This window comes from Callospermophilus lateralis, chromosome 17 (assembly GCF_048772815.1).
Source record: "Callospermophilus lateralis isolate mCalLat2 chromosome 17, mCalLat2.hap1, whole genome shotgun sequence".
Lineage (NCBI taxonomy): Eukaryota > Metazoa > Chordata > Mammalia > Rodentia > Sciuridae > Callospermophilus > Callospermophilus lateralis.
The window spans coordinates 61,448,475-61,520,563 of record NC_135321.1 but is presented as its reverse complement, the minus strand read 5'-3'; the positions used below and the strand labels follow the sequence as shown (position 1 = coordinate 61,520,563).

Sequence of the window (72,089 nt, the reverse complement as noted above, 5' to 3'; positions counted from 1 at the left end):
GGTCTAAATAAGTGTCAAACAAATCCATGCATATTGTAAGAACAGCAACTATTTATTATATTTCCATAACCCCCTTACCATGCATCACTGATCCAAACACTAAAGGTAAGTCTCAATAAATAGGGATACATATTATCAACTCTCTTACCTTGCTCAATGCTAATTCAAGGACCATTTTTTATTTTCAAATGTGTAATTAAGGCCAAAATGGGATGCTTAAGGTTTCATTCCAAACCTTTTCCTCTTCAAGTCTTCTGCATCTCAATTATTAATCTCCCACACATTGACTGAGTTTCTTAGGCCAAAATCTTAGTCATGATTATCAAATTGATTCTGCCTCCAGGCATATCCCAAAGCTGGACCCTTCTGTCTCCATCACAAACACCCTTACTAAAGGTGTCAAGCTGATTCCAAACCCACTACCCAGACCCAGCAGACAGCTGCCATGCCTTGTCTCTCTACAAGCCATGCTATGTACAAAAGTGTTCTTTTCAAAACTGTAAATTAGATAATATCACTCCCCTGCTTTAAATTCCATGTGACTGTTACCAAGAAAAACCCTAAATAAAACATGCTCTTAATTGATTTCAAAATACATAATTTTGGAGTCACACACCTGGGCAATCCATTAGTAGTCTCCTACTTGCTTTGCTGTAGATCACACCTCAGATCTGTGGGTTATATTGATAATGACTATCTGGGTCACTCTTTAGGGACTTGAAGGCCACTTTTGCTGAAAACAATGACTCTTTGCTTGGGCCAAAGATATCTGATGGGCAACTAGAATGATTTTACTGATTTTGTCTCCTTTGTTGCCTCAACCTTTGGGTCAGATTCTACTTAGCAATGAAAGGAAATATGTTAGTCATTAGAGAAAAGTTGTCCAAAACTGTATCCTGTATCATAAGGTTAATTTGACTTAGACTTGGTTAGTCTCCCTCTCTCCCCATCCCTCTTAGAGACTAAAAGACACCCCCCCAGACACTGTGACTGGAAACACTAGACCATGAAAGGAAAGCAGTGGCATCTGAGTTCCTGGAAGCTCTCCACCTATTCCCAGAAAGGACAGGGACATCCCTCCCCTTCATTGACCCATCTTTCTCCCTCTTTATTCCTCTTACATCTGTAGCCCTCTAACCTCCTGGAGTTAAGAAGCTGATTGGTGAGCAAAACTCTCTCTTCTCCATTCTTTGGCCACTGAATAAAAATTCCTTTCTCTCCTGTACTTGTGTTTAGGACATGGGTTTTTCTGTGAGATGAGCCTCTGAACTTGATATTTGATGAAACTAAAGAAATCCGCAGAGTTTTAGGTATGACAGAGGTACTAAAGACTTTCAAAGATATAGCTTAAATATCCTTAATTATAAGTCCTTTGAGCATAAAAATTAATTGAAGGACTGTGAGATATATCAATGAATTAAACATGACTTTACAAATAGATGAACTTATAGATTAGGACTTTCTGAAATGGGCCATTTTTGAGAGAAAAAGGGCCAGCATTGAAAATATATTATCCCAGGACAACTGAGCTGTGTGGTCAACCCATATATAAGGAATATGGCATTTATTTAAATAATGAAATGCCTGCTAAAATAAGTAGTTTGCCATCATATACAATAATAAGACCATGTATTAGGTATGTATGGAAGATAACATTGCTTTTCTTAATGTGGATTCATGCTTACTGGATGAGTTTCTGTGTGTGAATCATAGAGGACCCTCAACAACACTCATGATTCATAAAATCATATGACCCTTTTTGGAGTTTTAAATTCTGTGGAGAGAAAGATGCCTGAGTGAAGGTGTGGCCATAAGAAGGGCTCTGTGTCTGACAGGGCCTTCAGACTGGAACAAAACATGAGCAAGGGTGAAAGGCTGGGAGACTCAGGAGTACCACAGAACTCTGGCCTCGGGGTTGGGAGTACATTCTTTAATGGGGTGGCAGGGCCACCTTGGAAGTCTGTGGTAATACTAATGAAAACTCAGTGCCAGAATTCATTGATTCCAAGATTCATCTTCTTCCACATTTTATCATCCCTCAATTTATAATGGGTCACACAGTAGCCAAAGTCCAGGATGTGGTCACAACTGGTCAGTACATCTGTGTGTGTGTGTAAACTTTTCATGGTGTCATCACTTCACCTGTGTTGAGTTTGACTTGTGGGTATAAACATCTTCAGAAGGATTATACTTACACTGCATTCAAGAGAAGAGCCATGAGTGTGCAGAAGATATAGACACATGCATGACACTTAGATTTGATATTAATGAAGCAAGTATACATCAGTGAGAAGCGACCATGAATCTGCATTTCTAGTCACAATCAGCAGTTTTATGGAGCCCAAGGAAGGAAGGTCTCTACAAGAAAACATATTCATGTTCCATTTTATAACAGAAATTAAAAATATGACTACTCAACCTATCTTAAACAGGAAAATACCACTTGTTCAGCTTGTAGGAGAGGGTTTGAAGAATATCTTAGTGGCAACTCAAGCAACCTCCCCTGATCTATGCTCCATGCTCCTAAAGTCAAAGTACATGGTGCCAGGGAGATGCAGTCATCCCTGAGGTAGCTTGGAAAAATCTAGGAAGTCTTAACCAATTGATTTTGCTTAGATTCTTTTTTTCCCATGTTTGTGAAAAAGTAATGTATAAAAGAAATATCTGTCTATATCTTGGCTATAGCTCAGTGATAGATCACTTGCCTAGCATGTGCAAGGCCCTGAGCCCAATCTCCAATCCCAACAAAAAAAAAATTTCCCTAAATATAAGTATGAATATAAATTAGAAGTGGCAGAAAAGTGTTAGGTCACAGTTGACTTGATGGCATACCTTTTTAATTATTGCTCTGCTACTTAATGGCATGTTTAACAATCATGGCTATTGTGAAGATTAAGTTTATGTATCTACTTACCTAGGCTATAATTCCCAGGTATTTGGTCAAAAACATCTGAATGCTAGTATGAAGATATTTTTCCCATGTTATTGACATTTAAATCAGTGGCTTTTGAGTAAAAGTGATTACCTTCCATTATGAGAGCGGGCCTTAGCCAATCAGGAAGGTTCTAAGAGAGAAAACTAAGGTCCCCCAAGGCAGAAGAAAATTTGCCAGCACACTGTCTTTACACTCAAACTGCAAAATCAACTCTTCTTTAGGGACTCAGTCTGCTGATATGCCCTGCAGAATTTGGACTTGCTTTTCCTCATAATTAAGTGAATGTTTTCTTTCAAATAAATTTTTTGATGCAAAGTCAGACAAACTGCTGCTGCTGTTGCTACTACTGCTACTTTTACTACTCCTTCCTCCTCCTCCTCATCCTCCTCCTCCTCCTCCTCCTCCTCCTCCTCCTCCTCCTCCTCCTGTTCTTTCTCCTCCTTCTCCTGTTTCTGTTTTCTAGAGGGCCCTCAATGTTATAGAGACTTAGGCTCAGTAAATTTGGTAGTGGTCCCGCTCTGATCTTGTAGCATCTGGTGCAAGCTTATCATGCTCAACTGAGCCTTCTATGAGCAAGTTTGCCACACCATCCTCACAGTCTTATCATGGGGTTTGGGGGAGACAAGACAGTCCAAGGCATTGACTCAGTGGCCAGGCTTGGAGAAAGAGGTTGGACACCATGTTTGAAGAAGGGAACATGGTATAAGTGACTGCATTCTTTGCTGTTTGTGCCCTAGAAGGTTAATCATGAACATGTTCCTTGTTTTACAAAGAGGAAACTGAGGCCCAAAGAGATCCAGCATACTTCATATCACCCAGCTGTACGGTGGCAGCCTGCCCCTCTTGGTTGCTGGGTTCTTAGTCCCTTTGGTAAAAGGAGAGGAAAGCTGGCATTCTGGGAACCTCCAGGTGAGGGGAAGTGGCTTGTGTGTGCCACTGTACTTAACCTTACACTCCCAGCGTCTGCTCTCCATAGGGAGGTGTTTGGTTGGAGGGGGGCCTTCCCAGTGACACTGGCCACTGTTCTCACCTCTGAGAAATACTGAAGAGATGAGCCAGGCTATACTACTATCTACCCAGCTCTGATTTTCCTATCCTGTCCCCTAGTTATCCCCCAACCCAAGCCCCTAGGGAGGGTGGCAAATCTAACACCTCCGTTCAGCTCTCTGATACCTACAGTGGCTGTGACCAATGAGGATATCTGACCTTGGAGTTCTGGGACTATTTCTGAGCCAACTAAAAGAGCAACCAGCCAGGTGCTCCTCTGTCCATTCAGCTTTCTCCAAGAGGAGGATGTAGTGGAATGAAAACTTCGATCACCTTGTGATTACTCAGTAACTGGGAGAAGCCAGTCACAAAGCAGTCTTTAACGGAACAGGTGCATTTCCCTTGAGAGCCCTAAATGTTCATGTGTTGCTACTGTGTTAACCTTTCATCCTGTGATTAGAAAGAGTGGGCACATCTGAAATTGTCTGGATTCCTTTTAGAACCAGACTGCTTTCTTTAAAGGACAGTTTCATTTTCATTATTAAAAATATAATGAAAATAAGTAGATGTTATTATTCAGAAGATTCATAGCAACAATAATTTAATCTTTATTTCTATAGCTCTTTAATCAGTGTCAGAACAGTGACTACATTCTCTTTATTTCCTTTTAGTACATTGACTTTTAAACACATAAAATCTTGATTAAATTAACTCATGTATGAATTCATGATTTACTATAAACCTCAGGAAGAATAACATTTATTTATTTTCAGGTTAAGATTGGCTCTCTTATTCTGAAATATTTATTCCAGGAACCAGAGGGGCTTTTACCTAAGACCCTGGTGGGAAAAGCATTCCCCAGACACTGGGTGGGGAAGGGGATATTATTAAGATGACTTGCTGATTCCTATCACTAAAAACATAAGTTTCACAAAGACAGAATTTTGTGTTTGTTGTTCATTACTCAATCTTCAGTATCTATAACATGCCAACCAACAAATATTAGGCATCTAATGTATGTTTTTTGAATGAATGTCTCAATTATTCATTTACCAGCTTAACCCCATATTATACAAATGATAGTTGGTACTTAACAAAAACACAAAACAACAATTTTATATTTGAATATTGTCACATTGTTTTCTGATTGGTAGAATAGTTGTTTTGAAAAAAAAAACTCTTTAAAGAAATGGCTATTTCTTTAAAAAGTGTAAAAAGAACTTACTTTACCAGATAGGGTGTACCACAAATCTAAAGTAGTTAAAAGTTGTGGTCTTGAGGTTAGTATAAACAAATAGGCCTGCATCTCAGAATAGGAAGATCTGAGACAGACTTTTGTATGACAGGAGCTAAGTATACATTAAAGTGGAACCACAAATCAATAGGGAAAGTTTATGTAGGGGAAGTTTTTATAGAGAAATTTTTTGAATAAAGAAAAAATGAAAACCAAACTGAACCCAGACTACACACCGCACAGGAAAAGTAAAAATAAATATTTAAATGTGAAAGATTAAACTATAAAGTTAATTGAAAAAGGGTTAAGTGTAGGAGAGATATCTTATGTAAAACCTCAAAAGTACAAATTATAGTGCAAAATTATTTTGATTATATCAAAATAAGGCTTTCAGATCAAGAAGGTCTACCTATCTTGGAGAGCATCTACAGTCAGATGATAGATGGGGAAAAATACCTGTGGTATCAAGGAACAATATATAAGGAACTCTTCCAAGTCAATAGGACTCATGAAGAACCAAAATGGGCAAAGTATATAATCAGGCATTTTACAAAACATGAAAATTTCAAGGCTGAAAAGCAAAATAAAGATTGCTTACATCATTTTTAATCAAAGAAGTATGCATTAGACAGTACTTAAATAGCCTTTAATAAATGACAGGGGCATGAGGCATTTCCTTCCACTAAGACTTATTACTAGTAGCTCTAGCCACAGGTGCAAGAGGAATGAAGAAAATAATACCTCCCTGCCCCTTCAAGAACTGTGATTTGTGGATAGCAGAGAATGAGAGACAAACATCTCTAAGTTCAGTTCTTAAAATCTGTGACATATTGTTACTTGATATTATAGATATTTTACTCCAATCTGTAATCTGACTATTGATAGTCTCCAACATAGCATTCATTGATCAGAAATTCTTAATCTTGAAGGGATGAAATGCACTATTTCTGCCTTATAACACATGCTCTTGTAGTAAAAAGAAGGTAAAACTGGACCATAGAGAAGAGGTGAGTAATATGAGCAGAATCCCCTGGGAAACCAGGTTGTGCCAGGAAATGCCCCTCTGGCCTTCCATGCAGATCCTGCTCACAGTACGGGGTTCTCTGCACCTCTCCCCAACCATTTCCAAAGCTGAGCTGCTCCCATGCCTCCTTTACCTCAAGTTGGGTAATCCAGACTAGCAAAAGCTTCCACCAAACCAGAATCAGCCGGGAAGGTAAGAGCTGAAAAGCCCTGAGACCCTGATGCTGAGGCAGCAGAGCTGGGAAGGAAAGGTCCTGACCCTGTCATCCAAAAGGGCATTCCTGTCACTTCAGGGAGATATGAGTCAGTTTTGTGGTCATTTTCAGTATCTATGTGACTCTACCATTTTTTGTCCTATGCAATACTTGGAGTGGTGGTAATCTGCATGACTAAGTGACAGGAGTACACAGGAGTACTTACAATTCCCAGGGATGCTGGGACAACATTTACTACCTTGTATCCCCTCCTCTGCAGAGCCTGGAGAGTAAACAGAATTGTTCCCTAAGGCTCTGTCACTTCCCAGTTACTAAGGTTCCAATGACTGTTTACTGAGCTACACTGGGGTTTAGTCATCATTCTAGGCCCTGAGCCTGAAGAAGTGGACATAGACATGAGGGCGGTCCTAAGAAGCTTGTGGGGAAAAACAGGATAAATATATCAAGATCAAAGAACATTATCTAGTAATTATAATCTCTATGCAGAGAACTAAAACAGGATGGTGTGATGGAGACTGAGGATGCTTTAGCCTGAGGAGGAAGCAAAGGTCTCAGAGGAAAAGATATTTGAGTGAGAATAGAATGAAGATAGGGAGCCAGAAAGATGAACAGCAGATGCGAGGTTAGGAACGTGTATGGCTTAGACTAAGAACAACAAAAACCTGAGTAGGGGGGATATAAAGGGCCACCAATATTTGTTGGGAGATGGGGTGATTCAAGATTCCATGGAGAGGCAGGGCCCCAGCAGGTGAAGAGGTGGAGATCTTGTGAACCTGGCCATGGAATTTGGGTTTGATCTCAAGTGCAATGGAAAGTAATTGTGAGGTTTGAAATTAGAGATGGTGGAATGGTTTCTGCTTAAAAACAACAACAACAACAACAACAAACCTTGCTACTGTGTAGGGGTAAGATTGTAAGCAGACAATGTAGACATAAAGATATCAGTAGACATTTTCAGTCACCCAGTTAACAGATGTCATTTAGTAGGTGAAGTGTTGGCAGGGAGATGATGAGAGGTGGAAGGTACATGTTCTGGATTTTCCCAGGTATTGCATATGAGAGCTGAGGAAAAGAGAGGAAGTCTTAGAAGCTTGAGAAGCTGGATAGATGCTTGTACCATTTATTAATCTGAGAAGGAAGGAAGAGGAGCTATTTGGAGGGAGTGTGGAATAAGAAGTCAAGAGTCCTGGTTGGGTAACATTTGGTTTCAAATTAGTAGAAATGTCAAGTAGGAAATTGAATGTTGAAATCCAGGGTTCTAAGGAGATATCAGAGCTGGGGGAAGGACTCTGGACTTCCTCTGCATCATCCAGCTGCCATTTACAGTGCATTAGAAGGGTGCAATTCCAGGCAAGAGCAGCCTAGGCTGAGCTCTGCATCCTATGACATTTGTCAGTTGGGTTTGGGGAGCATCCAGTGAGAAAGGAGGAGCTTTTAAAGGAGTGTTTTCAGAGGAGTGAGAGGCCAGCTGGATGGACTGCTCTTGGAGGCTAAGTGATATAAACTTTGTGGCTGACTACAGAAACCCACGTCAGACCAGTCTACACAAAGCTGAATAGAAAGGCATTTAGATACCAGCATTGGCCTGGGACATTTGCCCCTGGGACTTACTCATTTGTAACATGTCTGTGTTACAAGTATCTGTTCCATTGACCTTTACCTATTCTACCAACTAGAAGCAGAAATGTTATCATTTCTTGGACCTTCCTATTCAAAAAAGAGGGAGGTAGCAAGAAATCCAAAACCAAAGTAGAATGATAGAACAGAAAATGTGAAAAATTCCAGAAAAATCATCAACCCACTTCTTATATCTAACACAATTCAGTTTCCCAGGAACCAAGTGACTTACCTAAGTTGACAGGTGATTAAAAGGTCGGGACTAGAACCCAACACCTCTACCTCTCCTTCTGTTATTTTTACCATGAACACCCTGGGAAGGTGTCTCAATTATCAAATTCTCATCCCAGTGCCATAGAGGGGACCAATTTTATTGTTTTCCCATATGTTCCAAATACTGGGTACTGCACAAGCTGATTCATTCTTTTTTAGCTACATGCCAGTTTATCTGAGGTGATCTGTGGTTGTCAACATATCATCCACCACCAGAAATAAGATACAATTCACAATCCCAGCCTTAGAATCTTCTTCACAGGATCACTTCCATACCATTGTCTCAATGGTGGGCTCTCTTGGAACAGACTTTGAGGTAACAGTTTCTACAAGAGTGATTTGAGGAGGAAATGATCTCAGGAGAAAACAGAGTGAAGAAGACAGGCAGGGAATGAGAAGTGACTGAGGAGGGTAAAATCTCAGGCAAGGTCCCACAGAAAGTAATCTCAGACTGATCCACAGGTTGACCTAATTCTAGCCAGGATCTTTGAATCTTCTTCCCAATGAGGCCTCAACTTTTGTACTTATGAGTCCATCTTGATATCACTAAATGTTAGCTAGGCTTCTCCCCTCAATATGTGATCACGTTGATGAGGTTGCTCATTTTTCCTACCACTGAAGCAGGTCTGCTAACTTTCTTAGGTACATATATTTATATGTTCATTTTGAGTTTTCTGTGCCCTTATTTTTGTCCTATATGTGCCTCAAAAATAGAATATAGCTAGATTTTTTGTAATGAAGTTTCTTACATCAAGTTTGAGAATCTTTTAATTGGAGTGTTTAGTCCCATTTGCACTTACTTTTTATGTAATGAAGTTTCTTATATTGAGTTTGAGAATCTTTTAATTGGAGTGTTTAGTCCCATTTGCACTTACTGGTTATTTATACTTTTGGATTTTTAAAGATTTTATTCATTCTGTCTACTGTTTTAGCTTAACATTTTTTTGGACACTTCATTGTACCAATCCTATTTTATTTTTTCTTCTTTTCCCCCTTTACATCTTTTTTTCCTTCTACTTTAATTCTGATGTGATTTACCCTTAAGTTTTTAGTATATATTCTAGACCTAACAAAGTCAAGCATTAATCAGCACCTCCCCAGTAATATAGGGAATGACTCAAAATAACTTAGCACCCTCTCCTACCCTACATGTCTGTTGATAGTCTCTAGCATTTTATTTCCTTCTCATTTCTTTATGTCTGAAAGTTGCAGTTGCTAATATAATAACTACGTTATATAATAATTTCCTGTTTAGATTTACCCAGGTAGTTGGCAGTTCTCACCACTGCTATTGGCTTTTTACCCTTCATCTGGCTCCTGTTTGCTTCTTCCTGAATTTCAGTTTCCTTGTTTTGTATTCTTTTAGTAGTTCTCAGTTCCAGTACAGCATTAGGACAGGACCCTGAGGCCAAGGGCCAGTGGATGGCTTATGAATTCCATGAAGGCAAAGGCCATGAGTATGGGAACCAGACTTTTCATGGGAGGCAGAAAGAGTGGTTTGCTTTGAGCCCAAAGAAAACCCACCAGATGAGCCAGAAGCCCAAGTGCAAGAGTTTTCAGGGCCTGATCTTTGAGGACAGGAGGCAAGAGCAAAAGTGTGGCAGAAACTGAAGTCCACGTAGTGTAGCTAAATATACATTGTCAGGGTTTGGTGCTTCCTTAGTATCATCATCTTAGGCTAATGTTCTCAGGCTTGAGAACTTGGAATTATTTTAAAAAGTGAAACCACATACATATTTATTGTAAAATGGGTTATAGAAATCATCATTGTTTTCATCCCCAGTGACAATCTAAGTACATATTCTATTTCTTCTGCTTCAGTACTTCTCCTTGCTTAATGGAATTCTTGATCTTTCCTTACATCTATTTTCTTAGACCAAGTTGTCATTATCTGGTGTCTGAATTACTACAGAAAGATCCCATCTTTCTCCCTTCCTTGAGTACTTTTCCTTAATTCATCTTGCATCCTTTTCTTGCCCCCAGGATAATCTTTGGCCTGGGAGGCTTTCTTAATTGTGAAGCCAATGTGTTTTTCTTCCCTTTACATGGAGCCTAGACTTTCTTCTCTTAGTTCCTGTAGGGAATTCTGGAAGGCTACACTGGGAAACACCTTTTCTGAGCCATGTTCATTTTCAAATAAAATATCTCTGCTCTTTAGAAAAAAAGGTAAATCATATAAAGAAATATATATTTATTGGTTACCACATGTTTTCAAGTATACATCCATTGTGGAATGGCTAAATCTGGCTAATTCACAAGCATTACCTCACTTAGTTGTGTTTGTGGTGAGAACACTTTACATCCACTCTAGTGACATTTTTTTCCAAGAATATAATATGTTCCATTAACTATAGTTGTCATGCTGCACACTAGATTTCTGGAACTTGTTCCTCGTCACTAACTATAATTATGTGTTATTTGATACTCCTATAGGCTCTCTGTCACCAATAACCCCCACCTGTGGTGCATACTGTCCTACATTCCACTTCTGAGATTGATGATTTTAGATTATATACAAGTGAGGTTTATATGGTGCTTTTCTTTCTGTACCTGGCTTATTTCACTAAATGGATTGTCCTCTGGCTTCATCCATGGTGTCACAAATGACCATATTTCCTTCTTTTTATACTGAGTGCTATTCATCATATGTGTATAACCACCTTTTTTCTCCATTTATCTCTGGGCTGTGTTGGTTGATGCCTTATCTTGGCTATTGTGAATAATGCTGAGTAACCATAGGAGCACAGATACTTCTTTCATGAACTGACTTGGTTTCCTTTACACATATACCCAGAGTGGGATCATAGGATCATAGGGTAGTCCTGCTTTTAGTTTTCAGGAACTTCTCCTCTGTCTCCTATGATAGGCTGTACTAGTTGACAGTCTAACCGGCAGTGTGCAATGGCTTCCTACTCCACACTTTTGATTACAGCCATTCTTACTGGAGTGAGGTGATACTTCATGTGGATTATTGTTGTTGTTGTTGTTTGTTTTGATTTGTTTTTTGCTACTGGGTATTGAACTCAGGGGCACTTGACTACTGAGACACATCCCTAGCCCTATTTTGTATTTCACTTAGGCACATGGTCTGAGTTGCTTAGTGCCTCACCATTGCTGAGGCTGGCTTTGAACTCGCAATCCATTTATCTCAGCCCTGGAGCCGCTGGGAAACAGGCATGTACCACCCAGCCTAGCTGTCATTTGGCTTCCATCTGCCTTTCTGTGATGATTTCTGTGATGATTACTAACACTGAGAATTTTTTCACAGATGTATGTTGGCCATTTGTATGTCTTCTTTTTGGATGTGTCTATTCAGGTCTTTGGTTCATTTTCCTATCAGGTTTCTTGTTCAGTTTATTGAGTTCATTATACATAATTTACGAATATTTCCCCTGCTCTCTGGGTTTTTTTTTTTAGTTCTTCTGAAGTTGGTTTGTTTTTTTTTTCAGCTGATTTATCAAACGTTTATTTAAGTCATTTAAGTTTAAAAGGTTAATTAATCTTAACAGTTGTAATTTATGTTACTATTCACTTAGCTGTACGTTAATTTGAAAAGAATTCCTTAAAAAGAAGGAAGACAACATACACCATGTACACCTGTATAAACACATACACAAAACCTTATAGCTTGCATTTTAGGAATTTAGTTGTAAGACAGAAGAACATTAAACTCAACAGTTTATAAAAATATATTTGGTTCCAAGTTAAATTTTTAATTTTTTTAAAAAATTTTTATTCCCTTTAGTTATACATGGCCATTGAACCCATTTTAATATGTTTCTACAAACATGACAAATATTTTACTCTAATTAGGATCCCAGTCTTGAGGATGTTTACAATGGTGAGATGCACTGTGGTGTATTCATATATGAGCATAGTAGAGTTATGTTAGATTCATTCCACTGTCTTTCCCATTCCAATTCCCTCTCCCTTTCTGCCCATCTCCTTTGTCTAATCCACTGAATTTCTATTCCTGAAGGTGTTTCCATGTGTGGATAGTTGTTCGGAATAATGTTTCTACAAAGGGAGGATCATCCCTGGAGGTGTCTGTTTTGTTACTTGGCTCCGCCTTGTTTTGCTTCTTTTCATCTGGAAATTATCTTCAGTCTGTCTTTGACTTTTATGGCTTTGATATTTTGGAATTACACTGTCATTACCGGTTATGTGTTTAACAGTTATATTAATGACAGACATATCTTATAATTTTTCTGTTGTAGATGGACCCCAAAAATACAGTTACTATATTTTTATGCAGTTCTGAGGATCAAGCTCAGTGCCTCACACATGCCCCACCTCTGAGCTATAACCCCAGCTCCCTAACTAGTTATTTTGTAGAGTCTCTCAATGTGAATTTCCTCCTAATTAGATTCAAGTCATGCATTCTTGCAGAATACCACACATGTGGTTGTGGGTTTTTCTCAATCCATCTTATATGCAAGCACAGGCTGTTGATTTAAATGGTAATTTTAATTTTGACCCTTTGTTGAGAGGATATTTTTTCCTTTTATGATTTTTTTCTTATGATGTTTTTTGAGGGAAGATACTTTAAGGCTATGCAAATTTTTTTTTCTCATTTAAGTTTCACCCATTTTTCAGCATGCATTGATTCTTGCCTGAAGTAATTGCTACTAATTATAACAATTCTTGCCAACTGATGGTGTTTTTTCTCCCAACTTTCCTCCTTTATTTATTGGAGTTTTCTTAGGATTCTTCATGCTTTATTTTCTCATTTGCTTACATAGACATGAATTCTTAATATTTAATGGATTATGCCATTTTTCTTTCATTGTACTTGTTTAGTTTGTTTCTCTCAGTCACTATCCTGCAAATAAAATATTACCCCCATTTCTGTCACCATACCTTAGTGATGCTTGTTTTTTTTTTTTAATTTTCCCTATTCAGAATCATATTTGCATAGTCTTTTTTGTCTTTTGCTCAATATTTGAATTCAGTTTTGGGCATAGCCTTAGTGAATTCACTTTCCTGCTTTGCTTAGAATTTCATTGTAGTGAATTTAACATGTTCCATTGCAGGTGTACATTTGGGATGTTTCTAGTCTTGCTATTACTCATAGCTTCACTATAGATACTCTTTTGCACATGTCTACTATGTATGCAAGTATGTGTTTTTGTTGGGGATACACCTGGGAGTAGAATGTTCAAGGTCATTAGATACTATTAATCAGTGTTCCAAAATAGTTGTATCTACCAGTGTTTACATCCACAATCAGCTTAAAAATTCCTGTTGTCAAATGTCATCTTCAGCACTCAGTGTAATTAATCTGGTTAGTTCTATGTGGTGAATGTTCAAAATGTAACTTGAACAGCCTTTCCTTGATAGGTCCTGGTCTTCAATTTCTCTACTTCTTCCTCTAGGAGGTGTGCCAGTTTCTTCAAATTCTCCCAGCCACATGTACTGGGATTGTGAGGTACCTTGGGAAATCACAGCCTCACTTGCTGAGATTATCTCTCCGAGTCCCTATTCTCTCTTATCCTAGCCCTTGATTCTTTACTGGTTGTAAATTGGGTTGAGCCTTAAACACCCACAATCTTGTACTTTGATCCATATTGGCTCTGTCTTCTCAGGAGGCAACAGGGCCAGACTATTAAAAAAAAAAAAACTGCAATCTTAGGTGGCTTCCAAGAAACAGCTATATTAGAGATTACTTTAAACTACCCAATGGAAAGACAACTTCAAACTGAAAGAGCATGAAAGTGCTATGCATCACAACTCTGTAGGCCACCAGGGCAATTCGGCAAGACCCTGTCTTAAAATACAAAAGGCTAAGGTTGAGGCTCTAGTATAACCTTCTAGGTTTGATCCTCAGTACTGCAAACAAAAGGAAAACAACAAATTGAAGGCTAGTTTTTTGAAAATATTGCATTTGACATTGTCAAGATGAAAGAGAAAAAGAATATGAGAGTCAAGTAGAATTCATTCTTATGAAACTTTAAAAAACATCACAAGCTACGGTGTGCCAGTAATTTAAAACCTGAAAAAGTTAACTATTCTAAAAAAAGAATGATGTTTAACTAATGTGATGAGTAGCAGGAAAATTATTAATCTTGATCAATTTAGACAATATAGTTGAAATTTTACATCCTTTCTAGTGAAAGGAAGAAAAATTCACTTAATATATAATTAAGTTTATAATCTGATAAGGAAATATGTTTCCTAAAACTTCCTGTAATTATCTTTATGGTTAAAAAAAATGTGTTTTTTTTTCTTTAAATTAGGAACAGACAAGGGGGAGCCCCACTTCCTAACTGATTAGTGTCCTGCCAGAGGTCATGTGCAATGTGGGGCACCTTGTAAGTCAGGTGGTTTCTGTGAACTCCCAATATTTTTTGCCTAGAGTTAAAATGGCGACTATAGTACTTATTAGTTGGTCTCTAAAAGAATAAATTGGGTCAAGAAAAGTATTTAGCAAGTGCCGTACATATAAATGTCATCCTGCAAATGGTGACTGTCCTAATCCTGGTATCCTTCTGTCAATACTTTCAAACCATCCAGGTTAACTTCACACTAACTTCCTAGAAATTGAATCATTGGCACAAAGGATTTTCCACACTTAAACATTGGCTGCACATTGCCAAATAGCCAATCTTATAGCCGTTTTCTTTCACTCCCTCATAGTTATGGGATGGAATGTGATTCTACACCATCTGCTTTCTTAGACTCCAATAGTCACATAATAGACACTAGTTTGTTAGTGTTCCACCTTGAGATGGTTTTCAGTTCTCTTATCGTTACTCGGTCTTAAAGATATTGATGTCTGCTTACTTTCCAGGTGGTTTGTATACTGTCAAATGGTGGGAAAAATGGTTGTGATGAAATTAAAAAAAAAAAAAAAATATATATATATATATATATATATATATATATATATATATATATATATATATTTATGTGTTCAATGCCTGACTCGAATCCAGTGTGTGGTAGTACATCCCATGGACAGAACTTGGTCATTACTGACTGTGGCCACAAAGGTTGCCTAGCAGATGATTTGCAAGATGGGAGGAGCTTTCTTGAAGGTGGAGACAGGTATGTAGAAATTTCTTTAACTTCTATTTGTGCATAGTGAAATTTAAAAGTCTACTTTTTAATCTAATAATTAAGTTTTGTTCATATTTCTGTTCTGAATATACTCTTTTCTGAAAAAAGTTGGAAAACAACATTCATTGGTATTGATTGTTTCTATGATATTGTAAATCAGTGGAAGTCAATAGAAGGATTTGTGGCAAGCATGGATGGGGATTAACCAAGTAAGTAAGCCTTGGCAGACATTTAGTTGTCAGCTTCCTGGGTACCAAACAGAAGAGGTGTACCTGACTCATATTTGTTGGGGGTTCATTCAAGTAGTTCTTAGCCATGAACTGTCCCAAATTTCTGGCAAAGTTATACTCTCTACTTCAAAAATATTTTGCAGGAATGATTGGGTCCATGTTTGTTTTGTTATTGCTGTGCTTTTTTTGTTTTCTAACAGAGTGCAAAAGTAGCAGCTGACAACTCCTACTTTTGTGTAGTTCTTTGTGTGAGACAGTTGTTACCACAGGGCTCTCAGGACATCATGAAATAAAAATGAAGATGTCAGGCAAGCCACAATCTCTTCTAGAGGCTTCTGGTTCTCTTCCAGGCTCTTCTGAGTGTGGCAAAAGCCATTTCCTTATGGAAGTAGCACACAGGTCCCAATGCTTTGCTCTCTGTCAGCTGCAGACCAATCTCAGTTCTTAGATGTTGTCCAAGTTCCTTTCCACACACCTCTCCCATCTTCCAACCAGCCAGGGCACATCAAGTACTTGTTCTTCTAGAGGTCTGTAGTTATAGAATTTTGGCTTCTTTAGGCCTTTCTATGCAATATACCCATAAATAAAGATGTGCCTCTATTTTCACATCTTTCCTTTTCTCCTGGAGCTACTTTTCCTCATCCTTAGAGTGGAAACCACACCACACCTAAAAATGAGTTTGTAGTCCGTAAGTATTTGATAAATGGCCCTCATAGATGCCCCTCCCCATTGATGTTTGTGGCCCAATTGAGGATAATTCCAGAGTGTTCTTTAAGGAAAATCTATCTTCCATTTCCAGAGAAGGCATAATTTTTCCTATTCTCTATTTGAAAACAGTAACATTATTTGGTACAGCTTTTTTCTTTGAAATTAGAAAACAATGTTGCAATAATAGGACAACAGTGTCACCATGCACTGAATGAACATTCTGAAGTGTTTTCTAGGTTCAGCGGTGAACACATAGAACCAAATGCTGAATAAGGAATTTCATGAAGGTTAAATTTTGATAAAGAGGCAGACAAATAAATATAGCACTTAATGTCAATGGTCATGTGTGCTAACTCTGAAGTAAACATTCAGGGGATAAAAACTTGAGACATTTTATAATTTTTTGGACATGTTGTAGTTGTCATAATAGCTGTCACTCTTGCAAAGCAAGATGCTCCCTCATATGATTATCATGGATAAGCCCTTGCCTAAGGTACTGACCCCAAAGGAAAAATCTCTGGTAACAGCGTTTTCAGTTTCCATTCCCCAGGAGGCGAAACTACAGTAGTCATGCATGTTGACAACATCAGTATTTGTAGTAATTTTAACAGTTCTTATTTGTGTGTATTCAAAAACCCTTCTAAGATGCTTAAGATATCAGAGGAGACTGATACCTTGATCAAAGTACATATGTGAAAAGATTGATCCTTAGTTGGATTCTTTGGCTACCGCTGTGTATATGTAAGTGTGTATAAATACACATGTACATATTTTTTGTCATGGATTAATTCAGAATCCAAATGATTCTGAAATTTTAAGATTCCACCTAATTTATTTTTTCTGCAAATAGGTGGTACTCTGAATGTACCTTCCAGGAACTGGGAGAGGAGATTGTGGATAGGTTGAAGAGCTGTTTGCAAGGTCAGCCTTGGGGTCGGTGTACCAACTGTACATCCATAGTCCTCGACAAGTGGAGACAATACCCACAGAGACAATTTGTTCATGACTGAAAATACATTTTTTGTTGACACACTGGGATGGTGGTATGCTGGCATGTAGCCCAGTGGGTAGAGAATAAAAAAGATCCAAAATACCTTCCACACAACACAATGATACAATCATACACACCACTAAGAGTTGTCTGTCTCAAATTTCAATGGTATTTTCATTGAGAACCCCTAGACTAAAATAAATAAATAAATGAAAGAGACCTCTGGACTAGTCTGAATTTGGAGTCTGTGAGTGAAACTGTCCTGAAAGCTACAGTAAGGTGAACTCTGATATTGTAAAAAATAGCAGAGGACAGTTTGTCCCAAGTTGAGGTTTACTTACATGTTTCCAGGTTCCCTTCAAGTGCCTTGAGTTCCTGGTTTAGAAGCGTACCACATGCACCACAATCTATTGTGGTCTTTTAGGATAGAGTGGGAGGTGGTCCGGTTCAAGCTATGCTTGACCATGATTGCACACACAGGTGAATACATACATTTAGATGATGTAAGCTGTTCTGTTTAGATGATGTAGGCTGTACTGTGAAAAATCTATTTTTGGGGAGAAGAAAAAACCCTAAGTGACATGTGAAGAGAAAGAAGGAGCTTGTAGACTTCTGTGGCTGGGTGGGTAGATAACAGCCTCAACCCTTTGACTTTGTGGTTTACACTGAGTCATGGTACATATTGGAGTGTCATAGCAATATCTTTTCCCTTTTCCTTTCATGGAGTGCTGTGTTTTAAGCCTTAGAGATTCACAGATGTCCATGAACACACTGTCATTGTTTTGCAGATATCACTCCTTTGATCCCAGAGTAATTAAGTCTCTGGGCTGGGGTTCCCTCCCATCTGTCTCCTCAGCCTCATCTGTTTGTAGGGCTTGCTGCCCAGGAGAGAAAGCAGGACTCTTCCTGAGGTTGAGAGGAAAGGTCCCTTCTCATAGGATATGGGTGGCTCTGAAGAGACTCCTCCTCTTACTCCCCTACTTTGGTACATGCAATCAAGACTATAAACTGTGCTGTATGGATGGGTGTCCAATGTCTTCAAGCTTTTAAACAGGTACTAAATGTGTGATGTTCTAGCACTCTGAATCCTTCTGAGATGAGATTGACTAAACATCCTAATTTTTAAAACATCAAGCTAACTTTCATTATGGTGAAGAAATGAATAAATTTCAGGTGTCTTTGTTGTTGTTGTTGTTGTTCTTGTTGAAAATAATAATCGACTTGGAAATCCATCTCCAGGAACTGTTATTGACATGGTGTTAACCAGGGAGCAGTGGTGAGACAGTTTTATTTTGACATCTGCATCTATAACATTCTCAGTTCACCTTGACCAAATCACTTAATCCCAAAAACTTCACCTGAGAAACATTTTCTGAAGCTTGACGACTAATTTGGTCTATCTGTTTTTCACTCTTGTCCAGGGACTCTTCATTAGCATTTAGAAATTATGATTGGTCTTGTGGTTAACTTTTTTAATCAAATATTTGTGTCTGTCATGAATAAAGATTAATTTTATTGTGGCCCTAAAATGCCTTTAAGTATGAATATGAAAGTAGTAAGTTTTGTGTTTGATAGCTTGGAGCCATCACAAAATTAATATGAAATATGCCTTATGAAAATACTTATTTATGTAATAGCCTGAAGAGGTTTTCTGTTTTTAAAAACATTTTGCTGCTTTTAAGGGAACAATATTTAAAAAAACAGTTTCTATTATGACACTTATCCTATAAGAACCTGGAAAAATGATGCATTATGACAACAGGATGAGACATCCAAAATTCTTAGAAAATGAAATGGTAGCATAAACTCCATATTAAAATATGCATAGGGCTGGGGATGTGGCTCAAGTGGTAGTGCACTTGCCTAGCATGCGTGAGGTACTGGGTTTGATTCTCAGTACCTTGTAAAAATAAAATATTGTGTCCATCTAAAATATTAAAATTAATATTAAAAAATAAATAAATAAAATATGCTTACAGTGGAAGATTTTTTTTTTTGTGGTTGAAGATTTGCAGCATGCTTATATTTTATTTTCATATTTATAAGTGGTGCTAAGGATCAAACCCAGTGCCTCACACATGTTAGGCAAGTGATCTGCCACTGAGCTACAGCCCTAGACGTGGGGAAGACTATTAAAGGAATAAAAGTCACTAGAAAAGTAAATAAGAAATGCTGAATTAAAACATCAATTTAAATTTGGATAATTAATACTGATAAACTTTACAAAAATGAAGAAAAATTGGAGGAAGTACAAAAGAGCAGTTTACACAGAAAGAAAATGGTTAAATAGAAAATACATTAAAATATCTGTAATGTAATGGTGAGCCATAAAGATATAGAACATAAGAAAAAAAGCATTCAGGAAATTTTAAGTCAAAATAAGACTTGTTGTATATCAAATAAAAGTTTCTGTATGAAAAATGTGGAAAGGAATAATAATCAAAGACAGTCTCTGAGGTTTGGAATGAATACTCATTGTTTGAAAATGAAATGAAAATACTCATGTTTGAAAAGAGGCTCATTCCTGTGGTTGTGAGTGTGTTTACAAAAACAAACAAGGTAGATCTCTGATAGTATAATAACATTTACACAGGAAAGGGCTGTAAAGTTAAAACATTTTAATGTCCCCAGTTATTGGGGAATAAAAGATTCTGGTTAAGTTTACACTTAGATGTTTCATTTGCATAATTGATTTTTGTGAAATCACAATGGGAAATAAAATATGATATATATCAATAGAAGGGAAGAAATGAAGTAGCATTAAGGAAGGGCAGAAACATGGATCAATAGAGTCAAATACAGGAAAGAACTATTTTAAAAAGCACAAGTTTAATAACCAATGCATTACATAAGACTCTAAATGTAAAAATAAAATTCAGTATTTACAACAAATGAAAATAGATTAATATTACTAGTGATGTCATTTACTGAGTTTGAGTGTATTCCACCAATTCTTAGGGAGAAACAACAAGCCTCATCTTTGAATTTTTGCATCTAATTGCCTATTTCCAGGCAAATATGCCAATTCTACTTCTTTCCCTAAGCATCAGTACCTACATTTCAAGTCTCAATCTCAGGAGACTTATTTTCTGCCTGCACTTAATTGTCCTTTATAGATTTGCTTTATCAAATCATTGTTAGTTAGACAGGCTTATAAATCTGTCTATAAATCAGATTTCTGTAAATCAGCAAATAAAAAATTTTCATCTGATACTAGGATTACCATATTTCTTCTCTGAAATAAACTGACACCCCCATGTTCTGTAATTCAAGTTATGACTTTTCATTGTGAATCAGTCTTCAAAAGCTGGTACTTTTACTTCTGCTCATTATTGATGTTTTCTATGACACCATCTGCTTAGACCTGGATACAGGACAGAGTTTAACTTACAAACTGTACCACATGAACTACAATTTGCCAGTGAGTATTTTGTTACTGATTTGCCTTCAGATCTCTAAAACGTGTTGTTCAAAATTGAGCAACTTTCAACCTTTCAATTGATATCTATGACAGTGTAAACTTAGAGAATGTAAATGAAAGTTTGAGATGTAAAGTAGAATTATTTTTTTTTTCTCTACTAAAGGGCATCATCTGAGTTCCTGCTCCTTGCCACAATACCCATAAACTGGCTTACCTTGTGGGCCAGAATAGTCACAAAGAACCAAATAAATCACTGTCCAACTCTATTACCTTTGAGCTGCAAAGGAAGAAAGACCTGATGTGATGTTGAAAACCACAGTTTGTACTTTGTTTGCTTGTTTGATTTAATTTTTTACTTTTGGATATCTGAAATAGATTCTTAGCAAAGTTTTAATCATTTGTTATTGCACATGAGAGAATGTTGACTAGCAACAGAGATACAAAATCAAAGAAAAAAAATATATTCCCAAAGGAAATTTAGAAATATGTCTCTGATATTTGGGATTGCTTATTATACCACATATTTTACAGGAGGAAATTGAGTGAGAATTTGGATGTATATTGACAGATATGTAGGTCTGTGTTGAGAATATGGGGTCCAAATCAACAGTGCTTTCTACTCAAAATATTACCAATGACTTGACCCAAGACCTTTGCAGCCTGCAAAGAACTGCAAAGAAGAAAGTATTGTCTTTCAATTTCCTTTTCAAATGTTGAAAAGCTTATGTAACTAAACATGCCCAATGGGTGCATTCCAAGTAGTGCCACTGATAATTGAAAACAATCAGACATTTATCATCTATGGATTGTATCTTCAACAAATGTATATTTAGAGAGGTAATAAACAGAACCTGGCAGATTGGAAACATGGAAATATTTTCCCACAATTTCTGCAAATGATGAAATTATTTCATCTCTCTTAGCCTTTTTATTGGGTTGATGTTCCAAGTGTGATACCATGTTAACTGCACCATCAGCAGCAGAAGTTTTGAGTTCATGGTTTATGTGAAGCTACATGCTTTTTCTGGAACCACACAGGTTGCTCTTTCCACTTCAGAGGATTCTTTGAATAGACTCAGGAAACAACATATAAGAATATTGTTTTCTTTTACTCCTCTAAAGATAGTGGTATTTGGGCAGGGAGCAGACATTAGTTTCAAATATAACTATACTAGGAAATAATTTGCTTTGATTATATGGTAATTGATTTAGGTTTGCAATTTGTGTCTATCTCATGAAAAATGACAAAGCACTTAAGAAAATTTGTGTAACACAGTTCAAATCCTACTGAGAAACAAGGCCAACAGTGATGAATATAATAGAGGAGAAAGGCCCATAATTATACAAGAGCTAAGGCAATTAGAATTAGAAATTGGTTTGTTAAGTGTCTAGAAATCTAAACAATTAATTTGGAAGGAAACAGTGGAACATTTTTATAAAAAACTTTCTGAATGTTCTCCATAAATGAAATAGATAACAAATATCATTCTTAATGCTATCAAACTTAAGAAGTCATTGAATTGAGTGTCTCAAAATAGGTTCTACTGATTAAATTGGTGTTTTTCTAAGATAAAAAATGAAAATATTACTGAAACTAGAGCACTGTCTTATTCCAATATCCTATTAATCTTTTGTAAAGGAAGTTGGGTATGGCTATTATACAATGATAGGACTGGAGTGGGGAGGTAACTCTTTCTAGACCCTCTTGCTGAGCTGCTCATGGAACTCCCTGTAATGATGAATATCCTTCCTAAGATAGTACATACTATAAACTCCCAGAAGTGAACTCAGAGCATCCTTCCTCAGCTAGCGACTCCCACTGTGAACAGAAATCTTTCCACTGCTGAATTTCAGTATTTTCAACACTGAAGACAAGCAGTGATGGATCTTGGATTGAAGGAAAATAGTTATGACTAGCAAATATCTAATTCCCATTGCTTTGTTTTTTATTGATTTGATCATACTGGAAATATTTTAATTTTCACAAAGCAGAATGCAAAAAGATAACTTAAAAGCTGGTGTTTCAGGCTTGATGAGGACTTTTTGTCTATCAAAGGAAGAACTTTGAAAGAAGTAAAAATCTTCCAATGTGATGAATTGGTAAGACAGATTTTCGCGTCATTCAGTGCTAAGCTAGGACCACAAGTTTGGTTCCCCTAATCCCTCAAGCTGGTAAGAAGATCTTCCATCCTGGGGAGAGCTGGGTGGCAGTTGGGGCTTCAAGACTCAGACTGGGATCACTTCATCACTTCTCCCTGTGCCTCCCCAGGGCTCCATGTCCTATTTAAGCAGTCCAAGCTCCCTACTTGTAACTGGGGGCCGCCAAAATTGAGAGCAGCCTTCACACTAAGTCATTAAGAAATGATGAGGCACAGTTAATAGGCCATAATGTGATATTTCTGTATTCTGTTCCCAAGGGTTCCCTCCTAAGTTATTACCTAGGAAGAAACATGAAATTGCACATAAGACTGTGTATTTCATAGAAACAAAAGAATGAGCTCTTTTTTCCCTGTACCTTCCAGAAATTTAAGGCAGTGTGTCTCCTAGCTAGAAATGAGGTTGCTACTCACAGATCAGAGATGTTGCCTTCACTAGCTTGTACCATTGGGATGTGGGCATGTGTACAGGGCTGGCTGCAGAATTTGTGTGTGCTGGTGCAAAATAAACATGCGGGATCTCTTGTTAAAAATCTAAGGAATTTCAAATCTTCAACCAATGATCATTAACCAAAGGTGGGGAATTTCTGAGTAGATTGCTGGGTTGCTGCAGAGAAGGCATGTCTGCAGAGCCAGGTCTGCTTAGGCAGGATGCTCTGAGGATCAGAAGGTTAAGGCCTCAAAGCAGACTCTTGCCTTTGCCTGGCCTCTGCAGACAAAAGAGGTGGTAAGAAGATGAGGAGAAAGTTTGGGGTGGCTTCTTTGGGAGAAGGAGAGGTGGCCAAGGACAGATTCCTCCCTAGTGGTTCTCCTGGTCCTGATGTGCCTGAAGTTGGGTACTAGAGGGCGCAAAGATCAGAAAATAGATAAGGACAGGAGGATATTGGAAGGGAGAAAGGATTTAATATGCAAGAGCACGCTGGGATTGAAGAAGGGGTAGACAAAAGGCACGGTTTCTGGGCAGGGAATTATCTCCATTGTGTTTTCATTGAATCAACTATATATGTATTTGTGTGTGTGAGTGTGTGTGTGTATTTCTGATTTTATCATTTTCATTATTAGGTAATGAATTAGGTAATGAGAAATCTAATTATCTTGATTTAGCGATTTTGAAAAAAAATGTATGGTATTTCAAAACTTAGAAAATAAACAAGTCTATCAATAATACAAAATGCTATCTATGCCACACATGGAACTCTGATTGGCCATGGTGTATATTAGGGGCTGGTGTAGAGAATGGACCCTGGCAGTAAATACCTAAAGGACTCCACTCAATTTTCAATGACTCTGTAAACCCTGCAGGCCTAGGCACTGCTTTCAGCCCTCAGTTTGACAGTTGTATTTGAAATCCTACCAGCAACATGCTTACCAGGCCTCCCCTTCCTGTACAGATAGTGGACTCTCTAGAAAAAGGGCCTACTAATCCTTCTGGCCCATAGGTACAGCATGTAGGGTCATAGTCACTAAAAGGACCAATGAAAATATCTTAATTTTTTTTTTTATCATGTTCAAATATATTGCCTTTTTTTTTGTTCTAATTAGTTACATATGAGAGTAGAATGGATTTTGGCACTTCAAATATAATGGAGTATAACTTCTCATTCTTCTGACTATATATGACATAAAATTACAGTGGTTGTGTTTTCATATTTACACAAGAGGTAATAATGTGTGATTCATTCTTCTAACCCACCTACTTCTATACCCCGTCCTCCTTTATTCCCCTCTATCTAATTTAAAGTGTCTCCATTCTTCCCTAGACACCTTCCCTTACTGTGAATTTGAATCTACATATCAGTGAAAACATTTGGCCTTTGGTTCTTTGGGATTGGCTTATATCACTTAGCATACTATTCTCCAGCTGTATCTTAGATAAAATCTTAGAGGAATTTTGATTTGCATTTCTCTAATCTCTAGAGATGTTGAACATTTTTTCATATATTTGTTGATTATATTTATTCTTCTCTGACATGTCTGTTCATTTCTTTTGCCCATATATTGACTGGATTATTTGGTTTTTAGGTGTAAAGTTTTTTGAGTTCTCTATATATATCCTGGAGATTATGCATATGATAACTATTTTCTCACCTTCTGTAGACTCTCTCTTCATCTTAATGGTTGTTTCCGTTGCTATTAAGAAACTTTTTAGTTTAATTCCATCCCATTTATTTATTATTGATTTTACTTCTCATGCTTTAGGAATCTTGTTAAGGAAGTCAGCTCCTAAGCCAAAGTGGTGAAGAATTGAGCCTACTTTTTCTTCTATTAGGCACAGGTTCTCTCTTCTAGTGTGTAAATTCTTGGTTCACTTTGAGTTGAGTTTCTCACAGGGTAAGAAACGTCTTTAATTTCATTTTGCTACATATGGATTTCCATTTTCCCAGCACCATTTGTTGAAGACACTATCATTTCTCCAATATATGTTTTTGCAACTTAGTCTAGTATGAGATAACTGAATTTATGTGGGTTTGTCTTTGTGCCATCTATTCTGTACCATTAATCTATATGTCTGTATTGGTGCCAATACCATGTTTTTTTTTTTGTTACTATCACCTGTAGTATAATTTAAGGTTTACTGATTTCCTATAAACATCACTTTTGTTCACCAGGGATTAAACTCAGGGGCACTCAACCACTGAACCACATCTTCTGCCCTAATTTGTATTTTATTTAGAGACTGATTCTCACTGAGTTGTTTAGGGTCTTATCATTTCTGAGGCTGGTTTAAACTCACCATCCTCCTGCCTCAGCTTCCATAGCCACTAGGATTATAGATGTTTGCCATTGTGCCAGGCTAAATATCAATTCTTTAGGGATCCCTTTTCTGCAGCGCTCTGTGATGGCTCTCACAGGCCCCGAGACTGCTCTGCATCATTCATCACATGAATCTGTCTTCTCATACCTGTCCTCTCCAAAAGGACAAGTATTCTGACCTTGTATACCTAATGAGGGGCCTGACATGGAGATGGAGTTCCCATCATTATATAACTGATATATTCATACATAGTCAGCTTTAAGTAAGTGAGTAAATTCACACTAAAATACCAATCCAGAGATCCATTAATCATGGATGCTGGGGTGCTTGCTTCACCAGAGCCAATCCTTTATAAGAAACATAACTTGGTCAGAAAATGCCACTCCAGGCAGGCCTGACAGAGTCAGGAAGCCAGGTTTCCAGGTCAACACAACAGAACACAGGGGGTATGGAGCAAATGTATGGCAGTGCAGAGAGCAGGAGGAAACCCCAGGGGAAGGAAGGAAAGTGGTATTAGAAGGTTCCTTGGCTCAGGGCCACCTGAGTTGTTTGTCCTCTGTCCCTGGCAGCTCCCCACCCTGTTTTCCCCACTAAGACCATCTGAGCAAGACATGATGGGGCCAGTGCCCTGAGAAAACCAACGCAGGCCTAAAGGTGGGGTGTCTTATTTTTGTGTGATCTCTGTGAAATAAAATACATATGCAAAGTACATGAAATGTAACTGTGGAGATTGGTGAATTATAACATGAGTGGGCTGACACCCATATCCCCAGTCAGGGCCTACAGAATCCCCAGCACCATAGAATCACACACATATTATTCCTGACCTACTTTCTACATCCCTAAGGTGGCCTTGGCCCTGGATTTTGTCATTACCATGTCCTCACACCCCAAAGAGTATTTGTATGTCTCCTGATTTTGAAGGTCTTAAGGATGGGAACATAGAGCACATTTTGTTCTTTCCACTCAGTATTTTGTGAGTCATCTTCTGGTTGTATTTAGCCTGTTTATTCACTGTTCCTGCATTAAATTTTGTGCCTGAGAGTCTCATAAGCTATGCATCCTGATTCTGTTGATGGACAGTTGTGCTTTGTCGGGCTTGTGTGCACTCTGTGTCTTAATGTGATGCCATCCTTCTGGATGACTTGTAATATTGGAGGGGGGTTGGAGGGGAAGGGAAGGGAGGAGACACAGGAAGCATCTATATTCATGGGGACAGGGCAGGTGTGAGAGGCCTGGCTACAGAAGTGAGAGTGAGCCTATGGGCACCATGAAGAAAGGGCACTGCACATCTCCTTTGATGTTTACTCCTGAGACTGGACTTGGATCCTTCTCCTAAAAAGATTTTGTTGTTATGGGCACTCCACAATCCTCTGCACTGTGATACCTGACCCCTACAACCCTCTGGGGTATAAACTAGTCCTATATGCATAGAGAAGCCAGGCAAGACAATCTATTGCAAAACACTGCCCATGAGGGACAGAGGAAACACCTCCATCTGGCCAACAACTGTGTCTCTTTTCCCAAGATGGGCATATCTCGAGAGGTTTCTGTTTGGGAGATTCAGGGATTCACTGTCACACATCCAGGGGCTGGCCTGTTAGAGATAAGGTAGCCAGAACCCTGGAGTGAAGATGCTTACACAGCTGGCCCCTCCCCACACCTCAGCTGTGCTGGGAACCAGGCTGCTCAGTGGAACCCAACTTGTGGAGACTTCTGATAGCTCAGGGCAGAGCTCCCAACCTTGTCAAAAAAAGCTATCTCGGCATCACCTCAAATCTCCTGTTTCCTACTGGGGACTCTCCAGGCCAAAGATGGCCAGGAGTCTCTCCTGTCATAGGAGACTGGAGGGGCTAATGCTCCAAACCCCAGTTCTTCTGTTCTGAAGAAATAAGACTTTGAGTCAGTCACTGAAAACCAGAAAAGAGAATTTTATTAGTAGTAAAACGAAATTAAGACTCAAACAAAGAGCACTCCCAGCAAAGAACAACAGGAAACAGTGCTATCTCTGAATTTTTTGGTGTTTTGTGGTTGCCTTGAGAACTGGGTCCACCTTCAGCACTCTTTGCCAATAGGGTGTTCTCCTCCTTCGTGTTGGGTGGTGGAGTTTTGAGCTTAGTTGGTCCTCTCCAGAACTGTCATGGTGGCCTTCTTGTTCAGAGGACTTCATCTACAAGTCAGTTTTCTGTTAATATGAATATTCAGGTTAATGACAAGGCAGAATTCACCTTACAGCCCCTGCACTACTGAGAAAATTTTTCTTCTGAAATACATTGGGACACCTATGGCCATAATTTCTAGCTTTACAATGACCCCAATTGACCCTGTCAAGAGTTAGAATAGCCCTCGTTAATCTTTCTTTCTGGATATATATCTTGATTGGCCCTCTTTTTCCTGTTTATTTTTTAAGGTTTCCACATCTGTTGTTTTTCTGTAAGTTATCTGTTTACCCATTTGCCTTAAAATTAACGTAAAGAAAACCATAAAAGTAACTTTAAAGGAAACCCATGACCTTGCCATGTTATTGGTTTGCATTTCACTGGTCACTACTAACTGCTACCTAATACCCCCTGCCAAGGTTCAAGACCCTAAATCATATCTGGGACAAGGGTGACTAATACCTACTTTCTGCTGACAAGAGTAGGTATCTGCCATACTTGCTGTCAGTAAAATGCTCTTGATTATGAGTTAAGCTCTATCCAGGGGGCCTCAATATCTGAAATAGAGGAAATCATTTAGAGGTAAATACCCTATGAGAAAAACAAGAAGACACTACTATCACCATAAAATTGATGTACCAAGAGACAGAGAAATTTTAGATACATTGAGCTGTTCCAAAAACCAGAAATTTCCTCCACCACAAAGTGCTAGAAAACCACTAACTAAAAACTTGTCTCCATGGCAAGGGTGGTGAGGACAGAGCATCTTTTGGGAAATGCAAATCTGGTTTTAATGGTAGGGGTTACCAGAGACTGAAGTCAGGGGAAACTCACCACTAAGCAACTTCCCCAACCATTTTTATATTTTATTCAAAGACAGGGTCTTCCTGAATTGCTTGGGGCCTTGCTACTTTGCTGAGGCTGGCTTTGTACTTACAATCTTCCTGCCTGAGCCTCCCCAGCCACAGGGGTTCAGGCATGTGCTTCACTTTCCAGTGGCTTCTTCTGCCACATACAGGGCAAGAAGTCTTTGGAAGCCTGCCCTTAATTGGGCAGATTTTCTTCTAGTGCCCTCACTTTCTGTAATGATGACAGACACCTACAGAGGCTCAAGGGTTTTGTAGAGACGAAAAGAGGGTGGCCCTGAAGAGCTGCAGTCAATAATTGTATTGGTCTCTTGGCCCTCTTTTCTCCTTTCTTAGGTCCCAACCCCTGATTAATTGATGCCAATGTCATAGAATAGGTTTCATCCTATTATTTTTAAGTGCTGCCTTGAGACAAATGATCAGGTGATCTCTGTATCACCTTCAAAGTGATTCATCATAACTCCAGTGAGGATGCTCAGTTTGAACAGCAGAAGGGCCCACAGGTATAAAGTGTTAGGAAAATGTAAATCATCCTCCAAACCTTAGCAAACTGATGTCTCTGTTAGAGTTTGACTCAAAATTATTGTTATATCTCTTCAGATTACCTCAAGGCCTGAGTTTGAATCTATATATTTATCAGGGTCATCAGCAAATCTTCCTATATCCGGTTGGGCCTGTTTTAGATCTTGCATAGAAAAAGGTACCTTCATTCTTACCAGTCAATATTCTCCATTTTCCTCTTGTAATGTGTATAAACGGGTAGTAGGCTAAATAGGGACAGACTCATGATGAGGGAAATTGGGTTGCAGGAATGGGAGCAGGTAATGGTGGGTACAGAGGAGAGTGGGAGAATTTGATATTGACAGATGAGTGTTAGGTATATTGTTGAGAGGAAGGAAGGTGTGGTTTGGGGGTCCCTAGGCCAGGAATGTTTTGACTCATTTCACTAGAAAGGCCTCATCAGAGTAGGATGGGCATGATATTGAAAAGTGGTGGAGGGGAGCAAGAGTTTTTGTGTCACTCTATTGGAAACATAGTCCAAAAATAACAACAGGATTACTGACATAGAAAAGAGCAAGAATCATTGTATTCCTTGGCTTTCCTTTGGAATAATAAATGTGAGGGGACATGGGGTCCATGCAAAGGCACTATAGAATAAGGACAATGACTACCACTTTGGTGAAGAAAAGATACCAACTGAGAATATATGTCTTAGCTATGAGGGATCTTCAACTAGTGCCCCATGAGATGATTTGTAAGTAGATAAAGGTGGTTAACTCATTGCCCTCCAGATTCTGGAAGTAACCTATAAAAATGGTGGTGTGATGCTCTTTACTGAAGAGAGACAGGGGGACACCATAAGGTAACAGCCATAACAGTGGAGCCTCATTGCCTCTCTGATGGCCTTGCTCAAAAGAATGCCACAAAAAGCAAGAGAAAGTGTACATCTATATGTCAGCAGGAAAAAAAAATGTCACTGTTAGTAAGAGGAAAAAAAGGATGAACAGTGACAACATAAATGACATTAGACAAAACATGGGTGTGACATATGGAAGAGGTTTCAGGAGAGGAAAGTGTAGACAGAGAAACTAAAGCAAACTGTAAGATATCAGAGGCTAAGTTAGGCATAATCTCAACCAAAGCTGGGAGAGGAATAAGGTGAAGTTTAAATTCCTTCCTGTAGATGGCTGTCAATCTGATTCAAGGCACTTGATTAGATGTCCCTGGAGAGTGGGGAGTTGAAACTCCAAACCTCAGGTCTTGTGTTCCAAAGAAAGAAAATTTGAAGTCAGAAACCAAAGATAATGCAAGATAACTTTTTCTTAAAGTAAAAATAAATTAAGGCTCAAACAAAGAGCATTCTCCAAACAGTGGTTCACTCCCAGCAGAGAACAATGAAGGAAAGAGTGCTGTCTCCAAATTCATTGGTATTTTATGGTTGCCCTGAGAACTGGGTCCACATTCACCACTTTTTGACAATCAGGTGTTCAACTCCTTCATGTCAAGGGGTAGAGTTTTTACTTAGTTGTTCTTCTCCAGAACTGACATATTGGCCATCATATTAAGTGGGGGGGGGCTTCATTTACAAGTAAATACTATGTTACTGTGAGTATTGGGGTCAATGACCAGAAAGAAATTAACTATTTTCTCCTGAAATGCTAAGAAAATGTCTCTTCTGAAATTTATTGAGACACTTATGACCATGAATTCTAGCTTCGCAATGACCCCAATTGACCCTGACAAGAGTTAGTAATAGCCCCATTAATCTTTCTTGGTGTATTTCTTAATTGACTCACTTTGTTCTGATTATTTCTGTACCTGTTGTTTTTCTGCATTATCTGTCTACCCACTTGCCTTAAAAGTAATTTTAAAGAAAGCCTTAAGAGTAACATAAAGAAAACCCATGACATTGGCTGTTATTTGTTTGCATTTCAGTGCTCACTACTAACTGCGATCTAACATCTCTCACCCAATGAGAGAACTGAAAATGGCCTTCTTTGGTTTGGCAGGTAGAGGTCAGAGGAGGGTCCCTTTGCCTTGGAGCTGGAAGGCTGCATGGATGATGAACAAAATCCCCCTTCCTTCCACAAAGACCATGAAGGAAAGCAAGTAGAGGGTAGGGGTCAGTCACAGAGGTACCTTTGTCAGGATGTTTCTCCTCACACTGTACAGCAACCAGGCTTCCTAAAACTTGGTGAAGTCCTTCACAGATCTTCAACAGCCCCATGTGCAGATTGAACACAAGTCCTCACAGAGAAGAAATTAAAGCAGAGCACAGCTGTCCAAGTGGCCCAAACATAAGCACTAAGGGGGTTGGAATTCAGATCCCACCACCCTCGTTCAGGGCTCATATCTATTGGGTGGCAAAGAGCCAGGCACACATGGGCACTGGCCTGGGCAGGCACCAAGATGTGGTTTCACCAGACTGAGGTTCTAATGGACTTGGTGTCTGGTGCCAAACTTTAATTCAACTGTTAACTCTAAAAACAGGAAAGCATATGTTCTAATCAATAAAATTTTCCCTTTTTGACAATATTATGGTACAAAATTCTGATGTCTTTTTCTGATTTAAAAATGTAATAATAAATTCTAATATTATTACAGCATAGTATTTAAAAGAACACAAAATGCAAGCATGGCTTTAGATTTCTCACAAAACATATTTTCCCCCAGATTTAATTTTTTTCAAATATATCATTTATATATCTTTAGGGGGTATATTATGGCAACTCAATAGACATATACAAGTTTTATCATGCAACTTTGATATTACATCCAGGAAGTCCCTATAATGAAACCTGAATTTAGTTTCATTGTGATGAATTACTTTTCCTAGAATTTATACTGTGACAGAGTCTGAGAGACTGTCTCTTGAGGCCCTTCAAGAATTAGGACATTCTAGCATTTCAAGCAGGCATTGATGCAGGAAAGATGAGCCTGGACACCTGAGGAATTTGGAGGAAGCAGATTTATTTAAGCTGCAGCAATCCAGAGGGGCTAACACCAAACAAGCTCTGGACACCAGGTCTGGAAATTCTCTAAGATTTTAGTGGGTGGTTTCACAGCATAATGTTTAATGTAACTTAATTTTGTCCCACATTCATAGTTTGGACAGAGGTTTCCCAATTTTTTACACAGGAAACAGAAATTTTCACACATCAGCAAACTTGATTGAAGACTCTTTTTTTAGGTTGTAGATGAGCACAATACCTTTATTTTTATGTGGTGCTGAGAATTGAACACCAGGCCTCACATGTGCTATGCAAGTACTCTATCACTGAGACACAACCCCAGCCCTGCAGGCCTAACTCTTACAAGAAAGAGAAACCTGGCCTTTACAACAAAAAGGAGCTCAAAGCACAATGAGTTCTCTGGAAATTTTTCTGACTTCTTAAAATAATCTCTTCTTCATTAGGAGTGAGACTTGTGTGTTACAATTAAGGAGGGAGTTTTTTGGGAACTACAGCATTACCCCCTTTGATGCTCATTATTTAATCCTCTAAGTCAAAGGGCATTATTATCTTCTTGGCTTAAAGCTTTATATAATGTAATATCATAGTTGTTGTTTCTCTCTCTTTTTTTTTTTTTTTAAATCTGCTTCTATTGTAGAACCACTAGTTTTAATGTAAAGAGGAAACAAACATGGAAGCAATAAACAAGTTCATAGCATAATCCATGCTATTTCAATTAAGCTTTTGAATCCAGCAAGAAAAGGAAACCATCCTCCAAATAGTGAGCTTGGATCTCAACTGCAATGCCCTTTAAGGATTGAACTGGTACATGTGTTTGTTTTCTGATATTATTAACTATGTGTTTGATTGTTATCAGTCCTAGAGTCAAGACAAAACAAAGGACTCTGTATATGACAGAAGTAAGGGGTGGCAATGACAGTATAAGAGCTGTCTTAAGGAGTGAAACAGTCCATTTTCCTTTTGGTTAGTATATCTTTCACCTTGTACATCCAACCCAGAGTGGCTGAAGCAGGGCTGATGTTTCCTCAAGCTTTGGGCACCTTCAGGCTAGTCAGCTTCCAGAGTGACTTGAGCAGGGTTGGTGTCCTTCGGATCTTTGAGTTTCTCTGGTGTTTCCTTCTTCCTGATGCTCAGCTTAAGGGGTACAAATTAAGGAGGGAAAGCTGCAAAAGAATGTATGTAAGACTAAGAGATTTTATTTTCAGGAGGTTCCAAAGCAGGCTAAAAGGAACAAAGTATTACATAATGTATATCTCTGCATGTGTACATACATGTATTGACATATTTGGTGACACTCTAAAAAGAGTAAGGGATTGTAGATAGTGCTCTATGTGGGGGTGTGACAAGAGGTGGGGGATATCCCAGGAGGCTTGAACTATGTAAATTTAACTCAATGTAACTTTAAACAAATTTGAAAACAGCCTATAATTTCACAAGCCTGACCCAACATTGGCTTATGATCTTCCATATATTATTATTTCATCTAAAAAATGAAGTAAATTCAACCGCCTGCTCACAGGTCAGTTGCCTTCCAAAGGTGCACCTCTAAGAGGGTTGACTTTAATCTCAGAATATATTTCTGCATGGAAATCATGTCAAATGCCTTTCTGGCTCCCAAAGTTTAGGTACTGCTCAACAGCTTAATTTTACCCCTGGCTTATCCTCCTCACCAACTTTACTTTACCGGATGCCAACCCAAGGTTGTACCTAGTTCTGCACCCTGGTCAAGGTCACCCAGTTAAGAGGGATTTAAGTCCAGCTCTACCCAATCTGAAGTCTTTACTTCTCCTCACACTACCCCTTAGCCAGAAAAACTTGCTTACTTATATTTTTCCTTTCTTGATAATCTCTTGGAAGAAGCCAGTGTTAGGCTAAATTTGGTAGATCTAGGAGGGTATTTCCCAAATAGGCTATTTTTCCTACAAGTCCAGGTATGGCCAGTCTGGCTGTCTGCAGCCTGCTGCAATGTACTGGGGCCTCACACCACTGCCCAGAGACCCTGTGCCCAGATGACCCTATGTCGAGGACACAGAGTCTCCTCAGGGAAGAGTGGAGGAGTAGGGGAAGGAGACACCATGGAAAGTTCAAAAGAAAGGACCAGAAGGTTCTTCCAGGGCTAGACTCCCAGAGCAGCCAGAGATCCCTCTCTATCTTGCCCTACAGGATCAGGTCTAGACCTGGCCAGCAGCTCCCAGGCTCTAACCCCACCCTCTCACCAGTGAGCTGGACCCAGCTAGCCCCACCCACTGCCTGCTGTGAGGACTGCAGCCTTTATTTAAAGTGCTCACTTGTTTATTTGGATGAGTTCCCTGAGTTAGAGCCACAACTCCTCAAGGGTCTGAAAACTGGTGGCTGGACCTGGGGTGATAAAAGGCAGGCAGCATGCAGTGGAATTTGGTGAGGTGACTGTAATGGAGAATGATCAGTTTCCCAGCTCCTATACATCTTGAGCAGAGAAGCATCCTTGGGGTCAATTCACTGCAATGGCACCACAATGAAATGGTGGCATATGGTGGCAAGAGCAGCATCCAGATGTTTTGGGCATAAGGCATCAGGGGTCAAAAGTCAGGAGTTGAGTATTGGCGTGGGGTGGAGGTGACTGTGGTGGTGTCAGCATGCAGCTGTGATTTGGGAGTTCCTTGCTTCCTACTCATGGTGGCGGTGACAGTGGAAGAATCTAGAAACAGTGGTTGTAACAACAGATGCATCCAGCCATGAGTGTTTTCATCTGCCATAGTGACAAGGGTCTGCCTGCAGTTGCAATGAAGTTGGCCCCAGTACTGAGTGTCATTTTCTAGTATCCATATTAAAGTCTGGTGGCAGCAGGGTGGAGCTCCAGAGTCTGGCAGGGGCAGGAGCAACATGCAGCTGCATCAGGGGTCCAGCCTCAGTATAGGGGTCGGGCACCAGGTGTGGGGTGGGCAGTGTTGGAGTCCATGTGGAGTTTGGAAGTTTGAGTGCTGCACAATGGTGGTGGCACCAGAAGAGTTCAGAAGCAGGGGCAGCAACAACAGGCAGTGTCCAGCAGTAAGCATCTTCATCCTGCAGATGTAACTGGGGTCCGGCTGCAGGGCAGTGAAGGTGGCATCCAGTGGCCATGTGGGGAGTCTGGTTGGCTGCAGCAAACAGCTCCAGGCTGGCATGGCAGCAAGGGCATGGGATAGTGGGTGTCAGAGTGAGAAGGTAATCAGTAGCTGGGGTGTCCTCTGTGGTGGAGGCTCCAGGCCCTGGTCTTGCTCCTGGTCGACTGGCCTGCTCAGGAAGAAGCACGCGGGAGGCGGTGGTACCCAGGCAGCTGCCCAGGTCCTTATGCTGCCCACAGCTGCCATGTCTCGCTCTGGCCATGAGCCCACTGGATGTCTGCTCACCCCATCACCTGATATAGCCTCTCTACTGAGGAACTAGGCTGTCTGCCAGGTTGGGGCGGTCTTAGGAGAGAACCTCCTGCCACATCCTGCATGGACTGTGGGTGCTGAAAGCAAAGGTCCTAGGACATCATCACCCCAAAAGTGCATTTCTGTGACTGGGGGTGGCAGAAGACCAAGACAGAGAACTCGTTGCCCTTAGACTCCCACTGCCACCTGTGCCCTCCACCCTTGTCCTGCCCCAGGGATGCACTTGGAGGGTGAGGATTTTCTAGGCCCCCCCACCTCCCACCTCTGCACTCTGCTACCACAGCCCAGGGGAGATGTAGCTAGGGAGGGTGGGTGTCTTCTCCCAAGGTTGCCCCAGCTGGCAGCAGGCCTACTAATCCCTCAGAGGCTGCATCTCAGGGAAGGGCAGGGTGAACTCAAGGATTAGGTGAGCATCCTGGTGGACTCAAGGCCAATGCCAGGCATTTCTGGAATGGGCAGCATAATGTCATCAGCAGGGGTCTGGGTACCACAAGCTCCTGCGCCCTGCTTCATGAGCAGGCAGGCCCTACCAGGAGTAATACCAGTTGCCTGGAGGAGCCACTGCAGAGGCCATCACAACCTCTAGTCGTCCTCAGACTCTGAGGCCTGCTGTCCCAAGCTTTCACCATCACCGCTAACAGAGCTCCACACTGCGGCCACTGGAGTCCCCACAGGGCCACCAGTGATGCCGCAGCCACCATCACTGCACTGGGACCAGACTCCTGCCACTGCCATAGGATGAGAATGCTCCTCTCGGGATGCCTGGCTTAACGTTGCCACCTACAGACTCCTTGGTTGCCTTTGCCACCGCTGCCATAACTGAACTTCAGACACCAATACCTCCACAGATTCCAAACGCCAAGGCTTCACTGCCCAGACTCCTGCCCATGGCTGTCCTCCAAGCCTGAGGCCAATTCTCCATCCTGCCACTGATACATCTGGGCTCCTCAAACTGCCTTAAGACACTTTGGCTCGCTGTTTGACATTCTCCCCCAAAGATGGATGCTGACACTGCTCCTGGTCACTGGGAACCTCCAATGTGAAACCCTGCTGTGCAACGCTGAGGTTAGCTTCTATATGATTCAGTCCCAGAAACCAGACTTCTTTCACAGCCACTAGATGCCTTTGCAGGTGCCACCTATACCTCCAGGCTTGGGAAGGGTCCAGCACATGCCCTTCCATGCCTGCTGCCTGTTCATATCTGTCGGTGGAATAAACCATTGATTGGGTTAAAGCTCTCAGAACTGAATCATTTCACTGATAATCCTTGTATTGGCTCACCCATGAGCTTCTGGGGACACCTACTACCTAAAGCACCACACATCTTCATCGAATAGGTTAGCAAGACCTTCTAGATGACTTGCAAGAGCTTCTACATCAGCACTTGTTTCTTTGCCTTGCACTTTTATTTTATGGAGAGGGGCCTGTTGCCAAAAACATAATGGGCCAAACTCTGGCACCTTCAAACTTCTTCTGCAGCTTTCTCACTTCTCTTGTCAGTATATAACAATCTAAAGTGATGGCCTTATCTGGATTTGGCTTCATCTTCATAGAATGTGGGTTGTTTTTTCTTTTCATCAGAATATAAAAAGTTTTTCCAGATCAGCAATAAGGCTGTTTTTGCTTTCTAGTCATTTACATATGTCCTGGAGCAGCACTTTAATTTCCTTCTTGAACATTTCCTTTGCATTCTCAGTGTGACAAAGTAGTGTAAGATGCACAGTTTTTTATTTGAAGTGCAAAACACGTAAGAATCTTCTTTTTATTTAAACAATACAGACCATTACTGAGTCATTAATGGTTCTAACTTTGATATTGTGTCTTGAAGAATAAGAGGATGGTGAGTCATGATCTGTGGAGCAATAAGAATGTACATATTAAGGTTTTATCTTATATGAGTGGGATTTGTAGTGCCACATGTCAGTTAAAATAGATCATAGTATGAGTTATAATGGCCTAAAATCTTCAACACTCATTAGGCAGTCCCTTCTGCTCCATAACAGGGGCATCTATCTCACCTCCTCCTGAATGGCCTGTTTGCATCCTCTCTCACAGCACCTATGAGTTCTACATGGGCTCCATCAGCAGCTATGCAGTACTGGTGGTGGCACAGCCTGGTGAATGGATTAAGCACTTTTAGGTCAACATAAAAGAATGCCACTAAAAATACTTACAATGCCATAAGAATTAGCATCACAAAAAATAAAATAGATAATCTCAGAGGGAAGGGGAAGGATAGCTGTGCTGGGGGTTCTGGTACTAGGTAATGCACAGGACCTCACATGTGGAAGATGCCATTGAAAAGTTTAGAACAAGGGAAGTGAGGATACATTCTAGTAGATGTGGAGGGCTGTGGCCTAATAGTTTCTTGACCTCCTGCCTCTATTGTTTTGGACCCTGAATTTATATTGCTGCCAGGAAAGGTGGCTCTCTTTCAAAGAATGGGATGGCAGCTTGGAGCACCATATGTACCATATATATATACATATGTACCATATATATATATATATATACATATGTACCATATATATACATATGTAATATATATATGGTGTATATATATATATATATATATATATATATATATATATATATATTCCAAGTGGAAGATAATGTACAATATCCACTGACTTGCTTATTGGCAGTTAAGCTTCCTCCTCTTCTTGAAGCATCAGTGACCACTGGTGGCTCCATATCTTCCTGTGTGGTCAATTCGGGTGCAGGACCAACCTCTGATTTTGAGGGCTATTTTTCCTCCTTCACAGGGAATGTGATGATATGCTTCCATAAAATGTAAGTGAGTAAATTGGGCCACAGCTGCTGGAGGCAATTATATCACTTGATATGGTGCTAAAGCTGCAGGAGAAAACACCAACATGACTGACTTTCCTTGGGCATTTCCCAATTCACACTAGAACCCTGCCTCTGAGAATAGTCCTGGCCCTCTTCAACAATTGGCCATCTTCCCAGAATAGGTTCCACCAGCTGAAGGATGTTAGCGTTGTGTGTCTTGGGAATATATGGCAGATCCCAGGGGCACCAGCTGAGATTCCTCTGCACACACCTTCAGTCATCTTCCCCAGACCCCATCATCAGAGAGCTCAGACTTACAGGATCTGTGTTCTTCAGCTGCGAAAGGACATGGAATTTTCCCTCTGATTCAGGCATAATGACAAACAGGAAGGTCCTGAAAAGCTTCAGGTTGTCCAAGTCTTGGGACCTCAAAAATCTTCTGGATAGAGGTACAGCTGCATTTTGATGATGGAGCAGAGGGTGCTGTGGAATGGGGAGTGAAACAGGGAGTCATGATGGACAGGGCCTCTCTTTTAACTGGAACCCCCCGAGGTCCCTGCATCATGGGTTCCCAAAGAGTAGCCAGTCAGGTCCATGCACCAGATCAAAAGGGCAACCTGTGAGGCACATGTGTGGGTAAGGGGCTCTCCAGACTTGCTCTCCGGTCTCTGCACAAAAAAGTATGGGCAACCTGGGTTTGGATTGGCTGTGTTGGAAAGGGATCCACACAGGGCTTGGCTCTGAAGCCCCAACCACTACTCTGTTCCTTTGGTGCCCAGAATCAATTGCACCACAATATGTTCTTTCTACAGCATAAATCCCAGAGTTGAGTCCTCTGCTGGAAATCACACAGGGTGGAAATTGGGGTTTGCCCAGCCATCATTTATAACAGCTCCCCATGAAACAGGAGCCCTCCTGACTGGCCCAAAGAACACTCCCTTCTTTCCTTGACCACTCCTCACAAACATCTGGCTGCAGGTTTCTATACCTAGTGATGGCGAGGAGGATGACACCTCTAACATCCTGTGCCCCTCATCTGCCAAGATGGCTGGTGGGCTTGACTAACTTCCTGACAATATTGGAACTCCAGGAGGACTAGAAGGTTTGTCTGCATTGATTCCTAAATAATAGGCCAAATAATGGCCCATGGTGGTGCTACACATACATTTGAGTGATGACTGAGCCAAACCACCTACTGCCTAGCTATTCAGGGCCAGGACTCTATTCATTTCTCCCCAAGTGTCCCTATTCTGGTGTCATGCAGGGTGAAATGCTCCCAGATGCAATCCACAGACTCCTTCCTAAATGTGGAAATTGTTTTTCCTGAAGCCTCAGAATAGTGAGGCCTGAGGCAGAGAACTTTCTCACAGGGAGGGGATATGCCCACAGGGTAAGGCCAGAGCTATAGGCTGCCTATAATTACACAGAACAAGGCCTGAGGCAGACACTCTATGGGCTCATCCTACTCAGTTTTCTAAACATCCAGGCAGGCTGCTTTTCTGAAAACACTACTTTCCCCAGAGCTGACTGAATGCCCAGAATTCCCAGCACAAAGCAGGAGATGGCCATGTTCCAGGGCTTGGAATCAATACACATCTTTTACACAGCAGCTCCAGCAACTTCTCAGGAATGTCGAAATTTTGGGACCTTTCAAGAATTGAAGACAGTAGCTGCTGCATAGTAAGTGTGCATACATTTGTTTTAGTAGCACCACCTACCACTGTGTTTCTGGCCCATGCTCATGGATGTGGTTTCTTCAATTCCTCATAGTAACTCAATGTGATGGGTATATCCCCCCTCTATAGATGAGGAAACTGATTCATGGTCAGTTGAAATGACTTGCCACAGAATACTCAGCTAGAAGTGCCAGGGCGGGAATTCAAATCCAGGCTGTCCCACACCAAATCTGGAAGAGAGTACCATTATTCACTCATTCAACAAACCCCTATGGGTGCCTCCTAGAAGTGAGTGCTTCCTGTGTAAGCCCAAAGATTCATAGCACCCATGCAATGTAGGTGTCACTTTTACCATTCCCAAGTTTCCAATGAGGCTGCTGACCTAGGAAGGCAAGGCCCATCAGGCCTGTGAGGAGACTGCACTTTGCATCAGTGAAGCTGCACATGGATTCAGGTTGCTCTGTCCTGGTGGCCAATGCACCTGCTTCCTCAGATCACAGCCAGGAAATGTCATGCTCATGGCCAAATGTGGGTTCATGTCATTCTACAACTGTCCATTCCCACAGAATGTGCATCAGCAAGAGTAAAGATTAAGGTAAGCTCCAGACTCTAGGTGGCTGATGTGGATTTCTGAACTGGAACAAATGTGCCTCTCTGGTGGGTAGTGATGGTGACAAAGGCGGAGGCTGGGCAGGGATGGGAGCATTTGGGAAATCTCTGTTCTTCCCCTCAATTTTGAGCTTAAAAATGCTCTAAAAAGGTATCAAGTAAAAAACAAGAGGAGGAAGAAGTGTGCTTTGTCACTCTGCACTGGGAGAGCCTGAGGGCATGCAAGCAGAGCTTGGGGCAAACAGACCCAGCACCTCCTTCCCAGCCTGCCTCTCTCCAAGCTCAGTACAGCATGCTCTTCAAGGGGCTTTGGGGTTTTTATAGAGAAGCTGTCTGATGGTGACAGCTCAGAAGCCCTGCCTGACACCTCCTCAGAAGGCCTTGAGGGGAGACTCAGATTTAGGGTGGCCCACCTCTCCCTCTCTGTCCCTGGGCTGTCCCTACTTATCTCCATTCCACCCCTGCTCCCTCAGAGGCTGCCAGCTGCTTGCTGCCTGATCACCTTTAAGCTGCCCTTCCCACTTCTTGGCCCAGCAGCTCCTGTCCATCAATAAGCTCTCAGCTCTCATGACACTTCCTCTGAGAAGCCCATTCTGACTGCCACCTAGGAACACCCTGACCCTCTCTCTCCTCTGTTTCCTCAACCATTTCTGAATTCATCCTATTTCTTCATCAGTTTACTTGTCCTCGCTCGGTCTCTCCTTGTAGACTATAAGCTCCAAGAGGGTAGGGGACTTCCTTGTGCTCACTGTTGTCTCCCAGCTCCCCCAGGATTGGAAAGGAGGGCTTGGAAGCTGTGGAAAAGTCATAGGGTGAGGATATAATGAGAAGTTGGTCAGCTGCAACCTGAGGGAGGGCCCTCACCATATCCTGCCATCCTGGCCCCCTGATCTTGGCCTGCCAGCCTTCAGATCTGTGAGAAATCAGTTTCTGATGTTTCAAAGCCACACAGTTGATGGTCATAGTTACAACTGCCTCCACTGATTCAGACCTGGGCAATCTGAGCCAGGCTTGGGTACTGTACTCTGGACACTTGGAGGTACCCAGGAAAGCTGAGCATGCTCTCTCCATGCAGCAAGTTGGTGTCTGTTTGTACAATATCAGGGTCTGCTCACCTGATCCAGTGGATACCTGGCAAGTAGTAAGCCTGCAGGCAGCACTTAGGACCAAAGACAGGCACAGGGGCAAAATCAGCCACCTCTACTGCAAGGGGCTGTGTTCTAAATGCAGCTGCTCTCACCCCTTCAGTGGGGACATCTGTGGCTTGCCTGCTTGGCTTTCATCTCCCTGTCTCATCATTTACCCTTGAATATTTTTGGTGACTCTTTCTTTCTTTCACACAATGATTCAGCCTCTCCAGGCTTGACCACTGAGATCAATCCATCCCACCATGATGGGCAGAAAGACGCAGTGACCCAGGCTGGCCCATGACTTTCACTATCATCATTAGGACACTGTCTTTTCCTCCAATGCCAAACTAGAAGATTGTGTCTCTAAAGCTGCTTGGCAACATGCCGCCATCCCAAGAGACAGTGTGGGCAAAGAAGGCATGGCAGGGAGATGGAGAGAGGCAGTGTCCCGATGATGACACTGCAACCTCTGGATAAAGCTGTACCTGAATCTGTTGTGTTCAGCCCACATTTCCCAAATGTGTGAACCAAAGCAATCCACTAGTCAGCCTTTCTTTCTCCTGTAAAGTTATGCTTGTTTACTTATTGATCTAGCTAACATTGTTAGGGTTTATCCAATTTGAAAGGTGGACCACTTTGCTGCTTCATAGCTGTGTGGCCTTAGCTCAAGTCCTTAAACCCTCAGAGCTTCAACTTCCTTGCCACTAAAGAGGAGTTGCTACTTTCACCTACACAAGAGGAAGTCAGCCTTGTAGATTATATGAGACAAGGCAAAGCACGTAGGATTGATGTTTGATGCACTGAAGATTCTATAATTCTAGTCTACTAATTAAGCATAATTGACTGAAGAATAACTACAGGGAATGCTTTCAAAGACCCAAGTATCACTGATTGTCTGACTCCTAGGGCCTCAGCTATCTGATTTTTCAATGTGGCCTTGGAATGGCAGCAACTGTCACATTCCTAAGAACACCCTCAATCTGAGCTCCTAAAACATCAGGCACAGAAAAAACATAAAAATGTGGATATTCCATCTTCTCATATCACTAAAAAAAAAATCACAGTGACCCATCTGAATTTAGAATTCTGAAACCCCTCACCCAAGGACTCAGGACAACTCCATGGCAGGATCATGACGCTCCCCCCAAAGAGCTTGTCCCTTTGGACATCAAGAAATACCCCTAGCATTCAACATATAGCACAGCTCTGGGGCCTGCAGCACCCCTACCCAGGGCTTACCCAGGTGATCAAGCTCATGCTCTGAGAGCATCTGCAAAGTCATCTGTGAGCACAGGGCAGAAACTGAACCCCTGCAGCTGAGTCCATCTTGCTCCCACTGGAGTGAGCAAAGCAGTCCTTCCTGCATACAGATGGCACCACTAGAATAGGTCAGCAACACTGCTCCACAAGGGAAAAGAGACTGTCATTCCAGAGGTTCAGGTGCTACTAAATAGGCAGGACCACAATTTGAACCCAGGACTGTCTGATTTCAAAGACTGGCCCTTTGCCAACTCCAACTCACACTCCCAGCATAGGTCACAACTACCTATGGGTTGTTGGTTGCAGCTGCAGAGCAATGTAAAGCACGGTTTGCAACCAGATCCCTGGGTGAACCACTCACTATCTCTGTGACCTTAGGCAAGATACCTGCAATGTCCTTGTCCCAGTTTTCTAATGCACCAGTGAAGGTGTGTTGTTCACTCCACAGAGCATGGGGGTGGTAAAATGAGATTGTCTATTGAACAGCTAGGTATCATATGGTAATTTTTTGTTTTGTTTGTTTGTTTTTATGCCTTTATTTACTCAGGATGTCTTTAACTGAATCCTGGGCTTCCTGGAGTGGAGCAAGCCTTATCAGCTGCTGTTTTATTATATCTTAAGTACAGCCTTGGCAAATTCCAGGGAGAGCCTGGTCAAAGAGCGTGGTGCCAGCTGGTGGCTAGAACCTGGGGCTCACCAGAGGTGGTGGTCAGTTCTGGAACCTCCTGTGCTTAGAAAGCAGGAACAGGGGAATGTGAGCAGGGACTTTTTAGGAATCACATGGTTGTTAGGGACAGAGGCCTGGGAACAAGGACTCAGGCCATGTCCTGTTGCATCAGGTGCCTGAAGCCTTAGCAATTGCAGGCCCATGGGGGTGACAAAAATGCCCTTTCCTATTTGTTAACCCATGACAAAATGCTCCCAAAAGCTACTACAGCACCTCATGAGGCTTCTGCCAGGAGACCCAACAGCATGGCACAGGAGACACAAGCAAACAAGAAAGTCAGGCCCCTCTTGCCACTCTCACTACTGATAACTAGGGAGATCAAGGCTACCAGACACCCAACACTATCCAAATCTCCCAGGAGCTGTGCTGCCAGAGTCCTGAAACAGCCTCAAAACACATCATGTGGGTGGGACTGCATTATTCATGAGAAGTTCTGCCCCCATGAGCCTACACACAGGCTCAACTGAGTCAATCCTACAGGATTCAAGGGACCCAGAAATGTTCTTCTTGGAAGTTCTGTGCCCATTCAATGAACAAGGATTCTGAAACCCCTACTCTGAATGCTGAAAAATGGAGGCTGAATCTGGGTTCCCAGCCTAGAGGCAAAATTCTGAAAAGTAAAGGCCAAAGTTTCCTCTTGGCCTGACACCCTAGTGACCGTGCTTCCTTCCTACTGGTCCCTGATACTTCCCTGTTTCTCCTCTGGTCCAAACTCCCCCAGGGCTCCCATTCTGCTATCATATTTATATATGATAGCAGAATGCATTACAATTCTTATTACAATATAGAGCAAAATTTTTCATATCTCTGGTTGTATACATAGTATATTCACACCACTTCATGTTTTCATACATTTACTTTGAATAGTAATGATCATCATATTCCACCATCATTAATTACCCCATGCCCCTTCCCTTCCGCTCCAACCCCTCTGCCCTAACTAGAGTCCGTCTATTCCTCCCATGCTCCCGTTCCCTATCTCACTATGAATCAGCTTCCTTATATGAAAGAAAAAATCCGGCATTTGGATTTTTGGGATTGGCTAACTTCGCTTAGCATTATCTTCTCTAACTCCATCCACCATTTATTGATGAGTAATATTCCATTGTGTACATATGCTACATTTGTTTTTTATCCATTCATCTATTGAAGGGCATCTAGGTTGGTTCCATAGTTTAGCTATTGTGAACTATGCTGCTATAAACATTGATGTGGCTGTGTCCCTCTACTATGCTGTTTTTAAGTCTTTTGGGTGTAGACTGAGGAAAGGGACAGCTGGGTCAAATGGTGGTTCCATTCCCAGATTTCCAAGGAATCTCCATACTGCTTTCTATAGTGGCTGCATCAATTTGCAGTCCCACCAGCAGTGTATGAGTATACCTTTTTTCCCACATCCTGGTCAACACTTTTTTTGTTTGTCTTCATAATAGCTGCCATTCTGACTAGAGTGAGATGAAATCTTAGAGTGGTTTTGATTTGCATTTCTCTAATTGCCAGTAATGATGAACATTTTTTCATGTATTTGTTGATTTATCATACATCATCTTCTGAGAAGAATCTCTTCAGGTCCTTGGCCCACTTATTGATTGAGTTATTTTTTTTTTTTTGGTGTTTTGCTTTTTGAGTTCTTTATATACCCTTGTGATAAGTGCTCTATCTGATGTATGAGGGGTAAAGATTTGCTTCCAAGATGTAGGCTCTCTATTCACATCACAGATTGTTTCTTTTGCTGAGAAGAAGCTTTTTAGTTTGAATCCATCCCATTTATTGATTCTTGATTTTAATTTTTGTGCCACAGAAGTCTTATTAAGGAAGTCAGGACCTAATCCTAAATGATGAAGATTAGGGCTTAATTTTTCTTCTATTAGATGCAGGGTCTCTGGTTGTATTCCTAAGTCCTTGATTCATTTTGAGTTGAGTTTTGTGCATGGTGATAGGGGTTTAAGCTCATTTTCTTGCATATGGATTTCCAGTTTTACCAGCACCATTTGTTGAAGAGGCTGTCTTTTGTCTAATGCATGTTCTTGCCACCTTTGTCTATTATAAGATAATTGTAATTTTGTGGGTTAGTCTTTGTGCCTGCTATTCTGTATCTTTGGTCTGCCAGTCTATTTTGGTGCCAGTACCATGCTGTTTTGTTATTATTGCTCTGTAGTATAGTTTGAGGTCTGGTGTATTGATGCCACCTGCTTCACTCTTCCTGCTAAGGATTGCTTTAGTTATTCTTAGTCTCTTATTTCTCCAGATGAATTTCATGATTGCTTTTTCTATTTCTATGAGGAATGTCATTGGAATTTTGTTTGGAATTATATTAAACCTGTACAGTGTTTTTGGTAGTAATAGTCATTTTGATAATATTAATTCTGCCTATTCAAGAGCAAGGCAGATCTTTCCATCTTCTAAGGTCTTCTTTGATTTCTTTCTTTAGGGTTCTGTAATTTTCATTATATATATATATCTTTCTCCTATTTCATTAAGTTGATTCCCAAGGGTTTTTTGTTTGTTTTTGTTTTTGTTTTTGGTTTTTTTTTTTTTGAGGCTATTGAGCATGGGGTAGTTTTCTCATATTTCCTTCTAAGAGGATTTGTCACTCATATACAGAAAATGCCTTTGACTTATGGATGTTGATTTTATATCCTTCTACTTTGCTGAATTCATTTACTAGTTCTAGGAGTTTTATGGTCAAACTTTAAGGTCTTCCAGGTATAGAATCATATCATCAGCAAATAGTGCCAATTTGAGTTTTTCTTTCCTGTGTGTATCCCTTTAATTTCTTTTTTTTTTTAATTTCACTTTCCACTATTTTTTTTATATCTTCATTTTATTTTTGTGTGGTACTGAGGAATGAACTAAGTGCCTCAACACATGCTAGGTGAGTGCTCTACCTCTGAGCCACAACCCTAGCCCCCCCTTAATTTCTTTTGTCTGTCCAATTGCTTTGGCCAGTGTTTTGAGAACTATGTTAAATAGTAGTGATGAAGAGGGCGTCCCTGTCTTGTTCCACTTTTTAGAGGGGATGCCTTTAATTTTTCTCCATTTAGAATGATATTGGCCTGGGCTTAGCATAATAGCCTTTATGATGTTGAGATATGTTCCTGTTATCCCTAGTTTTTCTAGTGTTTTGAACCTGAAGGGGTGCTGTATTTTGTCAAATGCTTTTTCTGCATCTATTGAGATCATCATATGATTCTTATCTTTAAGTCTATTGATGTGATGAATTACATTTATTGATTTCCATAGTTCAATCTAAGTTATCAATTGTATTATTGAATTCTATAGTTTCTTTGTTCAGCTTTTGTTTGGAAGACCTATCTAGTGATAAAAGAGGTGTGTTAAAGTCACCTGAAATTATTGTGTTGGGGTCTATTTGACTCTTGAACTTGAGAAGAGTTTGATGAACATAGCTCTCCAGTATTTAGGGCATGTATATTTATAATTGTTAATTCTTGTTTGTTTTTGGTTCCCTTGAGCAGTATGTAGTGTCCTTCTTTATCCTTTTTGATTGACTTTAGTTTGCAGCCTACTTTATTTGATATGAAGATGGAAACCCCTGCTTGCTTCAGCAGTCCATGTGAGTGGTATGATTTTTCCCAACCCTTCACCTTCAGTCTGTGAGTGTCTTTTTCTGTGAGATGTGTCTCTTGGAGGTAGCATATTGTTGGGTGTTTTTTTTTTTTTTAACCCAATCTGCTAGTCTATGTCTTTTGATTGGCCATTGATGTTCAGGGTTATATTTGAGACATGATTTGTGTTCCCAGCCACTTTTGTTTATTTTTGGTATTTAATGTGACTTGATTTCTCCTCTGATTGTATTTTCCTTTAGTGTAATCCCTCCCTCTGCTGATTTTCATCATTGTTTTCCACTTCTTCTTCTTGGAATATTTTGCTGAGGATAGTGCAGGCTTTCTAGTTGTAAATTCTTTTAATTTTTGTTTATCATGGAAGGTTTTTATTTCATATCAAATCTAAAGTTTAGTTTTGCTGGATATAAAATTCTTGGTTGGCATACATTTTCTTTCAGAGACTGGTATATGTTGTTCCACGATCTCCTGGCTTTGAGGGTTTGAGTTGAGAAATCTGCTGAGCTATGAATTGGTTTCCCCCTAAATGTGATCTGATTCCTCTCTCTTGCAGCTTTTAAGATTCTATACTTATTCTGTATGCTAGGCATTTTCATTATAATGTGCCTTGGTGTAGATTGGTTGTAATTTTGTACATTTGGTGTCCTGTAAACCTCTTGTATTTGGTTTTCCCATTTGTTCTTCATGCTTGGGAAATTTTCTGATATTATCTCATTGAAGAGATTGTGCATTCTTTGGTTTGAAACTCTGTGCCTTCCTGTATCCCAATAAGTCTTAGATTTGGTCTTTTGATGCTGTCCCATAATTCTTGGATGTTCTGTTCATGGTTTCTCACTTTCTGCCCTGTATGATCAACTTTATTTTCCAGATTGTATACTTTGTCTTCATTATCTGACGTTCTTTCTTCCAAGTAATCTAGTCTGTTGGTTATGCTTTCTATTGAGTTTTTTATTTAGTATATCCTTCATTTCAAAAATTTCTGGCTATTTTTTTTCAGGGTCTCTATCTCTCTCTCGAAGTAATCTTTTGCTACCTGTATTTGCTCTCTTTTCTCATTGTTGGAGTGATCAATTTTTGCTTGTATGTGCTCATTTAGGTCATTCTTTAATTCACAGAACATTTTAATTATGAACCTTCTGAACTCCTTCTCTGATATTTCATCAACTTTACTGTTCATAGGTTCTGTTATTATAGTGTCCTGGTTTGTTTGGGGCACTTTTCTCTCTTGTTTTTTCATGTTGTCTATGTGTCTTCCATTCTTGCAGTGTGGATCTGAGATATTACAGTTTCTTCCCTATATTCTTGTAGTACCTGTGCAGATTGTCAGTACTGCACCTTGATGTTGGGCTTCCAGACCCTGCTGGTGTCCCTGGATGAATGCTACTGCATCCTAGCTCTGGGACCTGCATAAGCTGGAGTGGTTGGGTCTGGGCCACTGGACTTGACCTCCCGCAGTAGTCTGCTGGTAGGAAGGGGTGGTCCTGCACCAAGGGCTAGGCTCTGGCAGTATCTGCTCCACCAGGGGAGGCCTACTGAAATCCTGGATCCTGCTTGGGCTATTGTCTATTTAGCTAAATTTTGGTTGAAATATTATTTAGTCAAATTTATCAATCTTGAAAATGCCCTCTACATTTTTAAGGCAAATTCCCCTGAAGTTTCTTGTATAATATCTAAAGTAATGACTTTTTAAACAATAAATTATTTTGAAATAAATTCAGGTTTGCAGAAAAGTTGCAAATATGGTATAGAGAGTTCTCACATATTCTTTACCCATACTCTCCTATGTCACACAGTACTTTTTTCAGTACAAAGAATTAACATCTATGCATCATCATTAGCTAAACTTTCACATTTACTAAATTTTCCCACTAATGCCTTGTTTCTTGTTGTTGTTCCAGGATGCCACTTAAGACACCACATTGCATTTCGTCATCTTGTCTCCTCAAGTTTCTTCAATCTGACCAATCATTAATTTCCTCCTGGTTGGGGCTGGAGTTGTGGCTTGGTGGCAGAGTACTTGCCTAGCACATTTGAGGCACTGGGTTCAATTCTCAGCACCACATAAATAAATTTTAAAAAAGTATTGTATCCATCTACAACTAAAAATAAAATTTTTTAAAATTTCTCCTTGTTGTTTTTAATCTAACCTTTGAAAAATATTGGTCAGATTGTTTGCAAAATATCACTCAAATTATTCTCAAGATAGACTGAGGTTTGCAGAAATGTTGGGGGAGGAATTTTGATTTTTTGGAAGAATGTCACTGAGATAATATACCATCTTCATCCAATTACATCAGGGGGAGCATGATACAAAAAGACATGCTAGATGTGGTGGCCCATGCCTGTAATCCCAATGGCTCAGAAGCTGAAGAAGGAGGATCACAAGTTCAAAGCCAGCAACAACTTGGTAAAGCCCTGAGCAACTTAGTGAGACCCTGTATCTAAATAAAACATAAAAATTGCTGGGCTGGTGGGACTGCAAATTGGTGCGGCCAATTTGGAAAGCAGTATGGAGATTCCTGGGAAAGCTGGGAATGGAACCACCATTTGACCCAGCTATGGTCCTTCTTGGACTATTCCCTGAAGACCTTAAAAGAGTGTACTATAGGGATACTGCTACATCGATGTTCATAGCAGCACAATTCACAATAGGTAGACTGTGGAACCAACCTAGATGCCCTTCAATAGATGGATAAAAAAAAGTGTGACATTTATACACAATGGAGTATTACTTTGCACTAAAAAATGACAAAATCATGGAATTTGCAGGGAAATGGATGGCACTAGAGCAGATTATGCTAAGTGAAGCTAGCCAATCCCTAAAAAACAAATGCCAAATGTCATCTTTAATATAAGGAAAGCAACTAAGAATAGAATAGGGAGGAAGAGCATGAGAAGAAGATCACCATTAAACAGGGTCGAGGGGCGGGGAAGAGAGAGAGAAGGGAAATTGCATGGTAAAGGAAGGAGACCCTCATTGTTATACAAAATTACATATAAGAAGAAGTGAGGGGAAAGGGGAAAAAACAAGAGAGAGAAATGAATTACAGTAGATGGGGTAGAGAAAGAAGATGGGAGGAGAGGGGAGGGGAGGGGAGGGGAGATAGTAAAGGATAGGAAGGGCAGCAGAATACAACAGACACTAGTATGGCAGTATGTAAAAAAGTGGATGTGGAACCGATGTGAATCTGCAATATGTATATGGGGTAAAAATGGGAGTTCATAATCTGTTTGAATCAAATGTATGAAATATGATATGTCAAGAGCTTTGTAATGTTTTGAACAACTAATAATTAAAAAATAAAATAAAATAAAAAAGAAAAAATAGCTGGGAATGAGGCTCAGCAGTTAAACAGCCCTTGGTTCTATCGCTTACTGAAAGAAAGTAGGTCAATAGATGCGGCCAGCAGCAATGTTGTCATGAGGTTCCAATGGTGATTTTCTACTCCCTGCCTTTCTTCTACATGGGTTAACTATAGAAGACTTGTACAGAAGATTTGTTTTTTTCCCTTTTGTTAATTTATTTATTCAGCTTGTTAGATGTAGAATTGAACTCCAGAAAGATTAAAAGTCAAAAGAAGAAAAATGAGAATACAAAGCCAATCTGTGAATTCAGAAAACATTACACACCAAAATACAAGTTTTAATCAACAACCAAGTGTTACCAGAGACATTAACGGGTATGGTACAATGTATTTGAGGCATACTTTAGTTTTTTGAAACTAAAAGATAGTAAATCAATATAAAAAGATAATAAGCCAATATCTAGAATGGCTAAACATTCTTACACAGGAACTATAAAAACCACAATAAGGACAGCAGAAGTAAGAGGATGCCATTTAAAAAATCCACAAAGGATGACATAAAAGGACAAGGAAATCTAAAGATATGCTTAATTTTCTAGTAACCACCTCGGGCCAGCTACTCTGGCAGGTGGGAGCCAGGCTGCAGATGAGCAGCAGAGGCGGGAGGCCAAGTCCGGCCCCGCTCCCGGCTCCGGCTCCCGCTCGCCCGCTCGCCAGCTCCCGGCTCCGGCTCCCGCTCCCGGCTCCCGCTCCCTGCTCCCCGCTCCCGGCTCCCGGCTCCCGCTCCCCGCTCCCGCTCCCCGCTCCCCGCTCCCCGCTCCCCGCTCCCCGCTCCCGGCTCCCGCTCCCGCTCCGGCTCCCGCTCCCGGCTCGAGCTCCCCGCTCCCGGCTCCCGCTCCCCGCTCCCCGCTCCCCGCTCCCCGCTCCCGCTCCCCGCTCCCCGCTCCCCGCTCCGGCTCCCGCTCCCCGCTCCCCGCTCCCCGCTCCCCGCTCCCCGCTCCCCGCTCCCCGCTCCCGCTCCCCGCTCCCCGCTCCCGCTCCCCGCTCCCCGCTCCCCGCTCCCGCTCCCCGCTCCCCGCTCCCCGCTCCCGGCTCCCGCTCCCCGCTCCCGCTCCCGCTCCCCGCTCCCCGCTCCCCGCTCCCCGTTCCCCGCTCCCCGCTCCGGCTCCCGCTCCGGCTCCCGCTCCGGCTCCCGCTCCTCCCCCGCAGCAGGGTTAGGCTGTGGCATCCCCTTGGGGTCTGCCGCCCGGGCGCTCTGAGGTGAGTGAGCGGCGGGAGGTGTCCAGCGGTCCGCGCCAGCACCTGTCTGCTCTGCCTGCCAGGGACACTTGAGAGGCGGGGACACGCGGTGGCGGAGCCCTCCGCGGCCGTGACCTTGGCGAGCCACTTCCCTGGAGCCCAGGTGTCTTCGGGGTGCCAGCCGGGCCGAGGGGACCTTGTGGCACCCACCTGCTCCAAGCAGCGCCGGCTGCGGTCTTGGAGCGTGTTGCTGGCCGGAAGTTCCTGGAGGCCTTTGGCTCCTCCAAGCTCCTGCGCCTATCTGTGTCCCTGTGCCGCCCGGGGCAGGTGCAGGAGCTGGGCGCACCTTCTCCTTGCCGAAGTCTGAGGGGGAGCGGGGGCGGCGGGCAGAACATTTCCACTGTTCTTTAAATTTTAAATATCATCTCTTAGTTTTCCATCTTGTTGCATTTCTGAGGCAAATGGAGAATCCGTGAACAACTTTACTAATGAAGAGTTCCACTGCCACTTCCTTGACGAAGGCTTTACCGTCAAGGACATTCTGAACCCAAAAAGTAATGAGTGTCTTCTTCAAAATCATGTTAAAGGAACAGATAGGCTCTGATGTGGAATATGAGTCAAGTAAATAGACCTTTAAGTATTATGTGAATGATGGAGTATTCACAGATAATTTAATTGCATCCTTTATGATCATGCACATATAAAGCCCCTGCTGCAGAAGAGACCTAAACCAGATGAGAAGTATTACTAATCCAGCATATGGGGACTGACATGTGATAGCCTTGAATGGATTGTCCAGCGCTGTGACCTGCCTGAAATGCATGTGGGCAATTAGATGTTTCTTGAAAACATGGGCTCCTACACTGTTGCCACTGCTTCTACTTTCAATGGATTCGAGAGGCCAACAATCTATTATGTGATGTCAGGACCAACATGACAATGCATGCAGCAAATCTAGAACCATTGCTTCCCACCTGAAGTGCAGGAGCAGGACATCAGCACTCTGCCTGTGCCTTGTGCTCAGGAAAACAGCATGAAATCTCATTCGGCAGCAGCGTGTGCCTCCACTGGTAACTATAGATGCCACTCTGTAGCTGTTAACTGCAAGGTTTGTTTAAGTCAAGGGATCTGGGGGGACCATGTTACTTAATTACTGCTACATTTGAAATGTCTTTGTAAGTGCAGGTTTGGCACAGATGCCAGAAACATGAAAGACTAGAAGGTGAGGTCACACTTATTTGTGTTCCTATGGAAACTATTTGAATATTTGTTTTATATGGATTTTTATTCACTTTTCAAACAAGCTATTAAAGAGGGCCCTCTAAGCTGCCAGCAAGGATTTATAGCTTGTACAATGATAGAATGGGCCAAAATCTTAATGTTTTGACCTGTTTTGAACATATACATCACCAAAAAAAGAAGTTTGGGCAATTATCTGCTTCAGCCACAAACAAATTAAAACAAAATAAAGGGTGTTCAAAGAAAATCCATGTATCAGTTTTTTTCCCCTTAAACAACAAAACCAGAATCTCCAAATGTGTTGATAATAATAAAAGAGCTTTAATCAACCTGATAATCAATATGTTCTCATGTTCTGGGTAAGTTTCCTCTAAGTCCTTTGTTAAGTGCTTTGTTATAGTTTGGATCTGGAATGTTCCCTTAAGGCTCACCTGTTGAAGACTTTGTCCCCAACAAAGCAATATTCAGAGACAGTGGTTGGATCATGAAGGCTTTGACATCATTGGCTGATTATTCCACCGATAGATTCACAAATTGATGGCATTATTGGAATGAGTTGGAGACCATAGGGAGTAGGGTCTAGTTGGAGTAAGTGGGTCCATGGAAACATGCCTTGGAAGGCTATATCTTGTCCCCAGCAGCTTCTTTGCCTTTTGCTTTCTGGCTTCCATAACGTGAGCAGTTTTCCTTGGTCACACCGTCCACACTATGATATTCTGCCTCATCACAGGCTCAGAAACAATGAAACCAAGTACCATGGATTAAAACCTCTGAAATTATGAGACAAAATAAAACTTTTCTCCTGTTTTTGGATGTTCTTATTAGTGCCTTATAGTTATACATAACAGTGAGGTTCATTGTGACATGTTCATAAATGCATATGACATAGTTTGTTCTTCAATCCACAATACTTCCCCCTTCCCTCCTTCCTCCTCCTAATCCCATTCCTAGACTCTATTGGTATTCTATTTATTTTTTAATTTATGTTTTAAAGTTATATATAAAATTATGATAGATGCATAGATGAACGTATTATATTTTGGTCAACTTTATTCCCCAGCTCTTCCCCTTTCATCACTCCTCCAACCTCTACTCTACTGATCCCCTTTTATTTTTGTGAGATCATTATTTTTTTTTCTTTCTAGCTTCCACATATGAAAGAAAACATTTGACCTTTGACTTTCTGAGTCTGATTTTTTTTCTCTTAGCCTGACATTCTCCAGTTGCATTCATTTACCAGCATATGAAAAAGCTTCATTTTTCTTTATGTCTGAGTAAAACCAGTGTGTGTGTGTGTGTGTGTAAGAGAGAGAGAGAGAGAGAGAGAGAGAGAGAGAACATATACCACATTTCTTTATCCATTCATTTTTTAACAGCCACCTAGGCTGGCCATGAGAGAACATCTGTCATCTGTAGAATAAGTATTTACACTCACTCCCATACACATCAGTCCAGGTAGGATTGTAGACCATTCATTCTTGAGCTATTTGGATCCTCCTGTGAGAGGGGCACCTAATGTAAGCCTCCCACTGGGCCCACCCTGCTTAGAGCCTGGGTCTGAATATGGAGTAGGAGTGCAGAGAACCTGGGAAGGAAGTGAGTCAGAGTGTCCTAGTACCAACACTCCCGCTTCTCTGTGCCCTCGGTTAACATTAACATTTTCTACTCCTTCCTAGGTTGGGACCCGGAGGTTTGCCTCCAAGAGTCCAAGACAACTGAGTACCATGAGGAAACACTGGAGAAAAAATGCTGAGGGAAGAGTAGAAATGGGAAGAGTTGGTCATGTGGAAACTGAGTTCTTAAAGAGAGAAAATGCCAATGGGGTGAGTGGCTCTTTTAAAATTTTGTCCTTTTTCTGTGTGTGTATACACACATGTGTGCACAAGCACACCACTGGCATGGAATCCAGGGCATTGCACGTCAGATCTCACATTAATATCACATGCTGTAAGCATTGGTATGTATTTATCCCTATAGTATGCTGATCTTAATTCTTTTGGCCAAATAACTAGGAGTGGGATATCTGGATTATAGGGTGAATTCATTTGTGCTCATTTGAGAAATCTCCATACTCATTTCCAAAGTGGTGGTACTAATATGCAGTCCCACCAATAATGCATGTGTACCTTTCTTCCCACACCATTGCCAGCAATTATCATTAACTTGATGATTGCCATTCTGAGGTGAGATGAAATCTTAATTTAGTTTAATTTTTTTTGGTACTGGAGATTGAACTTGGGGGCACTTGACCACTGAGCCACATCTCCAACCTATTTTGTATTCTATTTAGAGACAGGGTCTTACTGAGTTACTTAGCACCTTGCTTTTGCTGAGGCTGCTTTGAACTTTCTATCCTCCTGTCTCAGCCTCCTAAGTCACTGCACCCGGCAGCTCTTAGTGTAGTTTGATTTTGCTAAAAATGTTGAACATTTTTTTCCATGTGTTTTTTGTTCATTTGTATTTCTTCTTTAGAAAATATCTAATTAGATCTTTTTGCCCATCTTTTAGTGGGTTTTAAAAAAACATATTATTTATTTATTGGTGTTAAGTGTTTTGGGGATTTTGTTTGTTTGTTTGTTTTTGGGTCTAAATGTTTTTATTTGAAACAAATAGTTGTACTAAGCAAGACATTACTTTCCCCACTCCAAACTAAAACATCACAATAGCTGCAAAATTCATTAGTTAAGCACAACCTTCTCATCATGGTTGGGGTAACCTATTTATAAGCAGTTGTTCTTATGTAAAATATTACCCCAGACTACTAGTATCATACAAAATGGTCTTAATACTGTGGAGGGGCAGTATGTTCTATAAGTACTGAAAGGTAGAAAAAGCATAAACACAACCCATTGTTTAAAAAAGCTAAATAATTCAAAGTAGAATTTTCAATCCTCACAGCCACCATGCTGTTTGGCTTCTTCCAAAAACTTGTCCAAACCCAAAGGATCTTCTTCCAACTGAACTGGTCTTCTCAGCCTCTCTAAGGTTTGAACCAGAAAACTTGTCAGGAACAAATCTGTTGGTCTTTATTCTGGTTTCTAGGTCATCACCAAACATGTTCTTGTCCAGATTTTTACTGTGCATATAAATATTCTGGGCCATATCTCTACCACCTCTCCAGGCTTGATCATAAACATTGTAAATTTCATTCTCTGCACCTAGGAATCCACTGTCCATATCCTTGGATTGGTTGAAAAGCTTTTGGTCATACTGCACTTCATTAGAATTCCAAGGACTAGGTATACCAAGAGTAATGACTTCACTGATATTTCTATTCTCATTTCTCTGCAGCTTTGACCTCTTATCAGGAGCTGCCCTATGAATATTCCAGTCATGCAGTTTCTCTTATTGTCTATCATAACCGATTTCATCTCTCTCACGTGCCTCACTATTCTCTTTTTCAACATGGGTCTTGATCCTGCTCTCTTCTCTCTGGCTTTTGGGGCCATCTTTTAAGTTTCCCTTCATATTTCTCCTTTTTTTTTTTTTGAGACAACTTTTGCTACCTGTGCATCCATTTCCACAGCTTCATGAACCTTCCGATCAGCAATGTTGAGCACTTTGGCCAGTTTGGCAAAATTCTCTGTTATGTTTACTGTCCGAAGTCCTCTTCCATCAGCAGCTAGACATTTATCCAATGAAATTTTATAATCCTTTGCATTTTTCCAGTTGGAAGTACAAGGAGGAATCTGCCACTCTTGTTGTTCCTTCATAGTAACCTTTTGACTAGGAGAATGCATGACAGGTGTAGGAAGAATGCAAGACAGGTGTAGGGAATTTTCTTATTAACCTTGAATCTTGAAGGTACCATTGGATCATTCTGCATTTCTATCATTCAAATAACCATCTGTTTAGCTCCAGAGTTGAAAGCTACTCCCTGCTGAGATGGTGTGTAGGAGATGTACTGAGCAGGAGCCAGTTTATCAGCTGCTGGTACTGGCATGGCTGCAGCAAACTTTTTGCTTACTGATTTCTCTAGGGCTACCCTTGACTTTTCTGTTATCTCTTTAATAGCTTCTTCAGCAGGTCTTTTCTGGATCATCTGTATGCATAACCTCCTTTGGAACCAGGTCAGTGAATTTGCTATAAATGACCTTGTCTTTTGACTGTCATTTTTGAGCAATTGCATCATATTTAATTTTTCTTCAGGATCCACCTGAATTGCCAGTGCATTTGACATTTTTTTCCCTGTGGTCTCATATCCAATGGATACTGCACCACATGGATCTCAGGAAAAGAACTTCCATTTCCAAAATTCTCTAACAACTGAGATATCCCTCCTTTTCTGTACCTGTATCCAGGTGGGGCTTCTCTTTGGGAGGAGACCAGTGAAGTCTGCCATGACCTCTGAGATCTTGGTTTTTCTTAAGCCTCAAGCTGCTCTTGAGACAGCTGAGTAGGTGCCCATAAAAAGCTGAGCTTTGGGCAGGAGGGAGTGCCCTCTAAGCCACCCAGTGCTTCAGGGAAGAACAGAGGACACTCCAGCAGTGGGCCAAGCCATGGCTCTTGGCCACAAAGCCCCTCAGGGAAGACTCCAGCTTCAGTGAGGCCTAGTTCCCACAGTGGGCAGCTGGAAGATGTAGCCATGATTTCAGCCCATGTTGTTTGGAGTTCCAGACCAGTTCACCGCCTGGGGTTTGTGGACAAAGAAAAAGAAAAATGTGGTTATTCAAAGACCCCATATGCAGGACCCGGATCCTTTTCAGTTTTTATATACTCTGGATATTAACCCCCTGTCAGAAGAGTGACTGGCAAAGATTTTCTCCCATTCTGTAGACTCTTTCTTTAGACTCTTAATGAATTCCTTTGCTGAGCCACGGTGTAGACTGCTGCTGGAGTCTCAAGTATTCTTCGCTGAAGCATCTGGTGGGTTAGAGGGTGCTCCCTTTGCTGTGCAGAAGCTTTTTAATTCAATGACATTGCACATTGATACTCGTTTTTATCTCTTGAGCTTTAGGAGTCCTATTAAGGATATTGAACCAATATTGAATCCTTTGGATGAATCCAACTTAATCATGGTGTACAATCTTCTGAATGTGTTTTTGAACATGATTTGCTAATGTTTTACTAGTATTTTTGCACGTATGTTCATCAGGGATCTTGGTCTTACTTTTCTTTCCTTGATGTGTGTTTTTTGTGCTTTTGGTATCAGGATGATACTGCCTTCATAATATGAGTTTGAGAGTATTCTTGATTTTATTACTTATAAGAATATGAAGAGAATTGACAGAACTCAGATGGATTTTTTTTTTGTTTAATGACCTTTAATTGCTGCTTTAATCATATTGCTTGTTATTGGTCTGTTTATATTTTCTATATCTCTTTGATTCAATTTGAGAAGGACATATGTGTAAATATTTTCTAGATCTTCCAATTTATTGAATGTAAGTTTTAAAAATAGACCTTAAAGGTCCTCTGAATTTCAGACATGTCTGTGGTGATCTTTCTTTTTTTATCTCTAATTTTGTTGATTTGCATCTTCTCTTTCTTTCAGGTAAATTGGCTAGAGGTTTATTAATCTTATTTACCTTTTCAAAGAACCAATTCTTTGGTCCATTGATTCCTTTGTATTTTTTTAATTCTCGATTTCATTGATTTTGGCTCTGATTTTTATTATTTTCTGTCTTCCATTGGTTTTGGAATTAGTTTGTTCCTGTGTTTCTAGGACTTTGACATGTTCATTTGGGATCATTCTGATTTTTTTCTGTGTGCTGTTATTGTGTATGTGTACATGTGTGTATATATATAGGCACTTAATGCTAAATGTTCTCCTCTTAAAACTGCCTTCATAGTGTCACAGAGATTTTAGTATGCTGTATCTCTATTCTTGTTTGATTTTAGATTTTATTTATTTCTGATCTCATTTTTCTATGACCCATTCACTTAAAAGATAATTGTTAAATACCCATGTTTTTATGTGCTTTCTAAACTTTTTTCCTGCTATTGAGTTCGAATTTCATTTCATTATGACCAAGGACAATATAAGTTATTTTTTTGTTTCTATCAAGACTTGCTTATTGACCTCAAATATGGCCTATTTTGGGAAAAATACGACTTCCTGAGGAACAAAAATTCAGCTGTTGTTGGATGAAATATTATATAGAGATATTTTGCATTCATTTGATTTATAGTATTGTATAAATCACAATTGTATGCATTGATTTTATGTCTGGATGACCTATCTATTGTAGGAGGGGTATATTCAAATCATCCAATATCATTGTATTGGGGTCTGACTGGGACTTGTACTAAAGAAGTGTTTGTTTCATGTAATTAAGTACATCAACATTTGGGGCATAAATACTTCTTAACATTATATCTTCTTTTTTGGTCATTCCTTTTAACATTTTATTTGATTATATTTTTTTCATTTTTTACTTTAAGTCTTAAATATATTGGTATTTAATATGAGTATCTTACAAACAGCATATGTTGCTTTTGGTTTTCCAATACATTCTGCCAGTCAGACCATATATATTCAGAATTATTGTGAGATGCCTACTGTTCTGAGATGTTTTGTTTCATAGATTTAATTTATTCATAATTTTTACATATTTAATTGCTCTTATGGAGAGTTTCATCCATTTGAGAGCTCTAGGATTTGTTTTTGAGTTCTTTGTATAATATTTCCTTGGTTTAGTGATCATGAAATATTTTAATTTATAATTCCTTCTTTAAGTTGATTTATCATGTATTTTGTCATAGTAACAAAAGCTGACTAATAAATCTTTCAACTTGCTTGGACTTCTGAAGGTGCAGAAGGCTAATTAGTTTCCTCCTATTAAATATCCTAATATGTTCATTTTATTATTTTTATTTTTTCTCTGCCCAAAATTTCTTATACTTTTGTACATATTCTGGGTATTGACCATAGCCTACCAGATGAAGAAAATGAAACTGAATGTGGTGGTTATATTATATATATATATATATATATATATATATATATATATATATATATATATATATTATAAATATATAATAATTATATTTATAATATATATAAATATATAATAATTGGTTATTATAATTAAAGTTATATGACAAATAACTTTAAAAGCATTTTAACAACCAAACACTACCATATATAGGGCCTTGATAATAAAGGTCGTCTCACTGAGTGACTCTTTTCAAACAATCTCAGCTTCATTTATTCCACATACTAGCAATATGCCATATAATGGCATTATACTGTGGTATCTTTATATTAATGTTCCACTTTCTCTCCTTTTTAATGTTCCACTTTCTCTGCTTTTTAATGGCAATCTTGCATTTTTATATTGCACTAAGCCAACAGACTGTATGGTAGCTAATGACGTGATTTTGCTGTCAAAACACATTATATGAAGTCTTCAGAATTTGAATGTGAAGTCTTAGTTAGCAAATATTTTGCCATTGCTAAAGTATATGTATGCTCATAAATGGAAAAAGTTATTCTAATACAAAGAATATAAACATGATAATGCAGACAACCCATGGAATGCTCTTGCAATGAGAATCTTTTAAAACCTTCTAGTTATACTTTATGCAGATTTCTAATTCCCAGTCCCTGCCACCACCTCTTGTCTGCTAATGAATCTGTAACCATAATGCTAAGGCCAGATGTAATTCTACATTGTGATGGCTGAATCTCAGAGAGCAAGTTAAAATATTTTTCCAACTTCCCTGAGTCTTTTCCTGGCATTCAGCTTCAGCTGGGCAGATTTCTCTGGTCACTCTACTGTGCTAACAATCCCACAGTGTGTGAAATGACACCTGCTGAAGATGACTGGTAGTGCAGGCAATATGAAGTACATCAAAGAATGTGTTCTCTTTTTTCAAATCATAATCTCTATTCCAAAGAGATTGATTTTAACATTAGAAATAAGTTAGTCTTCTGTCTGGGCTTGTTCTTAACACATGGTTATTCATCATGCAAGTGACAGCATAGGACTGTTTCACCAAAAACTTAACTATTGATTAAACACCTCTGTTCTGGAGAGAAGCCTTACTTCCTCTATTGATATGTAATGGCAGAAATGGAGTTTTGGATCTAATACTGCTTAAATGGCACATAAATGTTACTTTGCCTGTTAGCTATGACTCTTTTTCAAGAAAAGCAGTTTGCTAATTAAATTCTCATTAATTATTTTGTTAAGAAATAATTTTCCACTTCTATGTTCTTTATCTTCTTGATGCTCTCTAATTCAAAATTTTTATCTTCTTTTTAACTTTTCATCTTCATCATCCTTCAATGTTTTCATAATAGATCCTACTTCTGCATCCATGGAGTTTATATTATTGTTTTTTCTTCTTTCCATCTTGTAAATTCTCTTACTCATTATCTGACCTTGGTAGCACTAAGCACAGAAAGGCATTTTTAGTAGAGAAAAATGGGTACAATACTGTAGTAAAAAGATAGACAATCATCACTGAGAGTCTCTCAAAACCCTTTCTCTTAACATGTACTGTAATTGTGTTGGTTAAATTGGAAGAATTTTGAAAGCCATCAGACCATCAATGCAGATATGTCCATATGAAATTCACAACTCTACATTATTTGATGGACTCTTCTCTGTCACACTTCAGCAGCATCCTGAATTTGTTCCCTGCTCCATCATCCCAGATCCATGAACCTCTGGTCACCATTCACCATCAGCCAATGAAAAGCACTGATGGGAAGTGCTATGGGCTATGGAAAAGAGACCAGAGTGTTCATTCCATGACCTTTCTTGTCTTCCTTGAAGTTTTTCTAAGGCCACTGCTGAGGTGGCAGCACTTCTTCCATGACAGCCTCAGGCCAAAGCCCAGGAATACATCTTTCCCTGCACCTGATACCTGGAAATGCAACCATCTTTCTACTGTTGCTGATCCATCAATGGACTCCTTACCACTGCCCACACTTCTGTGAGATATCCCTGCCTCAAAGGCCATTCAGCAACTTCTTTGTGTGTGTGCCATCTATTCCAAGGTGAAGGGATTTTGACTTGAAATTTGAATACCATTCTTTTTCTATGAACTTTGGAAGGACCACAAATAGTCTGAGAAAACACTTATCTTTCATCCAATTGTGAACATGGCCCAGGAAAGACCATTCCTATTCAGAAAACAGTTCTTCGTGGGTCCATGTACATTCTTTTATAATGTTCAAGTTACATGGAGATAAGATGTTTTCTTTGTTCAGTTAGAGCACCAGCATGAAGGTAAGGCACTGAGCCCTACTATAAGAATGTAAAGGCAAACATTATGTGGGCTAAGCCTCAAGGATGCCTTATCTATACTCAGGCCAGATGTTTATTCATACATACATGACACCTATGTCAGAGTGCTTCAGAGTGATTGATTCCACTTTTACCTGCAGGCTGCTGTTTCATGGCTCCAAAGAGAATGACTATGACCTGCATGGCAGTTAATTCCAAAACTGGTGAGGGTCAATGGCTTAGAAAAGACAAACAGACACATGTAGAGAGAAAGCTGAGACCAGGTGGATTATTACGTGCTGATGGAGGTATAATGACCCAGAGCTAGCTCAGGACATTTATTAAATAGATTTTAGTATCAAAATAATTTTTTGGTGTAAAAGTTTCTTCGAAGCATGCAAGATGAAGGACAAAGTTCTGGGTATTCCAATTATAATTATCAACTTGCACTCATAATTCCCAGCAGCTAGTGTCTGAATTGAGGATCAAGACCAATAGTGCCATGGCATTATGCATGGGACCTCTTTTCAGTAGGGTGTCATCATAGCAACTGGGCAGTCTAGCGATTTTGCACAAGGAGTTCACAGCACAGTTGCACTCCTGTGGTCTGCCAGTCAGAGACTGTGATTCAAATCACCACTCCTGATAGATAGTTACAATACTGAAATACTTCTATAATGGTTAATGAAGAATCCTGAATGATCCATCCCCTATTGCTGGCCTCCCCCTGACTCTCTTCTGTCATGATGTATAGTTCCATGTTCTCCTTGCAGTGAAAGCCTTCTGGGTCAACTCTAGCCCTACAGATGGGATCCATTCTCAACACCTAAAGTCTATGCCATTCTTTGGTTAAGTTTCTGAATATCATTCTTGGAGATCCTGTTTTTATTTAAATTTTTGACATTTTGGAGTTCATCAGAATTTGGACATTATAATTCAGATTTTTGGAACTAATACACTAAATATTATTTATTTTGACTACTAATGTTTTGAACTCCTTAAATTTTCTACTTCATCTTCGTTTTCTTCACTCTGGAACTCTCCCATCTGTATCCTCACTAGCATTCAGTTTCAAATTGGACAGTGCTAACTGATGTCATCAAAAGGATTAAGATAATGAGAATGGTGTTAGTTACTTCTGGACATAGTGACAGACTCATGTGGGACCTTGTCTTTCAGGGATATCGGCCAGAGTTTCTTATGAGAAAATGAAAGAGTCCACTTTCTCTGGTTAGAACTCTCTGTAGAAAGGTGTGTGTATTAGACAGCTTGGGTTGCCATAGCAGAATACCATGACAAGGTGGCTTGAACAACAAATATTTATTAAATGTTCTGGAAACTGTGAGACTGAGATCCAGATGTCATTAGAGTGGGATTCTTCTGAGATTTTCTCCTTGGATTATAGATGGCTATCTTCTCCTTGTGTCTCCATATGATCACCTTCTATTTATGTGTGTCTATGTCCTTTTATTTATATGAATATGTTTTATTATCATTGTAATTTATTAGTTGTACCAATTAATAGATTTCTTTGAGCCATTTCCACAGGTGCATTGATCACGTGCACTCTCCCCTTGACCCTCTCTCACCCTCTCCTCTGTCGCCCTATACTGTTCCTGGTCCATAGTGGTCCCTATTCTACTTTTAGGACATTTTTTTAAAATCCCCCTGGTTTTTTTATTTGAGTGAAAACAGGCTATGTTTGCCTTGACTGTGTCTGACTTATTTCACTAAACTCCATGCCCTTGAGTTCCATCAATTTTCCTATGAATGACAAGATTGTATTATTTTTAATAGCTGAATAATACTCCTTTGTGTATATATACTATACTTTTTAATTTGTGAATATTTTGAGAGGCACCTAGGCTGATTTCATATTCCCACTGTAAATAGTGCCACAATAAACATGGGCATTTAGGTATCAATTTGTATGTTGACTTTATTTACTTTTGATAAATACCCAGCAGTGGTATACCTTGATCGTATGGTAGTTCTACTTTTAGATTTCTGAGAAACCTTCATATGTTTTCTATAGAGGTTGTACTCATTTACATTCTTACCATCAGTGTAAAAGAGTTCCTTTTATTCTACATCCTCACCATCATTTGTAATTTTTTAAAATTATTTTTTATAATAGTTGGGGTAAAATGAAATCTCATTGTAGTTCTGATTTGTATTTTCCTAATGGTTAAAAATGTGGAACATTTTTCATTTATTTACTGGCCATTTATATTTCTTCTTTTGAGAAGTATATCAAGGTCACTTTTCCCATTTTATTGTGTTTACATATTTATTGGTTGTTGAGTTTATGAGTTTTTTAAAGTATATTCTGTATATTATTTCTCTGTCAAATGAATAGCTGAAAAATATTTTCTCTCACGCTCTAAGTTGTCTTTTCACTCTGTTTATTAGCAGAGGCTTTTAAATTTGACCCATTCCTCATTGTTAGTGAGCAGGTGGTACTAGTGCCTCCCTTCCCCTAAGAAATTCAGGTCCTTGTGGACCTGGAGTCCATGATGAGGAGGAGCATCCCCCATGCAGAGGGGCTGAAGGTGGGGTCTCTGTCTATCATTCCTTCTGAGCACAGGTGATGAGGGGCTGTGGGTGCCCCTCTATAGAACTTGCCAATGACATTATCTTGTTAAAAACCACATAACACAGAGTGCCCTTGTGCTTAAAAAGTTTCCTTCCAAGAACCTACAGGCTAAGATGCAGGACTAGGGAGCAAGGAGGACATGGTGGCCTAGAGTTGTGCTCCTCAAAGAAGGGCTTCATCTGCCAATTGACCAGTAAAACTAATGGCAAATGAATCAGACCTGCAAGAAATGAGGCATGTCTGTGAGGACTTTGGAAACGCACTTATCATCCTGCCACCAGCAAGGAACCTTGCCCTGAGGTTTGCAGAAAGCTCTTTGGAATAGAGGTTTTCATTTGTAACAAATACTGAGCAGTCTCTTTTGTGTGTGTGTGATCAGCTTGTGGTCTTGCTCCACCTTGGGGACATAGTCTGGCTTCGGTGAGACTTTTTGCAATTTTGATGCTCTCTCTAGATACTTGAACTTGTCCCCTTTCACCAAACTCTCCATCTCTGCCTTCAGGGTCTGGATCTCTCTTTTATTCTTGAAGAGAATCTGGTAAATGGAGTTAAACTTGTTAATGATCCTCTTCTCTTCTTCCTTTATCTTGCGTATAGAGTTCGCCTCATAGGCATCAACGAGAAGGTTCATTTACATGTATTCCTGTCTCAGCTGTTCCATCTTCCTGTCTGCAGCCTTCCACAAGCTCTGCTACCCAGTTCTTATGCCCTCCAGTGCTCTTGTTGCCCGTTGATACAACTGTACATGATGGTTAGTTTGTGTTTCAGTTTATTTTCCAGATGGGGGCAGGTCAGTTTCAGGGACACCGGAGAGGAGGCTTTGTGCTCCACCAGGAAAATGTGGCAGATACACTGGGCATATCTGGGGCAAAATAAATCCCGAAGGGAGTTGTGCTGAGAGCATTTTCAGTGCAGCAGGTTTCCAAATGGCAGCTGCAACAGATGGTGTTGGAAGGCAGGGCTCTCTCGGGATGTGGCTACAAGTGCTCCTGACAGAAGGAGGCCATGCCCACTAAGCAGGTCTACATGGTCTCCTCCACCTTCAGACAGTAGTCACAGACCACCGGGTGTCCGGTCTGGGGGCCACAAGAGGAGCGTGGTGTCCAGTTAGTGGTGGGTGCCTGCTCCAGCGTGGCCTGTAGAAACTTGTTCACCAGGGTGCATAGTGCCGTGTTCTTCTGCTCCGGGAACTCTGGGGAGACAGCATGTTACTTGGGCACTGGTATGGCTTGCCCTGGATGGCCCACGTATTGTTCAGGCAACACCTGCAAAAGTTGTGGCCACACGGGGTGGTGGCCGGCTCCATTCCAGGCAGACGGAGCATGACAGCTTCTCGCCAGCAGGAACAGCTCCACAATGGCACCGGACTCCTAGGCCGGAGACCAACACACGACCATCCCCAGGCTGCCGAGGACATTGTATCCTGTTGTACTCAAAGTTTAAATACTCATACACTGCTGTCCTGGCACATCCAGTGGTCTTATGGTAGGCATAAAACCTACAAGCCATCTAACTGGAGATTGATCCCAGGGGAGTGTTTTACCGCTGACCACATCCGCAATCCTTTTTATTTTTATATTTTATTTTTTATTAGGGTCTTGCTAAGTTACTTCTGGTCTCTAAGTTGCTGAGGCTGGCTTTGATCATGTGATCCTCCTGCCTCAGCGTTCTGACTTGCTAACATAGGCATGCACCACTATGCCCGGATCATCTAACTAACTTGAAGTTGTGAAATTGAAATCTGTACAGAAATCAAGAAGAACCATTTTGACGAATTGTAGAAGATAGTGTCTCTGTCTAAACTCAAGGATTTAGTCACTATGTGGAGATTTTAAAATATGCGCAAAATGGGGCTAATGCTTAAACTAAGTATGTCCTAAACATGTCTCCATACTTAGTGATAAATTTTTTCCCAGAGTGGCTTCTATATATTGTGACCAGTAACCTAGCTTGTTATACAAATTGTAAACCAGTCTAAGGTTAGGAATGCACTTTTAACCAAGCAACTAAATCTCCGTCAATCACAGCAACTCAGCTTCAGACCATCACAAGCTCTCGACTGATCTGACCATTAGCATATAGGTCAGAAATGCTGACTGCACCCAATCAGAGGGTTTCCATATGCCACTTTCTTTTCTCTGGCAGTGAGTGTAATCTGCTGAGGTCGTCTTTGGTCCCAAGGGCAACCTTGTGCTAGATCCTTTTTGTTTTCTTTCCTTAGGCATGTTTTGCTAAATTAAGTGTTCTCAATTTTTCTTAAAACAATTCCCATGTATGAACCAATTGTGAGAACCTGCCAATGTTTGAGGGTGACTCAAAGACTATTTTCTCACCATCTTTGAGCCATCTAGGAATAGGGTGAGCTGAAGGACCCAGAAACACAGAAGAGACTGTCTTGGGAATAACTGCTTTTCCCACCACAGGGTCAAAAGATAGACCACAGGTTAAGAATTCTGGGATGGGAGAGATGGTGATACCAAGAGTACTACCAGATGAGAGGATCTAGGGGAAAACTGAGAGGACCAGCCAGAGGAAATACAGGAGCAAGGCCCTGGAAACCCCAGGGAATGCCAATGAAAGTGTCCCCTCTGAATGCATGTGCAGTCCAGACAGTGTCCTGTGGGCTCAGGGAAGAGCAACAACCGTCAAGTGAAATTTTCCTGCTCTTTTACTCCCAGGGTAGCTGCTGGACTTGAAGACAAGACCACTAGGCCTGTTTGGCAGAAGAGGTAGATGTACCACATGCAAATGGAGACATCTACTTGCTGCTTGCTGGCCTGGCTCTGCAGGATTCCAGCAAGCCTGGCTGTTCCTGAGAGAGAAACTTTGTGTTTCAGTGCAATGTCAAGTTTTGACTATTAACCTGGGACTGGCAGTGTAATTACTGCAGCCAGACCTCATTTTGTTCCTGGAGAGCACTAGCGGAGTTTTCCTTATCTGAACATAAGCAGGTGAGCCATGGGAACTCTAAATTTCACCCAATAGCTGGAGACACCAGTACCCAGGAGCAGGTGTGCATAGGCAGTGTGGAGGGAATAAAGTCAGTTTTGAAGAGCTCTATGAATGCAGCTTATTCACAGTGAAAGCAGCAGTAACTAGGATTACAGAAAACAATCCTTTAACACCAGAGTAAATTAGTAGAAACCCACTAAATATCATGTTAAAAAAGTGATTTGTAAAATCACTTGAAAGAACATTTATTTTTTTTCTCAGCACTATAAATATGTAGTGTGTATTAAACATTAGTTTTTGTGCTACAACAGTGTTTAATTCTGGAAACAATATGCCACAATTGTGTGTACTTTATTTAGCAAGTAAAAGTTAAGTTGGCAATGATGCAGTAAAAATAAAAACAATGATAATATCAACATCATCCAATAGGAATTATGCAAAGTGTTTTAATATTTTAACTCATTTATTGTTCACTACAATGTTTTTCTCATTTTAGGAAGTGATGTTTGGAGACGTTAAATGACTTCATACACCTAGAATGCGGAAAGTTTCTGTCACTCCAGGGACCACAGCATACAAAAAAATTTGTACACCTCATGAAGTTTTTATTGATGTTGGAATAGGTATTTAAAGTGTTCCTAGCAACAGATTGTGGCAGAAATATAAAAGGGTGGAGGGATGGTCTTACTTGTAAAGTTTCAGGAGGATTCCTAAAAGAGATGTCTGAATGGTCAAGTGGTTGATGGAAAAAAAATGGTAGAGATTGTTGAGAACATCAAGGAGCTGGTGGCAGCAATTTCAAGTATTGGACAAAGGGGGGAAGAATAACTTCAGACATAATGTAATGTCATAATGAGAATGAGAAAAACTAATGCACAAAAATGTTTCCTAGAGGAGAGCTTAGCATCTTCTAATCCCCATTCACTGTGGCTGGCAAAGCATTGTTTTATAGCTTTCTGGATGGTATCACTTGTGTTGTTTGCATAACTGTACCATGGGTGTGAGAAGCATGGGTCACATGTTTATGGGGAGATAAATTGTTCTGGATATGACAACTCATCCCAAGGAGGGGTGCCCCAGCAAACCTCTGAGTAATCATGGAGTCCTGTATTTGTTTGGAAAATGCAACAATCCACCTTGGCCCTGGAAATAATTACAGCAATTTATTGTGTTACAAAAAATGATTATGAATGTGACCCACCTTAGAGAATACAGAGAAGCCATTGGGACTATCTGGAGCTGGATGTGTCATACTGTTAAGGTGGTGAGAAGGACAAAAAGTGTAGCTGTGTTTGGGAAAGCTTGGAGTAATTTCTTCCTATGGGAATTCTTTACATGTAAAAGTCCTTGAAATTGTCAACAGCATTGTAGTCTATGAAGGGGAATTATTCTTAGAGATAACATTGTAGAATGCCTTCCTGTTTTTGTTTTTGCTTATTTGCAAAAGAGCTTTTTCCCTTGGAATATGAAGAAGGAATCACATATTTTACCACTCCACATTGTGTTCTGGAGCGCCTGATTCATTGAAGTCAATATGAAACCTTATTAAATAAAAGTCTATTTCAAAACCAAATTTGCAATAGATTCTAGATGTCATTTAGAGAGCCTTTCATCTGTGGATTTAAAAAGGCACTTCAAGTTGGGCAAGGTGGTACACACATGTAATCCCAGATATTCAGGAGTCTGAGGATGATTGCAAGTTGAAAAACAGCCTCAGCAACTTAGCAAGACCCTGTCTCAAAATGAAATAAAAAGGGGGCAGGGCTGAGAATATAGCTCAGTTGGTAGAGTGCTTGCCTTGCATGCACAAGGCCCTAGGTTCAATCCCCAGCACCACAAAAAAGAATGAAAGAAAAAAGGGGCTTGGGGTGTAGCTCAGTGGTATAGTATGTGTTCATACTAGGACCCAGATTCAATCTCCAGTACTGTGAAACAAAACAAAACAAAACAAATTATTTGCATCAAAAGGTTTTGACGTGAAAAATTTGAAAACAAAGGAGTTGTATTTTTGTTCTCCAATATCTTAATTTTTTTTGGTTATCTATTTCTTGGTATGTTTAAAAATGCTGAAATATTTTAAGATTTATAGTAGGTAAATTTTATTAAAATAAAATACAGGTAGCTATGAAGTTTGTAGTATAAATATCTTTGTAATGGATTGAACCCCTGGATTACTTCTGGATAAGGTTCTGGGTTTCTGCCATGAAAATTAGACACACAAATCATCAAGGTGACATGTGACAGATGGATGTATACAGTGAGTTATGGGAATGTTGCTTTAATGCAAACTGTTCATTGCTGTTTTGCCTAGCTTATTGAACTATGAATTGCTACTGAGGGACAATACATTCAGCATGTCATAGTAATTAACTATTATTATGAATCTTACCTGTTTTCAGTCTTTACAACCACCTCTAAGGATTGAGTAGTAATCACTTAATTTAATAATGTTAAAAATCAATTTGAAAAGGATGCACTATTCTTTGTAAAGCATTTTCCGTATAAAATCTTTCCTAATTTGTTTCCTGTTTCTTTGGTAATCTAAACTTACCCTGTGTAAGTTCCACTATAAAAAAACAAATAGTCCAATAGAGAGTATTAGAGGACATCCATGATCGTATTTCTTTATTTTATGATTTGATGACATTACAAGGGAGTAGAGCAGAAAAATTAATAGGTGTAAATTTTTAATTATGGAGAAGGGGACTTCTTATTGAAACAAATAGACTTAAGGAGTCCTTGTGTCAGCTCTACTTACTTTTAATAAAAGGACTGTGATGCTTTTATCATGATGGATAACCTGAGAGACCCAACCAGTGACACATGCTTGACAGATGTCTTTAAAAAAATGAGATAAGTACATTGCTTATAAGTAATAAGAAATGTGTAATTTTACCAATTGCATCCTTTGGAAAGTGCTGAGGTATAATAATTGAAACTTTTCATTATGGATTATTCTAATATAAATATGATTAAATGTACAATTTTCTCAATTCAGATGTTTCAGTGTTCCCTACTAGGAGTTTCATTAGTCTCTGTGTGTATCTCAAACATGGATTAAGTGATATATTTTGAAGGATTCTAAACTGTTTGAAGCAAAGTGTCCTTTTTAGCCCTATAATGAACATATAACAGGTCTCCACTGCCTGAGCCTTAGAAAATATACATTTCTTAGAATTCTTTTCAAACTGAAATCTTCTACATAGCTTAGTTTAAGCTATATTCACTGAACATTAACACTTTATATTTTGGAAATGTGTAATATCATTTCACAGCTGGGCAAGGTGGCACATTCCTGTAGTCCCAGCAATTGGAGAGGCTCAGGCAGGAGGATGACAAGTTCAAAGCTAGCCTCAGCAAAAGCAAGGCACTAAGCAATTTGGTGAGACCCTGGCTCTAAGTAAACTACAAATAGGACTGAGGATGTGGCTCAGTGGTAGAATGCCCCTTAATTCAATCCCTGGTAGCCCCTCCTCCCCAAAATATATTATTTGAGGGCTTTACCACATTTTAAGGAACAAAACATTACAACAATAAAGGATTAAATATTAACTTCCCAGAGGATAAACTAAGAATATTGTCAGAAATCCTGTTTGTAAAAAAAATCTTTTCATGATTCTTAGCTTTTTTCATTTGAAAATATAGCTAATTCTCCAAGTTTCATATTACCTGCTATGTGCAGAATAATGTGCTAGTTAGACAGCCCCCCTGGGAGACAGATATGAGTCCAGATGCCTCTTTTGATGCTCAGTTCTTGTCTCCAGTGAAATAAAATATGACATTGATACATTTTACTTGTCAATACTAAAGCTGGACAAACAAGATGATCTCTCTTACTGAAGGTTGGCAGCATTTTATTCATGTTTAAAATTTTAGATTCTCTAAACTGTGGGTCAGAGGTGAGGCTGGTGAAAACCCATAGAGGAAGGAATTTGGCAGGTCTGTATTTGGAATCTGCAGTTCTTCTATTCAGAGGCAATGGCATTACAAAGGAACCGAAGTTCCAGAGGATTTTCCCAAACAGAGAACACCATCTGGGAGGCCATGTCTCAGTGTCTTGGGGTTCTGGGGACAGGACAAGGCTGGTGGTGTCCCGCTTGTGCTTGCAGTTGGTGAAGTGGTTTCAGATCCACTAGGAAGGAGGAATGGATGTGGGGTCTCTGTGAAAGTTCTCCATGTGTTAGGTTTCTTTGGGAACTCATGAAGTGCCTGTGCAGGGTCTCTTGAAATCTGTGTGAGGTCTCTGTGGAGCTAGGTGTAGAGGATTCTCTGTAAGAATCTTCTGTGAGGACTCTCTTGTGGTGAG

At 40.2% G+C, this 72,089-nt stretch overlaps 2 pseudogenes; both read right to left on the bottom strand.

Moving 5' to 3' along the window:
* Nucleotides 1–51,194: 51,194 nt before the first annotated feature.
* On the bottom strand, nt 51,195–57,643 carry LOC143386096 (SNW domain-containing protein 1 pseudogene; annotated as a pseudogene).
* Nucleotides 57,644–65,162: 7,519 nt separating this feature from the next.
* LOC143382687 (E3 ubiquitin/ISG15 ligase TRIM25 pseudogene) lies at nt 65,163–66,340 on the bottom strand (annotated as a pseudogene).
* Nucleotides 66,341–72,089: the final 5,749 nt, after the last annotated feature.